Source organism: Triturus cristatus, chromosome 3_2 (assembly GCF_964204655.1).
Source record: "Triturus cristatus chromosome 3_2, aTriCri1.1, whole genome shotgun sequence".
NCBI lineage: Eukaryota > Metazoa > Chordata > Amphibia > Caudata > Salamandridae > Triturus > Triturus cristatus.
In genome coordinates, this window is record NC_140584.1 from 423,036,200 (window position 1) to 423,108,288 (window position 72,089).

A 72,089-nucleotide genomic window follows, 5' to 3' on the forward strand; every position below is an offset into this window, starting at 1 on the left:
CCCTGCACAAATATATTGATGTGGGAAGAGTCCCACGTGGACTGAGAATTTTCATAACACCAACCTTTGACAACCCTGACCCCGAGTTGGTTGAGGAGTGGGCAGGTAACAGCCACAATTGTTCTACGATAATGTTAGCTTTACTTGTCAAATATGCTTGCAGAGACTGTGATAGACAGCCTATTGAAATTGATGAAATCACAAGCAAATTAAAAACCGATTGTACACCGGAAGAGTTTCAATCAGATATGGCCAAAATGTAAGCCAAGCTTGATAGAATTGAAGATGATATTAAAGCTAAAAAAACAACGCAAATATCATCGAGATCAAGTCAATTATGAAAAAAGACAAATACTGACTTTTGCAAAGAAATATGATCATCTACGCGCTCAAACACAAGTTCCCACGTTAAAACTAAAGAAAAAAGTACGTATAGCTACAATTATTATTATTATTATTATTTATTTTTATAGAGCGCGTAGTCACCCGTAAGTATCCCAGCGCTAAGATCAGTACAACTGGGGAGTCAGCGGGGGCAGGGAGGGAGGTCGGTTAGGGGAAAAGGTGGGTTTTCAATTACTTCCTGAACCGTAGGTAATTAGGTTCAGGTCTCAGAAGGTGAGGTAGGGCGTTCCAGAGGCGTGCGGTGTGAACCGAGAAGCGTCTTCCTCCTGTTCGTGCCTTCTTCACTCTGGGAGTGACGATAAGATGTTCCTGGTCGGAGCGGAGGGATCTAGGGGCTTTGTAGGGTTTGATAAATTTTTTCAGGCTTGGGGGGCCTTTGGTTTGAAGCAGTCTATGTGCCAGGCAGAGGGCCTTGAACATCACACGTTCTCTCACCCGGAGCCAGTGGAGACGCTTCAGAGCTGGCTTGACCGAAGCTCTGGCAGGGGTGTTAGTGAGGATCCGGGCAGCTGCATTTTGGACCCTTTGTAGTTTGTTCATGGTTGCCTCTGGGGCCCCTAAGTAGATGGAATTACTAAAATCGAGCCTGGAGAGTATCAAGCCTTGAATCAACAGTTTCTGGGATTTGTGGGGGAGCAGGGGCAAGATCTTTCTAATTGACCTGAGCAGCCCAAAGCACGTCCCGGCTACCTTTTTTGCTTGTGTTACAAATGAGAGGTCCTTATCAAGCCAAACACCCAGGCTTTTTACCTCTGGTTTGGGGTCTGGGAGCGGGCCTAAACTGGGTGGCCAGATGTTTTGTAGTGGAGAGGGTCCCTTCTGACCAAGGAGGAGAATGTCAGTCTTTGAACCGTTAAGTTTCAGAGACGATCTGTTCATCCATCCTTGTATCTGTGACAGGCAGTTGTACAGGTCCGCAGGTTGTTGTCTGGGGTGTGAAAGGGACACCACTAACTGTGTGTCGTCAGCATAACTAACGATGCTCACCCCGAACGGAGTAACAACCTCCTCCAATGGGGACATGTAGATGTTAAATAATGTGGGGCTAAGGGAGGAGCCCTGAGGCACGCCACATTGGAGGGGAGTGTCGGAGGAGCGGGTGTTATTTTCCCAGATTTGAAAGGAGCGTTGACTCAGAAAGGACGATAGCCAGGACAGGGCAGTTCCTTCAACACCGACACTCCTGAGTCGTTGGATAAGAAGCTGGTGATTGACGGTGTCGAAGGCCGCACTCAGGTCGAGGAGGATCACTGCTACTGATCCTCCTTCGTCTAAGAGTGCTCTGGCCTCTTCCACCGCCATGAGGAGGGGGATGTCGGTGCCCTGCCCGGGGCGGAATCCCGTCTGCGAACTTTTTAGACGGTTGTTGTTCTCCAGAAATTGTGAACGTTTTCTGTTCACGAGCTTTTCCGCGATCTTGCTAGTTCCCGGGAGGAGGGAGATTGGTCTATAATTTGCTAGGTCGGCAGGGTCAAGGGAAGGTTTTTTTAAAAGTGCCTTGACGACTGCCGCCTTCCAGCTGGGGGGGGACGACTCCTTGTTGAAGGGAGGCGTTAATAAGGTGGGTAAGGGGGGGAGCGATCGTGGGAGCTACCTTTTTAAGAATACGTAAGGGGGCCGGATCCCTGGGAGACCCGCTTTTAATGATGTTCAGCGTATCTTTGACCTCTTCTGCCGTCACTTGTCCCCAGGAAGTGAGACATGGGGGGATAAGAGAATTGTAGGCTTCTTTTTCCTCGCTCGAACTTGTGGATGGAATGGAGTCGCGGATTTTTGGGATTTTCTCCGTGAAGAAATTCGCTAACTTGTAGCACTTTTCCTCATCAACTTTGGGGTCTGGGGGGTCTCTCGGTCTCGGGTCCGGGATTTTAAGGAGTTCGTTTAAGATGGTGAAAGATTCCTTACTGGAGCTAGCGGATTGTTCTATTCTTTCTTCGAAGAATAGAGTTTTGGTATTGCGGAGGGTGGTTTTATAGTTTTGTAAGGCGGTATGATAGGCAGCCTTCTTTTCGTTAGATTTATCCTTTCTCCAGGTGCGTTCTGTTCTCTTACATTCCTGTCGTAGGGATTTGAGTGCCGGAGTGTACCAAGGGGCAGGAGTCACTCTTTTGGTATGTTTAAGGGTGATAGTATTGGGGAGGAGTTTATCCAGTGAGGATGTGAGCCAAAAATTGAACTGTTCGTCGGCCGTGACCGGGTCCGTGGAGAGGATAGGTGTAGAATCTGAGAGCAAACTGGCCCATTCCACCGGTTCGAGCTTGTGCCAACGTCGGTCTGTCACTCGGATTTTGGGGGGTTGGGGAAGTGCAATGGTAAGGTGCCAGAAGAAGGGAACAAGGAAGTGATCTGACCAGGGGAGCGGGATGGGGGGACCCGAGGTGATATCCCTGATGTTGGTCAGGACGGGGTCCAAAAGGTGACCCTTGTCATGGGTAGGTTCGTTGTTGATCAGTCGGATATTGAAAGACCTAAGGTCCTGAAGAAGATCCGAAGCTGAGGAATCTGTGGGGTCATTAAGGTGGAGGTTGAGATCGCTCATGACGAGAAAGTTCGAGGCGGAGGAGACTGATTGTGACGCCGTGTCAGTGAGGGCGTTGAGGAAATTCCCTGGTGTCCCGGGAGGGCGGTAGAGCAACAGTCCTGAGAGGGAGTGTGCCGGGGACATTTGAAGGGCAAAGTAGCAGCTTTCGCAGTCTTCAATGTTGGCATTGCTAATCCTACAGGCAAGATGTTCTCTGTAGATGATTGCCAGCCCTCCTCCTCTCCCTTTAGGTCTATGTAAGGTTTGAATGAGATAGCCTGGGGGTAGGGCATTGACAATGTCCGAGTCCGTGCTGGTGGAGAGCCAGGTTTCTGTGAGAAACAGAGCGACCAGGCCATAATCCTGTATAAGCAAATTGATTTCGTGCGCATGCTTAGGGAGGGAGCGACAGTTAAGGAGGCCCATCTGTAGTCCCGGCTTTCCCGGGCCGTATTCGGCTGAGTTACATCGTGCGCAATTGACAAAGGGTTTACCTTCGGCAACGAAAATACTTTTAATCTTCAATTCAGCAGTCGAATTGAAAAATAAATGATTGAATCTCTTGATCTTAAAGTAGTGGTTGTGGGACAGCGACTAGAAAGTTACCTATTCCGTAAGGAAACTGCTGGGAATAGCCTGCTACATGCAGAAAGCTGCCATCCAATTAACCTCATACTTAGTATCCCTTTGGGAGAACTACTACGGGCTAAGAGAAACTGCAGCAGTGCCCAGGGATTTGAGGCTGAAAAGGAGACAATGATTAAATGTTTTCTCAAAAGGGGTTACTCCCAAAAAGACATTTCCAAAGCCTGTGAAGAAGTAAATAAGAGAGCCAGAAATGAACTTCTTAAAATCATCTGAGCCAAATAAAAATATGTCTGAAAGTAAGATCAGGTTTATTACCACCTATTCTAATCAGGCACATGAGGTCAGAGAATGTCTTCTAAAATTTTGGAAAGTTCTGAAAACAGACATTGATATTGCGTCAGCAATTGAACATTACCCCCAGGTGACATATCGTAAGTGTGGTGATGTCTATGCACAAGTCTATTAACCCGGTATATGGGTTTTATACATGTCAAAGATGCAAAGCCTGTAACTATAGCAAAAATTGCAAACAGGTCACTCTGTCAGCTAATGCAAAACCCTTTTCAATAACTAAACATGTTTCATGTAACACAGACCATGCTGTATATGCCCTTAAATGTCCATGCAACAAATACTACATATAATCACAATAGGGCAACCCACTATTCCCCAAGGAATTGGGTAGATCAGTTAAATACAATAGGTACCTTGAGGATTTATTTAGTAACAATTTAATTATTTATTCAGGAAGTCACAAACGCTGCGACATTTTCTTACATAACTAAGAGGCATTGGTAGCCTAGAAAATTCTTTAAGTTTGTATGAATTTAGTTCATCGCCTGGCCAAACAATTGGTTGGCTCTGTTGTATATGTAAGAAATGTCAGTAACTACTGCTAATTAGATTGCAAATAAGACAGTAGTTTTATGTTGCCATACATGAAATGTAAAGTGGATTGTTTCACGACTTCAGAAACTGAAAATATAAATTTATTTTTGGTAAAAAAACTTTGAATGAACTGGGGTCATTTTTTGTATTAATGCACTATATGAGTTCTCCCCGTCTTTGCTTGAGTCCTAGGAAATTAAGATCACTTTGTGACTTCCTGAATAAATAATTAATTTGTTACTAAATAAATCCTCAAGGTACCTATTGTATTTAACAAATACTACATAGGCAGTACAATACATCCTGCTAAAAAAAAGGGTCCTTGAAAATCTGAGGGCTATCGCCAGAGAAGATAAACAATATCCATTAGCCAGACACTTTAAAGCAGAACATCAACAGAACACGAGTCTACTCTCATTCTGTGTCCTTGACACTATCCCTTTGAGAGGGAGAGGTGGTAACAGAGTCCTTGAACTGAGACAGTTAGAGTCAAGGATGATAATAGAATATCAGACAGTACAGCCTCTGGGGCATAACTTTGACGAAGAACTCTCTGTTCACTTGGGTTAACTACGGTAACCGTCTGATCTCCTTCGACGTACGGTTGATTACTAATGTTATCTTTGGTGGCTATCTTTTCCTCATCTGTTGTTTGTATCTTTGTGATTCTTAACATCATAGTATATGAGTCAATGTGTGACATTGTTTTTATTATGTGTATTCTTTCAGATCTATCACCTTGTGAGCATTGACTAATGAGTTGGAACAACCTAGACAAGAACAAGGACCATTAGCGGCTCTTTTCTTAATTAGATGCGGACACCATTCTAGTTTGCCATCATTTATTTATGTTAAAATGATTCTTTTCTCGATTATAAAGATTTGTGCAAAAGGAACACTTGCTACCATTTGCCCACTGTGGTTAGATTTAGAATGTGATAGTGGTATTTTCCTTGTACCCTAATGGGTCCCTGCACACTAGTACAAAACACTATTTAGCCAGTTAAATATTTTTCTGGACTAATATGCGTTAACGTTCCTGGCGCTGCTGAAATGTTTAGTCACTGTCAGTATGGTGCAACAAACATACGATTGAGATATGGAGCCCTGAATGATTAGCAAGGTAACCCAAAACACTTACACACACTTGTGTCTAAGATTGTCATTTGACACAAGAGATTGAGAACAATAAAGTTCTCTCAAAATAACATCGAGGACAGATTACAAAAAATACGTAGACCCGCTATTTTTTGGTCCGAATGTATTGAATGTGTTTAAATGTCTCCAACAATGCAATTTGTGTATACAATTGACACGCAGTATGAGATAATATTATGTTGTCAAAATGTATTCTTTTCACAATTGGTGAAGTCCGTTTTCACGTTTTTTGCACTGAAGTCACAGGTCACGTGACAGGTATTTAACTGTTTGCTTCACAATACCTCGGCACTCGTGAACAAGGAAACTGGTTTTCCGAAACGCGTAGTCGTGTTTGTTGCCTGAAAACATAAATCTGCCTATAAACATTTGGGTGCCATGAAGCGTTGTTTTCCTAATGAGAATTACAATGGATTGTTGGATATATATATATATATATATAAATAATCGGCAGTGCAAGCCGATACACGGCATCATGCAGTGCAACGCCGATACACGGCATTATCATGTACAAGGGAGGTGAAGCTGCCATCTTTAAATGATACACTAATTGTGTGTTAATTTATGTTAAATTGGTGCGGTACACACTGAAAGTGAATATTGTAGCTACAGGATCAATTTTGTTAATCTGGTACCGCTCTTGCATTTGCATTTGTATATTTTGTATATATTATATACTTTGTATATTTTGTATTGTATATATGCACATAGGTACACTATAAGATGGCGCTAGCAACTCCACTGACACTTCACGCTGTCCTCTGTCTATGTCTATTATGTTTTGACACACGGAGATGTAGGTGTATAAAAAATGGCGTTTCACGGTGTGCCGTTAACACCGAGGAAGGCAGTTTGCCGAAACGTGAGTGCTTGCATTCTTTATATTTGAAAGGATTTGGAGCGTTAATATATATATATATATATATATATATCTCCACAGCTTCCGTTTCCCCGTCGAGGCTGCCTACTCCCGGCACCTGCCCCAATCAGTACAGACACGGACCTCAATTCCAGTGCAATAGTTTGTTTAGCTTTCTTGCGTGCTAGTCGCCATAACGTTTCGGCTCAGCCTGAGCCTTGTTCACATATCTCCTTGGTGAGTTTGCTTTGCTGAACAAATTCCACATTACATTCTGATTCTTTCAAACAGTACGCAGCACAATCCGATATCTTTTCAATCTAATTAATTGTATTTTTTTTGCTAAAATAAGTGCATCTTGCCACTCCACATAGCCTACGCGATTCAGCCACAGCCTTCGATAGAGTCATGTGTACAGAGGATCTTTTTAAAGAAGAAAGGAGAAACCTCCTCCTACCATCACCACGTTAAAATTCAATTTACAATTGTCAGAAACTCGATGTTTAAAATCAAATATTGACTAATTCTTGACCAATATCGTTTGCGGGGTTTCTTTAAAAACAGCAAGTTTGAAAATAGGCAAAAAATTTTAAAAGGAGATCATCACTACAAATCCATCGAATAAAGTACTAAAACAAGTCAGATCACTCTAATTCATATCTATTTAATACATAATTTTATCTTGTATGTTTTCATTGTTAGTAATTCATTATATTAAATTAAGTTTGTTGCAACAATTATTGTGAGGACATGTGCCCTCTGGTTCAAAAAGGATATTTTACCATGGTAGCTTGGTGAGGCAACTTGCAAGTGGTTTTCTAATGTTAGTGTGTGCCACTCACCTAAATAAATGCAGTTTTAGCATCAGAGAGTGCTTGCAGCTGTGTGTGTTCACTATCTTTCTTCAGAAAGAAGTGGTCATGAGATGTAGTAATATGCCAGGCTTTAACATCAAACTTTATTTCATGCAGTGCAGAGCACCAAGACAACTTGATGCGCTACAGAAAAGGGAGAGGGAAGGAATGCAACATATTTATTACTTTATCAAGATATGTCGCATTCCTGCTCTTGCGCTATGCTGGTGCAACCAAGTGCTGCCTACCGCACCAATGCAGACACCCTTGCACCATGGTGAAAGAGTGCCACATACATTACGCAGCACCTTGGATTGTTTGTGCAGGAAGTGGTTACTTCCTTGCACAAAGATAATTCTTATAGGCAAGATCAACACAAACAACAAACCCTTGCTAAATCTTGGTCCGGAGCTGGGAGTAGTGGTGCATGGTAGCAGCCTGACACGAAAGGGTGTTGCACCATAGGAGTGGAGTGGATGTCAAATGAATGATACTGTCTGGATTCTCTTCCAGCATGTGCTAGTCAGATGCTCGCTTGGGCTGATTTAAGAAGTGATGTCGACTTCTGTCTTGTCACTATTAAGATATTAGTATATCAGGGTGTTAGCATTCTTCTCTGTGCCGTTATGTAGCTCACACAGTCCCAATATCCCTGATGTGTAGTATTCATTGCAAAGGGAGACTGACTTGGCCCATCAAAGGGGGCGGAGGAGCAAAGATCATTAGTTGCAATGCAGGAGTAGCTCAACATGTAATTTTAGGTTTATGAAACTAGCAATATATGATTTAGAAAGTACAATGCTGTGTCACAAATATATATTTTTTAAATTTTCTTTATTTCTTACATCAGCACTCAAGGGAATGAGGGCATCAGAGGTCGAACGGGATGCCACCACCAATGCTGCAGTGGATGGAACTAACGCCAGCGCCGCAGCCACAGCAGATGGTTCTGCTGGTCCCAGTAAGGCCAGTTAATTATTATTTCAGACTTTTACTTCTCCCCACTAGTAAAATAATTTGCCCTTGTGAATTTTTTATATTATTTAATTTTATCAACTCCCCTACCTACTGTTTATTATCCTGTTTTTCTATATTTCCTGTTTCTTAAGCTGGCTTTCTCTTGTCTGCAGCTTTCTTCTGCTCTCTTCTTTAGTGAGCTTTCTCTCGCCCCTGTGTTATATGTTTTGTGATACTGTAAGACTAAGAGCAGGCCTGGCTCTAGGATATTTGAACTAGGAGGGCCATGAAAAAGCATGGGTGGGCCTTGATGATGAATAGGCAGCAGCCAAAATATACAACAAATCATTTGGATAATCTGATATTTTAGATACTGACATTTAGGTGTTGTTCAAGTTTATATAAAATAAACGCAAAACAACAATAGATGGACAGAATGCAGACCAATGTCATACATTCACCCCAGTACAGAGATCTGGGCCTAAATCCATAGTTTTTTTGCTCACCATGCCATTCCAGTTTGAACACAGCCATATGCAAATCAGTCTTGACCATGTGCCCAATGGGAACAGTCCAGCCCAAACTGCCAGGCCAGGTCCTCCCTGGACTGGAAACAAGCATCCTAGGACCGGTTTTGGGGTTTCACCTCTCTTCAGCCAGGATAGCTCGAGGCCAGTGGCATGGAGAGCACGGGACCCACGTCTGGGCATACCCACCCCACTTGGGGTGACAAATGCAACAACAACAATAGATGGACAGAATGCAGAACAATGTCATACATTCAACCCAGTACAGAGATCTGGGCCTAAATCCATCGTTTTTTTGCTCACCATGCCATTCCAGTGTGAACCCAGCCATATGCAAATCAGTCTTGACCCGCTGCCCAATGGGAACAGTCCAGCCCGAAGTGCCAGGCCAGGTCCTCCCTGGACTGGAAACAAGCATACTAGGACCGGTTTTGGGGTTTCACCTCTCTTCAGCCAGGATAGCTTGACTCCAGTGGCTTGGAGAACATGGGACCCACATCTGGGCATACCCATCCCACTCGGGGTGACAAATGCAAAAACAACAATAGATGGACAGAATGCAGAACTATGTCATACATTCACCCCAGTACAGAGATCTGGGCCTAAATCCATCATTTTTTGGCTCATGTTCATTGTCATATACAGCAGCAGAAACATTCCTGATGACACACAGGTCTCCTTTCCTGCTTTTCATGTGTTTTTCAACCTTGGTAGTTAAACACTTTGTAAAGCATTTAAATAAAAAAATGTGATGCACTAAGCCCTGTAACTATTTTGCACACTCTTATCACATACCATAATACACAGTTCGCTGTTATTTGTTCTTTATTCTATGGACATATACACTGACCAAACCACAGGTCTGGTTCTGGGTCAACAGCAAAACACCACTGTAATTTGCCAGTTACAGTTTTCAATGCTCTCAACACACACACCTTAACTTGTGTCACCCACCAAGCTCAAAACACCAATTTGCCAAACAGAACAAAAAGGTATGTGGGTGTTCTCATTGTTCATTATAACTGGCAAGATGTTCTCCCTGAATATTGAAGCTACAATATTGATAGGACACAATATTGTGGACAGGACATAAAAAAGAAAATATTGACAGCTAAGTCTGGATTTTCAATACATAACTCCACATACATGTATCTTCAAGGTACGTAGATGTGGAGTTATGAATTGTAAATCTACACTTTCCTATATGCACTTACCTTCTGATATTTTGTCCGTCAATATTCTGTCCTCAATATTCTTGTATCATGATATTGGTGGTGTTGATAATCAGTAGTACAATCAACTGGCGCAATAAGGTGAATTTCCCCATCTGAACCATAACCATGACTCAATTTTTAACTCTGTCTTTTTCAGTGAATATAAGGGGATTTCAAACTTCAATTTCGGCTAATCTTTTGAAATATTTGTTTAAAGTTTGAAGTTTACCAAATTCTGAATGCCATATTGGGATGTACATTTGGTTACAAAAACAAAGTTAAAAGCTTCCCATACAATAACTACTGAGGCCTGCTGCCTTGTGTGCCTGGTTGTGCCCCTTGTGTGTATCTGAGTATTTCCCCTTCTCTCCGTGTATCCTCGTATGAGTGCCCCACAGTTGATGGTCTGAGTGATTAATTTCCCTCTTTTTTCTTGTCTTCCTGAACGAGTGCCCCAGAGTGCGTGCTGACCCCTTCTCTCTCCTTGTACCCCGAGTGCGTGCCCCCCCCCCGGAGTGCCCGGTCCCTTTAGTGCTCGTTTCCTGTTTTTTCTGCCTTTTTTTGGCCGTTTCCCCGGCCCCTCGCCGTTTTCTCGCCTTTTTAGGCGCCTTTTCTGGCCCATCGCCGTTTTCGCGGACTTCGCCGTCTTCCCGCCTTTTTTCTCCACCCCGCCTACCCTCCCGCCGCCTTCCTCCCAGCTGACCCCTCCTCCCCGGCTACCCCATATATGGCGTCCGCTGCGCCACCGCGCAGCGAACGCGCGCAGCGGGCGCGCCAAAGGCGCGCCTAAGGCAAGCCCGTCTGCGCCCGTCCGAGCCTGGACCGCGCCCAGCGCCACGACCCCTGGTCCCCGCGACCCCCACCCCCCCGCCGCCTCCGCCTGACCTACGACACCATCTCCCTCACCGCTCTCAACCCCGGCCGCACGCCGGGCTGCTGCCGCGCCGCCCCGAAGCGAACCCACGGAGCCTTCACCTGCCGCAACTGCCGCTTCACCTGCCTACGAACACACAACACACCCAAGAAGAAAAACTCCTCCGGAAATAACCTCGAATGCATCCTGATCAACACCCGATCCGTCCACAGGCACGCCATCGAACTATGGAACCTCATCGACTCAACAAACCCGGACATCGCCTTCCTCACCAAGACCTGGATGAACCCCTCCTCGGCACCCAACATCACCATAGCCATCCCCGACGGCTACAAAATCATCAGGAAAGACCGCACCAACCGCACCGGAGGAGGCATCGCCATCGTCCACAAGAGCTCCAGCCGCGTCTCGACCTACACCGACGACTCACTCCCCGACGCAGAACACCTCCACTTCTCTATCCACAGCGACCCCAAGACCACCCTTAGAGGCACCCTCATGTACAGACCACCAGGACAACGCACAAAGTTCAGCAAAGACGTCGCAGACTTCATCAGCCCACACGCACTCCCGTCCACCGTCTACATCCTCCTAGGGGACCTCAACTTCCACCTGGAGAACCGCGTTGACAACAACACCACCACCCTACTGGACAACCTCGGCAACCTCGGACTGAAACAACTGGTCAACACCCCCACCCACTACGCTGGACACACTCTCGACCCCATCTTCTCCTCCAGCAAATACATCTCTTTCAGCCACACCTCCGAACTTTCCTGGACGGACCACAGCTGTGTCTACTTCAGCTTCAAGAAGACCACCGTACACCACCACGTCCAACAACCACCGAGAAGGCAGTGGAACCGTATCACCACCGAACAACTCACAGCAGCCCTCTCCCAGAACCCCCCCGCCAGCACTACAGACCCCGACGAAGCCGCCAACAACCTCACAAACTGGATCTCCGAATGCACCAACACCCTGGCCCCCCTGAAGACCCAAGCAAACAAAAACAACCACAAGAAAAACTCCTGGTTCACCCCCACCCTCAAGGACTCCAAAAAAGAATGCCGCACCCTCGAGAAGTCTTGGCGCCTCAACCAGACCGACGAGAACATGTCTGCTCTCAAGAACCCCACCCGCAAACACCACCAACTCCTCCGCGCCGCACGAAAATCAGCCTTCCAGAACAGACTCAACGACAACGCCCACAACAGCAAGGAACTATTCGGCATTGTCAAAGAACTCTCCAACCCCGACGCCAAAAACAACGCCATCCCCCCTCACAGGATCTCTGCGACTCCCTCGCAGCTTTCTTCCACCACAAGATCACCGACATCTACAACAGCTTCGCCACAACCAACAAGAACCCACCACCGGAACTCGCCACCAACAACACCGCCATCCACACCTGGAACCCAACCACCACCGAGGAAACCACCCACATCATGAACTCCATCCACTCAGGATCACCATCCGACCCCTGCCCGCACCACATCTTCAACAAAGCCGACAACATCATTGCACCCCACCTCCGAGACGTCATCAACGCATCTTTCACCACCCCCACCTTCCCGGAGAACTGGAAACACGCCGAACTCAACGCCCTCCTAAAGAAACCAACAGCAGACCCCACCATACTCAAAAACTTCCGGCCCATCTCGCTCCTCCCGTTCCCCGCCAAAGTGATTGAGAAAATCATCAACACTCAACTCACCACCGCCCTGGAAACCAACGACTCACTCGACCCCTCACAATTCGGCTTCAGAGCTAACCACAGAACCGAGACCGCCCTCATCGCAGCCACGGACGACATCAGATCTCTGACTGACAAAGGAGAGACCGTGGCCCTCATACTCCTGGACCTCTCTGCAGCCTTCGACACGGTTTGCCACCGTACCCTAATACGTCGCCTCAGCAATGCCGGCATCAGAGGCAAGGCCCAGGAATGGATCATCTCCTTCCTCTCCGGAAGAACCCAGAGAGTCCGCCTTCCCCCCTTCAGATCCACTACTACGGAGATCATCTGCGGCGTCCCCCAAGGATCCTCCCTCAGCCCAACCCTCTTCAACATCTACATGACCCCCTGGCGAACATCGCACGAAAACACGGACTCAACCTCATATCCTATGCCGACGACACCCAGCTCATCCTCTCCCTCACCAACAACCCCACCTCAGCAAGAACCAGACTACACGAAGGCATGAAGGAAGTAGCGCACTGGATGACAGACAGCTGGCTGAAACTTAACACAGAGAAGACGGAGGTCCTCATCCTCGGCCCTACTCCCACCGCCTGGGACGACTCCTGGTGGCCCTCCGCCCTAGGCAGCACTCCCCAACCCACCGACCACGCACACAACCTCGGCTTCATCCTGGACTCATCCCTCTGCATGACCAGACAGGTCAACTCGGTGACCTCGGCATGCTTCAACACCCTCCGCATGCTCCGCAAGATCTTCCGCTGGATCCCCACCGACACCAGGAAGACCGTCACCTACGCCCTCGTCACCAGTCGCTTGGACTATGGAAACGCTCTGTACGCCGGCATCACTACCAAGCTACAGAAGAAACTACAACGAATCCAGAACGCGGCCGCACGACTCATCCTGAACAAACCTCGCCACCACCACATCTCAGGACACCTGAAGAAACTTCACTGGCTTCCAGTCAGCAAGAAGATCACCTTCAGACTCCTCACCCACGCACACAAAGCCCTGCACAATATCGGACCAAAACTCATCAACCACCGCGTCTCCTTCTACACCGCTCCTCGCACCCTACGCTCGACCGGACAAGCCCTGGCAGCCGTGCCTCGCATCCGCAAAGCCACCGCCGGAGGCAGGTCCTTCTCCTACCTGGCAGCAAAGACCTGGAACTCTCTTCCCAGCCACCTGCGCGCCACACAGGACCACCTCTCCTTCAGAAGGCAGCTCAAGACCTGGCTCTTCGAGCACTGACCCCCCCCCCCCGGCGCCTTGAGACCCCTACGGGTGAGTAGCGCGCTTTATAAATGCAAATGATTGATTGATTGTCTAAGTTCCTCACCATAACATTTTCGGTCTCTCTCCGAAGGGTGAGTGAAACATCATCTAATGTCAAAAGTGAGCGGTCCATTGACCATGTCCTCAGCCTAGGTACAGCCTCTACTTCTATAATCAAACTCACCGCCGTGTGGTCAGAAAGATGGGAAGGAAGGTAGGAAATATCTTTAACCAACTTCTTCAATGCATGGCTAACAAGAATAAAATCGATTCTAGATTGATGTTTGTATTTATAGTTACGAAATGGGTATTCACGTCTAAGCCCCGACCTTTCCCTCCATACATCTAAGTACCCCATTTGTTTCATGGCACCCTTGAGACAAGCCCTTGTTTTTTGAGATGTTAATGCACGACTGTTTAAGGATTTATCCATTGAAGGATCTAATACTATATTGAAGTCCCCAGCTAATATAACTGGTTCAGGGAAGTCCAACAGAGCTGATAACAAACTATTGAGAGAGGAGGGGTCGTCTTGATTAGGACCGTAATAGCCTGCAATCGTAACTCTCAGACCGTACAGCTGAATTTCTGCGACGGCCCATCTGCCACTTGGGTCAACCGCTGATGTTCTGAGAGTCGCTTGTGCAGCTCTTTTAACCAGGATTGCCACCCCTCTTATATTAGCTGATTGTGTAGTAGAGATAACAAAATCGATCCATTTTGCCTTCTTGGCAATAGCTAAAATCTCATGCTCAATTAAATGTGTCTCCTGCAAGATGATGATCTGCGCACTACTATCTCGTATATATTGAAGGATCCTGTGTTTTCTTGGATTAGTGCGCAGACCATTAACATTCCAGGAGAGTACATGAACTGAATTCATAGAATAACTGCCAGGACTATATACAAACCGACCCATCCCATTAACCTAAAGTCAAAAAAGAAACAGTGATACATATGAGAACTTTCTTTTTCGCCCTTTCTCCCTTCTTCATCCCTCTTTAAGACTGCCGCACAGAAAGGAGAGCAAATTGCAGCTGAGAAGGAGGAGACTTTTTTTCTCCTGATTTTTTTCCCCTGCAACACCCCACCCTGGAACTCTCGAGTAGCCCCATTCCCATCCCAACCCCCTGTGACCCAACTACCTCCCTTACGCCCCCTGAAACCCCCCCCTAGTATCTGGACTTAGTCCAGTGTTCGGCACCTTACCCTATGTGGCCCTTAACTAGATTACATTTTCTTTTTTTCTAATTATGTGTGCAATTCCTATATTTATTGCCGTTCGAATATCTAAAGAGGATTAAAGTGTATAAAACATCAATCTTTACTTAAGTCTTTCAGCAGTGCATCCACTGCCATAACTGTCCTCACACTATGCATCTTGTTGTTATACATTATTTTTAGCACTTTAGCACTGGTTAGCAGTGGTAAAGTGCACAGAGTCGTAAGGCCAGCAAAAACAAGATTGATAAAAATGGAGGTGGAAGGCAAAACATTTGGGGGAAGGCCACCCTAAAGCAGACAAGTCTAATAGAAGGGTTACACCACTCAAAAAGTTTACTGTTTGAATTTGCAGTCTAAAACTGCACAGCCAGGCTACAATGGTAGGTCTGGAGACCAGTTTAACAGTGCTACTGCAGTGGGTGGCACAACAATAGCTGTAGCCCATTGGTAGCATTTGCTTTACAGGCTTGAGGGTACACTTGGTACCATACACCGAGGACTTCTGAGAAAATCAGGAGTATACCAATTCTACCATGTTGAAAGGAGGAGCAAGAGCACTTTCCCACTTGGTTAGCAGGAGGTAAATAATACAGAGTTACAGACAGCAAAAATTGCGTTCAGGAAAAAGGCAAAACAATCTGGGATGGTCCTGCAGATAGGGCAAGTATTCAGCATAAATGATCTGCTTACATAATATAATGTTCACCTAGTGGGTCTCTAGATTCAATATCACTGCATGCTCTGACCCACTAACTTCTACTAGCCTAATTTCATTTATTTTTATTTAAAGGGCAAATTATATATTGCATCTACAGTGCTGTTGTCACAGTCAAAAAATGGGCTTACATACTTTAGTAATGGTCCATGTTGTAGCTTCTGATAAACCAAATACCACTATATCAATTAGTTGCCGGCACACATTACTCCATTAGGTGTGAATTATTTGTAATATTGAGAAATGTTCTAAAGTAACTGAGAAATAGAGAAAATTGTAATAAATAAAATGACAACAAATTGAATTAAATCCTATCAGGTTATGTAATAAAGTGACTCATTTTTAGTCAATGAGAGCGACAGACTGTACTATAGTGAAAACTACTTTAGTATTTTTTCACTGCCAGGACATGTAAAACTTAAATACACATGCCTACCTTTTAATTACCATGCACACTTCCTAGGAGCTGTTAGAGCCCATCTTAGTGGTGACTTATAATTATTAAAAAAGCAAGCATTAGCAAAATGTGTTTTTGCCAGGGTGAATTGGCAGTTTCATAACTTATTTATTTATTTAATTTATTTAATGGTTTTATAAAGCGCGTAGTAACTCAAAGAGCATCCCAGCGCTGACCTGTTTCTCCAAGGGTTACAGCCGTCTGATGAAATTATGTCTGCGGGAAAAGGAGGGTCTTTAGAGTTTTTCTGAACTGGAGGTAGTTCGGTTCTGTCCTGAGTCTTCGTGGTAGATGGTTCCAATGTTTGGCCGTGTGAACCGAGAAGCGACGGCCACCGGTCTTGGCTTTTCTGACTCTAGGGACTACGATAAGATTTTCTACGCTAGACCGGAGGTCTCTCTCCGCTTTGTATGGGATTAGGAGTTCTTTGAGAAGAGGGGGGCCGTTATTGTTGAGGGTTTTATGGGCCAGACAGAGGGTCTTGAAGACGACCCTTTCTCTGACTGGGAGCCAGTGGAGGGATTTAAGAGCCGGCCTGGCGGAGGATCTTCCAGGTGTGCCCGTGAGTAGGCGGGCGGCGGCGTTTTGGACTTTTTGCAGCGAGTTCAGGGTGGCTTCAGGGGCTCCCAAGTAGATGGCGTTACAGTAGTCTAATCTTGCCAGGATTAGACCCTGAATGAGGAGCCTCCTTGCGGTATCGGGGAGCAGGGGGAAGATCTTCCTGCAGGCTCTGAGTAGCCCAAAACATGTCCCTGCCATTCTTTTAGCCTGAGTTTTAAAGCTCATGTCCTTCTCAATCCACACACCAAGGCTCTTGACCTCTTCCTTGGGTGCGGGAGGGTCACCTAGGCAACTGGGCCAAAGGTGAGATGGTAGAGAGGGCCCCTTGTGGCCCATCAAGAGGATCTCAGTCTTGGACCCATTCAGTATCAGTGAGGAGAAATTCATCCATCGGTGGACTTCGGAGAGGCAGCTGTGGAGATCGGATGGGGCGTGGTGGGGGTGTGAAAGGGTTACGACCAGCTGAGTGTCGTCGGCGTAGTTGATAACTGACACGCCGAACGAGCTGACCCTCTTCTCCAGTGGGGCCATGTACACGTTGAATAACGTAGGGCTAAGGGATGAGCCCTGTGGTACTCCGCACCGGAGGGGGATGGTGGATGAGCAGCTGTCGTTTTCCCGCACCTGGAAGGAGCGTCCTGATAAGAAGGATTCTAGCCATTTCAAGGCCGTACCCTTTAGTCCGATCTCTCCCAGTCGGTGGATTAGGGTGGGATGGTCTACAGTGTCGAAGGCCGCACTGAGATCCAGGAGGATCACTGCCACTGATCCTCCTGTGTCCAGAATGCTTCTGGCCTTCTCCACCGCTGCCAGGAGGGCGATGTCCGTGCCCTGACCTGGACGGAACCCTGTCTGGGAGACCGCTAAGAGGTTGTTGCTTTCTAGGTAAAGCGATAATTGCTTGTTTACCAGCTTCTCTGCGATCTTGCTGTTTCCAGGGAGAAGGGAAATGGGCCTATAGTTGGTGAAGTCCTGCGGGTCTAAGGAGGGTTTTTTTAATAGCCCTTTGACTGCGGCCGCTTTCCAGCTGGGGGGGACTATGCCCTCCGAGAGAGAGGAGTTGATCAGGGCCGTGAGGGGAGGGATGATGGTGCTCGACACTTTTTTTAGGAAGCGGAGGGGTGCAGGGTCAAGGGGGGAGCCACTTTTGATTGAGGCCAGCGTTGCTCCTACTTCTTCCGTTGTTACGGGGCCGAAAGTGTCCAGGGAGGGTTGGGGGTGGGCTAACAGCAGAGGAGGATAGGTGGTGGTGGTAGTGAGAGCCTGCTCTGTGTGGGCCTGATCGGGGGGGGGTATGGTAAGAAGAATTTTTTGAATCTTCTCGTCAAAGAAGGTGGCTAAGTTGTTACATTTAGTTTCAGCTTCTTTGGGATCGAGGGGTTTAAGTGGGGGGTCAGGGGCGTGGAGGAGTTCTTTAAGAACTGAATAGGTTTCATGGGCCGAGCAGGCAGCGTTTTTAATTCTGTTCTCGTAGAAGCTAGTTTTGGTGTTGCGGAGCTCTTTTTTGTAGGTTTTTACAGAGGTACGGAATGATTCTTTTTGTTCCTTGTTTTTTTCCTTCCTCCAGATACGTTCATTCCTTTTGCAAGCCTTACGCAGAAGGTTGAGTTCCGGGGTATACCAGGGTGAGGGATTAACTCTCTTGGTGTGTTTCAGAGAGTGGGTTTCAGGCAAAATGGCGTAGAGCGATTGGGTAATCCAGGTACTGAATTCTTTGTCCCCTGCTACGGTGTCGTGGGGGGGGTAGGGAGCGTTTTCCCTAAGTTTGGCTGCCCAAACGCCTGGTTCCAATTTCTGCCATCGTCTGGTATACGTTCTGGTTTTGGGAGGTGGAGGGGGCGGAGTGATGATGTTCCATACTAGGGAGACCAAAAAGTGGTCCGTCCAGGGAAGGGGGATATGGTCAAGAGTTCTCAGATTGGGGATATTGGAGAGAATAGGATCAAGCAGTTGCCCTCTTTCATGAGTGGCCTGTGGGTTTTTGAGGTCAAGGCCCATTGAGGTGAAATCCTGGAGTAGTTCACTGGCCTGCTTGTCATCCGGGTCCAAGAAATGTACATTCAGGTCTCCTAGTAGTAGGTAGTTGGTGGTGGACGTACATTTGATGGACGTCTGGTCAATAATTTTGTTCGGAAAGTCTCCTAGATTGCCTGGCGGGCGATATACCAGCGTTCCTGACAGCGAGGTAACTGGGGAGATTTGTATTGTATAGTGGCAGCTTTCGTATCACTTGATGTTGCCATCAGATGTTCTACAGGTGAGGGTGTCTTTAAGAATTATCACTAGTCCACCTCCCCTCCCCTCTGGTCTGTTCAGTGAGCACATGACGTACCCGGGGGGGAGTGCTAGAACGATGTCTGGGCCGCTACTGGGGGTGAGCCAGGTTTCTGTTAGAAACAGAATGTCTAAGGCATTGTTTGTGATTAAGAGGTTCACTTCGTGTGAGTGTTTCACGAGCGACCTGCAGTTAAGTAGGCCTAGGTGCAAGCCCTTGGGTGCCGTGTTCTGATTGGCGGGGTCGCAGAGGTCACAACCGGAGAATTGGGTATCTCCATTCAGGATGCGCGAGCAGAGGGATTGTTTGTTGGGGTTTAAGGCTAATAAGTCCGCGCGAGTGTAGGTCCTGTCGTTACGGGCTGAGAAGGGCAGAGTGGCTGGGCCTAGGGCCGGCTGGGCCCGGACGGGCTTGCCTTTGGCGCGCCTTCGGCGCGCTGACGGCGCGCCCGCTGCGCCCGTCCGCTGCGCTCCCTATGCTGGCACATGTTTTATGGGGAGGTTATGGGCGTTAGAGGGATGGGCGTGGCCAACAGGAGTGGGCGTGTCCCGTGGCTCCTCGAGGTGAGTGATGGCGGCGAGCCAGCGTTTCCTGCCCCTGACAGCGCTTGGATCGGCTGATTGGGGTTAGCAGGTGAGCGCTAAGGAGTGGGTGCTAAGTGCTTTAAAAATACAGAAATACAATTTTAAAAGCAGTGAATTTTCAATTTTAAGCAAACAGAACTCCCGGCTTCCGCCTCAGGAGGATTAGGTACAATGCGGCACTAGGAATCAGGGCGCGCTTTTGTACTGGCGAGAGGTGGGCGTGGCCAACAGGAGTGGGCGTGTCCCGTGGCTCCTCGAGGTGAGTGATGGCGGCGAGCCAGCGTTTCCTGCCCCTGACAGCGCTTGGATCGGCTGATTGGGGTTAGCAGGTGAGCGCTAAGGAGTGGGTGCTAAGTACTTTAAAAATACAGAAATACAATTTTGAAAGTAGTGAATTTTCAATTTTAAGCAAACAGAACTCCCGGCTTCCGCCTCAGGAGGATTAGGTACAATGCGGCACTAGGAATCAGGGCGCGCTTTTGTACTGGCGAGAGGTGGGCGTGGCCAACAGGAGAGGGCGTGTCCCGTGGCTCCTCGAGGTGAGTGATGGCGGCGAGCCAGCGTTTCCTGCCCCTGACAGCGCTTGGATCGGCTGATTGGGGTTAGCAGGTGAGCGCTAAGGAGTGGGTGCTAAGTGCTTTAAAAATACAGAAATACAATTTTAAAAGCAGTGAATTTTCAATTTTAAGCAAACAGAACTCCCGGCTTCCGCCTCAGGAGGATTAGGTACAATGCGGCACTAGGAATCAGGGCGCGCTTTTGTACTGGCGAGAGGTGGGCGTGGCCAACAGGAGTGGGCGTGTCCCGTGGCTCCTCGAGGTGAATGATGGCGGCGAGCCAGCGTTTCCTGCCCCTGACAGCGCTTGGATCGGCTGATTGGGGTTAGCAGGTGAGCGCTAAGGAGTGGGTGCTAAGTGCTTTAAAAATACAGAAATACAATTTAAAAGCAGTGAATTTTCAATTTTAAGCAAACAGAACTCCCGGCTTCCGCCTCAGGAGGATTAGGTACAATGCGGCACTAGGAATCAGGGCGCACTTTTGTACTGGCGAGAGGTGGGCGTGGCCAACAGGAGTGGGCGTGACACGTGGCTCCTCGAGATGAGTGATGGCGGCGAGCCAGCGTTTCCTGCCCCTGACAGCGCTTGGATCGGCTGATTGGGGTTAGCAGGTGAGCGCTAAGGAGTGGGTGCTAAGTGCTTTAAAAATACAGAAATACAATTTTAAAAGCAGTGAACTGCGCTGTAGACCACAGTTGCAGGCCCTAGACATGTTTTACTTTTCTACTTTAGTGGGTGGCACAATTAGTGCTGCAGGCCCACAGGTAGCATTTAATTTACAGGTCCTGTGTACATGTCAAACCATATACGAGGGACTTATAAGTAAATAAAATTTACCAACCAGGTAAAACTGCACAGAGTCCTAAAAGCTGCTAACATGAATTTAATTGCTCGCAAAAGTCTTTATTTAATAATACAAATACAGAATTTACATTTAAAAATGAAGTGTGTTAAATGCAAAAATTGTAGTAGGCAACCATACTTAAAATCAATAGGCCTTTAATGTAAAAATAAGCACTGGCAAAATCAATGTGTCTCCGTAACTCCAAAGCTATTGGAATTGTCAATGTGAATGTCTTTTCAATAATTTTCTGTAGGGTTTGCGAGGCAAGCTTTGATGGGGCAGGCAGGTGACAAATGAAGCGCACAGCTATTACTGAACATAGTGGCCATCATTAAGACCCTAAGTAAGATACAACTTGCCTCTTTTATATCCTGCCCGAACATCTCTGTCGAATGAACTTAAATTACTTCTTCAGACCCTTTAGTGTCGGCTTGTTGATTGAACATATAAGCGTTTTAGAAAAGTAATTGCACAAGGGCTGTATGTTCTTGTCAAGAGGGCCTAGTTACTGCAAAAAATCAAACCAAAGCTGGTATAGATGCCACCATGTAATGTACAAAATTACACATTATGCCCCCTTTTCAATAAACAATTTAACTTACTTTAAAACCACTCAGGAAAGTCAAGTTCTGACCCTAGCAACGAATAGAAGAAAATGTGAATCACCTTTCTCTGCAAACACGTGTTGATTGGGCAATTAAGCTTTGGTTAGTATGAGTCAACAAATACAAAATCATAGGATTTATGTATTTTGCTGTCTTACAGAACACTCGTGGAGAGCAAATCAGCACATGATGCTTTCAGCCAATGTAAGACAGAGGTGCAGCAGCCCCCACCCTCCCTTCCTCCACAGCACACTCTGGTCCCAAACAGGATTGAACTGCTTCTAACAAAGGGTGGAACCTTTAGAAATACAAGATGAGATTCTCACTTCCCCATATCTCCTTGGCATGATAAGCTTTCTACAAGACTGCTCACTATTGTAATTGGCAAGAATCTGCAAGAAGTAGTTCATCGCCCTTATATATCTCTACAACAGCATCTTTAATCACAGCAAGCTGCAATATACATAGGTGTACCACACTTTACAAAGTCGAGTGAGCCTTATTTAAAACTCCCAACCGTCTCAGAATAAAGGGTGAGTAATTTTACAGTTTATCTGCATTGAACGGTTTTAAACTATAGGCAACGTAAATACAAAATATGTGGAATATGTTGCGGATGGCAGATGTCTTTCCTTTCAAGTTACACATTTTGACCGTTGAACAATCAATAAAATACGTGGAATGCGTTTCACATGCCAGATGTCCTCCCTTTAATGTTACTTATTTTAACTATCAAAAAATGAAGCAAATGTTTACTTCGAAATGCACACATGCTGTTCTTGCACATAATGCAACCAGGACAATACAAAAAAAATCCCCTCGCTTTGAAGTCTGACATTTGACCTTGGTCTTTGAAGGCACAGCAAATGTGATGAGATAAGAAGAAGATTTACAGACCTGTTTACAGAAACCGAGCTTGGAGCAAGTGAAAACAAGAGTGCTCATGTAAAGTGCTCTTAAACAAATAAAAAAGAAGTTCCTAAAACAGTTCTTAAAGTGGGAGCAGTGGATGGATAGTAGTAATTGGTCCATGCTCTCTGAGAGGGCTAAACACAGGAAGAGGTATAATGTATGCATGTCATGGACCGATGGGAAGAAAGAATAGGAGAGGGATGATGGATCCAGCAAATGGGAAGCCTCTGGGTAGGCGGAAGCCCACATATTGAATGCAACAGTCTCTTTAAAACTGATCATGCGGTGTCCAGCCAAGACCAAAAAAGGAAAGCAACAGATGTCTACATGGTGGTCAAAGACACCACATTCTTCCAGTCCAAGACTTAATAAAGAAAGATCTAATTATAACTACCAAATTACTGATAAATACCACATGGCAAAAACTATACTTATAGATTACTTCTGGTTTCAACACCTTACGAGAACTTCATTCCACTAATTAAATTGTTATTATCATAAAAACATAGACTCATTAAAAATAAAAGAACACTAATCAATTCTACAGAGTAGTTATCTTGCACTAAAATATATTACTCTTCAAATTCAGGGGAAGACTACCTTTAAAGGCCCATCTATGATTCCAGCAGACGACGTTGCAATTTTGGTAAAGAATTTAGCTAACGAATTTGATGAATTGACATCAGTCATCATTGAACACTGTGGTCAAACTTGAACTGAAGTCATATTTGCATTGGCTGCTAAAAGACGTGTGTCTTTTTGTGTAATACATAATGCATATATAAACAAATGTGTTCACATCAGTTCACTGCTTCCAGCGCCCTATTCAAAAGAGGGAAACCTTGCAGATGATTACATCAAGGATAATAGGAAATCCACTAGTGTAAACATTACTGCTTCTGAAAGTCTAGGCTTTGGATGTTACCCTGTTTGTAAAATAAATTGCCTGAAGATACTACTGAGGAACATAGCTACAACAAATGTACATGTATTCTTATGCAACATATTTCTGGCAAAACAACTTGTTTAGCTTGCATTTATTTTTCCCTGGAATTAAAGACACATAAATGAACAGAAAGTGCATTTGTCATTATAGTCACACCACATGAATGAATGCACCCAAAGTAACTTCTGTATCTTGCATGACACATGAATGCCACTGTTAAAATGTTATTCTATGGCCATATTCACAAGTACATGAACAACTTGAAAATGTGGCTCAGAGGATGACCAGTCAACGCCAACATACATTTAGAAAACGTCAGTTGCACATTCATGACATGCATTCTAGGCATCTTAGTAGCAAATTGCTCCTATAGCAACCTAGGTGAGTCAAAGCACTCAAGTTTCCTGCATACAACATAATAGTTTATCCAACTCAGGTGTTTCCTATGCATTCTGATACTTATAGTTGAGAAATTATAATAGGATAAACAAGACAACTGCAAGAAAGCAAAAAGAAAACGTGACTCGGGTGAACAACTCAAGCATGGACTCAGAAAACATATTTCAGCTTGCAAATTTGTCGAAGTTTGGAAACTTATTTTATCATCATTTTGGTAGTCCACAATATGTGGATGTGCTTCTTGCATATACTGGCACAACAACCTTGGTCGCCTGGGAGAAGTGCTTCAGTTAAAAGTATATTAAATATTTTGTGGTAGAGTTGGAGGAAAGGCACCAACAACATACCTGAAAAATGTCTTTACCCCAGCATAATTCGGATATTTAATTTCACTTTGGCAAGCTAAGACCATCAACCTTGTGACTCCATTTGTTCACTCAAGACCTTATCAACCTGCAATACTCTCACCATGCAATTTCACGTTATTGGCATTTGAATCACTGAGGACGCTTTAGTCTATTACGAGTTTCAGAGATGAATGCAATACTCATAAAATGTGTTTACCTTATTAATGACATGATTAAATCACAATGACCTCTGCAAAAAACCTACACACAGCACAAATACCATATTTCTAAAGAGAAGATCAGTTGACACTTAAACAAAGCAATGACTAGCTTTCCCTCACTAAGGGCCATATGTAGGTAGCATACAATGTACCACTTCTTAAATACCAAACTTTACCGATTCGGTATTTAAGAAGTGGTAACTTGTATGTAGGTAATCATTCGTTAAATATTACCGAATCGGAGAAATTCGGTAATTACCGAATCGGTATTTACCGCTTCGGTAATGAGGCATACCTTCCCATTGATTCCTATGGGCCTGGAGGCCCATAGGAATCAATGGAAAGGTATGCCTCATTACCGAAGCGGTAAATACCGATTCGGTAATGGGGGGAGCACATTCAAGGGTGGCAGGGTGTCACATTGACACCCTGTTGCACCCCTGATACCTGCATGTGTGCACATGTGGCGGACACCCATGCCCTGAGGGCATGTATGTCTGCCACATGGCACTCTTTTTTCAGCAAAATATTGCTGTTTGCAATGTATTCGGTATTTAACACCAACCTATATTTGGTGTTAAATACCGAATTTCAATTCCCTCACAACACTCATTAGAGTGTTACCTACATCTCCTTTCAGGATTCGGTATTTACCGAATCGGTAAAATTACCGATTCGGTAATTTTACCGATTCGGTAAATTACCGAATCCTGAAATGCCCCCTACATAGCACATGCCAAAATACCGGTCGGTAACGGGATAATTACCGAAAATCGGCCGTTACCGACCAGTATTTGGCTTCCTACATATGGCCCTAAGTCATTGGCAAACAAAGAGTTTACTTATTACAGTAAGTTTTATTTGGTGTGATCCTGATGTTCAACACAAGATCAGCAATCAAGCCTCATAATTCCACAGGGGGCATGGCCGAGCCATGGACCGTGATGACCGCACGGCTGTGAAGCTCTGGATCGAAAGGTCCACATCCTGCGGGTCGAGTCTTACATCCTTGCTTCACCTTGTTGTGCCAGGGGGTCCAGAGCCCCTGGGGCCCTAGGGATCTAGCTGCCCCTTCATTGATGTCCAATGAGCCCCTCAGATGTGTAAATCTGCTGTGTAGGGGGGCAAGAATCAGCCAGCCTCGGAGGCTCCGCTGCGACAGGGGCAGCGGGTGAGCTTGAGGCCTGGGTACCTCGGGGGACACTGTGATGATGATCGGGCCTGAGACTGCATTACACCATCCATTTCCGGCAGGCCTGGGCACGGCTTGGGCCTCATCGGTGCCTTCTGTACCTGCCTACTCTTCATGTGGTGACCCGCTTGCGGGCATGTAATGCCCAATCGCTGCTGGCGCTAGTGGGAGCAATTACGGTCTTGACTGCTGAATGTTGCAGTAGCCTGTGATTATGCGCTAGGACCAGTGAACTCTTGGCCTGCTACCACCTGGAGCTGGGGCAGGCCTGCAGTCCTGCCTGCTGCCGGACGACCTGTGTGGACATGAGGACTGCCGAAATGAGCACCATTCCTTCCAACTGCAGTGAGTGCATGGGCCCGGTGGCCCCTCTGCCTGCATTTAGTCTCTTGACCCTGCATATTCACTAGGTGGGAGGCAGTGCCCACACCTGTGTTTGCATTTACTACATGGCCTCTTGACGCCCAGCAGCAACCACCACATTGCCCAGCGCACCCCTTTGTGGCCATCACTGTTTGGATCCCCCGAGTTGGGAGCTGAGGATCTTGGGAACTCCCACCTATTTGCAACTCTTTACATAGGGTTCAGAATTGCCTACCTTAACCTGCTCCTCCATTGGTTAGCCAGCTCTGCCTACTTGCAGCTCTCTAGCTTTGCCTCTGCTACTCCTCCACCATGGTCCATGGTGACCCCAAACAGCACAAGCTGACGTTCGGGTGGCCAAAATCATCGGGTCGACAGGACCCCTGTCGGATGTGGATGAGGACCAAGACTCCGCAGTCCACACCGATCCTCTGGAGGGAGTGGCATTGATCATGGCTGCACTTCAAGCTGGATTTTGCGCCATAGATGCAAGTTTTGACTCCCATAGCTCCCAGCTTGCCATATGGGGTAACGCCTGGAAAGACAGGGCACCCGCCTTGAATCTGCTGAGGAACGCCTTTCCACTAAGCCTGGGTGGTGAACTGCGCTTGCAGAGTTTGCGGAATTTCCCGCACTCCGCATTACACGAAGCTCGCGGACTTACCAAAAACTCCGCTTCGCAGAGCAGAGTTTTTTTCCTTGCTCGCGTTCACCAACGTCAAGTTGGCGAGCGCCAGCGTGGAAAATCAAACTCCTTGCAAGATTTTTCCTCGTTCGTGATCGTCAACATCAAGTTGGCGAGCACGAGTGTGGAAAATAAACATCCCGGTGAGATTTCTCAAAGCGTGGTGGTCAGGTTCCTCATTGCATATGCTCGCAACCGCTCACGATGATAAACTGCTTGTTCGCATTGAGAAAGCTGCCGCTCCAGTAAAAATCTACTCGAGTGGCAGAAAAGAGAAAGAAGGGACCGCTTGCACTGTGCAAGGTGCCGTTCGCAATGACTGCACAGTGCGGACAAGCATCCGCACTGTGCAATCACCGCGAACAGCATTTTTCTATGGAACTCCGCCGCTTGCGGAGCTCCGCGTAGTGCGACAGAGTTTTTTCGCACTTAGCATAGCTTCGCATAGTGCAACTCCGCGAACTCCACCCAGGGTTAGTTTCCACCCTTGAGATAACACTTGGGCTGGATGGAGTTTGAGGAGTCATGCTGCGTGATGCTTCGTGATGTAACCCAAAATCTCCGCTGTACTACAAGGAGTTCCGCGAGAAGACGGAATGATGTTACTCTTCTGAGTTTCAGCAACACAGTCACTTACCAATGACGGTGTGCACTCTACTCAAAGTAACCAAAAGGAATCCACCCTTAATGAAGTAAAAATGAAGGTATCCTTCCAGAGTGTATTATGTTCTTCTTGTGAGTTCCTCCTATTGTCTGGGGATGACCACAGCTTTGTTAAAATAACCCTCACCCACCAAAAGGACACTTGGTGGCATGCTCTTCCTGCCCCGCAGCTGGACAGGGCGTGCTACGACCTATGTAGACGCGGGAGCACTTGGTAGTAAACACTATGTGTGATGTAGAAGTGAGAGTGGAAGGGTCATACATGTGAATGGTGAAGTAGCTAAAAAATACATGGCTATGTGGAAAAATAAAATGTAATGTTCCTTCTAGCTGGTATTGTTAAAAAAGGGGAAACAGATTCTCTGCTATAATGAGCTAGCACCTCCTTTGTCGACATGTTTCGAAGCCATTCCCCTGGCTTCTCATCAGAACCTTAGGACACCACTCTTATTACTAAACAACAATGTACTCTGCAAATCAATTGAGTGGAATATGATGGATATAGAATAACATGCACTAGATACTATACCCTATTAGTTATTGTTCTTACACATGTCTGGAAGAATAAAAAACATAGTTAGATTTCCATGCATGGGAACAATTTCTGGAATACAACACCCCTATTGTGGCAATCTGTAAGAGAAGTGATACTTTTACTAGAAAAGTGATATTTTTCTCTAAATGTGCCGCGAATAATACGGCATGTGGGTGTTATGCTGCCCTTGAGGAACAAACAATGACAATACTTGACATCACAACACATAACATAACATAAAACACACACACTCTTTGAGATCAAAACCTTATTCATATCAGATCTCACAAAATTACACCATAGCCATATGACTGTTGTGTGGTATATCAGGTTGTCTCTATAGGTAACAAGTAAAAAAATGTATGTACATAATTTATACCCAACTAGAGCCCCATGAGATTGTTCACAGGAGGGGAGGAGCACCTGTAGTCATACACTGTTGAGGAATAGTTAGAGAATGAAAAAAGGAGTGAAAAACCATGCCCAACTTGATAGCGAAATGCAAGAGAACGCTCGTTGTCTAGGGGGAGATCTAACGGATATACCGTACTTATGTTGATAAGGCCGCTCTCTCACTAGAGGTACTGCCTCACCGTGGCTCCGATGAACGGGGAGTCGTCGTATGAAGGCTGCTTCAATGCGATATGACTTCAGTGTTTGCGAGCGGAATGGTTATGTCGGTGGAAAACGCTAGAGCGTTGACATACCCAAAATGGCTGCCGCATGTGGGGAAATGAAGGTAGTGAAAATGACTCACTTCCTGTTGCCTGTATTGCCGGTGTAATCCGGGCTGCTTGCTGTCAGTACTGGTGCTCATGAGTGTCCTAGAATATTAGCAGGTGCATACCCTCAGTGCACCTTTCTGAATGAGATGATTTCCCACTGAGATAGCACAAATGCGAAACCGCGAACAACGAGGTCCATAATACACTCATTGTCCTAAATCACTGTATGATAAAGCCCATTGGGGTCCATGGCACATTGGTCTTCGTCCGATCTAGGGCGGCTGGTGTGCCTGTTCTATTAGCTTATTGGTGTCTTAAAAACCAGAACCATTGCTGTCACTATTATGTGAATTCACGTCTGAAAGTTAAAAAGGGGTCCCTGATGTACTCATGTTTATTAAACATCGCATCCCAGAGATGCGCAACACAGAAAACAGACCCTTCATGGACGGCCGGATCGATGGATGGAAATGTGCTTTGGTGCTCTTCTTTAGTGGTAATTACCGCCATGAGGATAGAAACAATATCTCTGAGTTCCAAAAAAGGTGGGATAAGACAGATGACAGGGGGGTCATCCACCCCTTAGGTGCCTTAGTTAAATTACATAGGGGGTTGTCTATGGGTCATTCCTCATAAGGCAGAGCACTGGGTGTGTGTAATCTTTTTTAGTGGTAATTACTGCCCTGAGGAGAGAAAGACAATATCCCTAAGTTAAAAAAAAGTTGTGATGAGACAGATGACGGGGGGGGGGGGGTCATGCTAAAACCCCTCTTCCACCCCTTATGAGCCTTAGTTAAATTACGTAGGGGGGTGCCTATGGGTCATTCCCCATCAGGAAAATCACTGGTTGTGTGTATTCGGGTTTCCTAAAACCTTATGGGGAAAAAAGGTCTCATTTCAGTTGTCACCACAAAACGTTATCATTCAAACCTGTTTTGTGCGTACCCAGGCGGAACACCCAGCGCTGTTCCTTTTCGAAAAGAAAAGCGTCATTGTTCACTTGTTCAATGACTGTCCATTTTAAGTCCTCCGTAGTGTGGTTCATTTCTAAGTAGTGGGAGGCCATTTTTGTTGCGGCATTCTTGCATCGCACATTACACCAGTGTTCCATTATGCAGGTCCTAACTAGTCGTGTTGTCATCCCAACGTACTCCATTGCGCACGGACACGTGATCATGTATACACATTTTTTGCTGTTGCAATTTGTGAAACGGCGTTGTTCCCACTCTGAACCATTCCTAAATGTAATGTCCTTGCTTTTCTTTGTTAGATGACATATGCTGCAATTCCCGCAAGGGTAATGACCCTTGATGGGTGGTAACAAGGTATTGCTCACCTCGGTTGGTGGAGTTTCACATGGTCTTGTGTACCACCATGTCACGTAGGCTCTTGCCTCTCTTGTGGAAAAACATAGGTCTTGGGAGGTCCAAATTCCAACAGTTTAATAGCCGCCAATGTTTATTTATACTCTTTGTGACTTATTTGGAACCTGTGTTGAAAGTGGTGATGCATATGTCACCATAGGTCTTTCCTCTGGGTGTTTTTGTGCTGTTCGTTCGAGCAGAGCATCTCTGTTGTTGTTGTCTCTTGCCTGTTTCAGGGCCTTTGCCACTATCTTGGGTGGATACTTCCGTGTCTCCAGCATCTTCTGAAGGTCCACCGCTTGTGATTTGAAATCACTAAGCTCTGTACAGTTCCTCCTCAAGCAGAGAAATTGCCCATATGGAAGGTTTTCACGCAGGTGTCGCGGATGGAAGCTGTCATACAGTAAGAGGCAGTTTTTGGGAGTTGCTTTAAAATGTGTCGTAGTTTTCAGTGTGCCGTCTTCTGGGTAGATGTTCAAATCCAGAAATACCAGTTCCCTCCTTCAGATGGTGCTCGTGAATTTCAGGTTGTTGTTTTGGCAATTCAGTCAGGTCATAAACTTTGCAGCAGTTGTTTCATCTCCCTCCCATATGACCAGCACATTGTCTATGTACCGTTTCCATTTCTTGATGTGGGACAGAAAGAGATTGCTGCTGTATAGGATTTTCCATGTTTCAAGGTGGTGGACATACAGGCCCGCTACTTTCGGGGCAAAAGTGCTCCCCATGCTGGTCCCGTGTTTCTGGAGGTAGAGTTTCCCTGTGTGCCAAGAAATTCTACCTGAGAGCCAGGTGGCAGCACTGCATGATGATGATGCGGGGTGTTTGGTACTCCCAGTCTATACCAAACATGGCGACCTCTATGATGGTGAGGGTCTCATCATGGGGAAGACTAGTGTAGAGGCTTTCCACGTCTAAACCCATCGATAGTTCCTTTTTTGGGCCGAATTCTATTTCATGTAAAAGCCGTAGGACGTCTTTGGTGTCCTTGAGATATGTATCTGTCTTCTGTACTAGTGGGTGAAGGAAAGCGTCCGCAAATTTAGACAGGGGTTCTAGAATGGATCCCATGCCTGATACGATTAGGCGGCCTGGTGGTCTCTCCAGATTCTTGTGAATCTTGGGGATGGTGTAGAAATAGAGAGTCCTTGGTGATTTACTGGCGAGGAATTCTCTTTCCTTTTTAGAGATCCAATCATGAGTGAGGGCGTCTTTTACAATGTTGGCAATCTGGATTCTAAGTGATTCTATAGGGTCTTGTTGTAACGCCTCGCAGTTCCTTCGGTCCAGTAGGAGGCATCGACATTCATGGTTGTATGCCTCTGTAGTCTGGATCACGATCGTTCCTCCTTTATCTGCCGGTTTGATTGTAATTTCCTTATTGGCTGCAAGTTCTTTGATGGCCTCCTTCTCTTCCCTTGTTGTATTGTGAAAGATTCGGCTGGCAGTGGGGTTGATATTCTCTATTTCCTTCATGGCTGCTCTTTCAAATGTGAGTAATACGATGGGAAGCAGGGTATCTGGTGGGGTAGAGGTTGATTTAATCCTCAAGTCTGTGTCTCCCTCGCGTCTGTCAGGTTGTTCTTTGTCACTGAAGAACACTCTTAGTTTAAGTTTCCTCATGAACTCCTTCATTTACTTACAGAGTTTGAATTTATCTAGGTTCTCGGTGGGTACAAAACCTAAACCCTTCTCCAAGATGCTCGTCTGTGCTGGTGTTAATATTTGTTCAGTTAGGTTCCCCACTAGGTGGTCCTTTTGTTGGTTGACGGTGGATTGTTCAGGGCGCCTGTTATGCTCCTGGTTGAAACTCCTGCTGTGTTGTCTTCTTTTGTTGACCAGTGTACCTGGTTCCCTCTCCGGATCCTGCCCCTCCGTGGGCCAGGGCATGACCCTAAAAAAGGAGGGTGTTCGTAGTACGTGTAGTCTTGCTGTGGGGTGTTCCAATCTTGGTAGGGTCCGGGCATAGGTGGAATTGGTGGGCCATATGGGTATGGTGGGTATACTGGTAGTCTTTGCTAGTTGCCCCATCCTCTTTGAACCCTGTAATTTGCTCCTCTGCCCTGGCCTCTCCTCCCTTGGTATCTTGGACCACTGCCTCGGCTCGAGTCTGAGCTGTTGGACCCTGTGTCTGATGACTCACCATCTGTGTTCAGGTCCTGGTGAGTTGTTGTGGACACGTAATTGTCACGTATGTAAGGATATATGTTTTCATGGCTGAATCGCTCTACGTCTTTCTTTAATTTGTTGTATTTATGCTCCTTCAAAGTTGTCTCGAACTCATTCATTGTCTGTTTTAGTTCTTCAAGGTGTTTTTTAAAAACACTGAGTGGTTGATAGCTCTTGAGGCACACCTCAATGGATTGGATCTCTGTTCTTAGTCCTTATGCAATCCGTGTGGCAGTCTTTATTATCAGTGTTAGCCAATCCCGGGTACAATGCCACAAAATGAGCGACCAATCTTTTTTGAAGGCCTTGTTCTGCTGAAAAATGAATGGAAAATGAAGGTCCTGTTGAGAAGCCAGGGGGATGGCTTCGAAACATGTCGACTTAGGAGGTGCTAGCTCATTATAGCAGAGAATCTCAGTTTCCCTTTTTTAACAATACCAGCTAGAAGGAACATTACATTTTTTTTTTCCACATAGCCAGGTATTTTTTAGCTACATCACCATTCACATGTTTGACCCTTTCACTCTCACTTCTACATCACACATAGTGTTTACTACCAAGTGCTTCCGCATCTTTTTAGGTTGCAGCACGCCCTGTCCCGCAGCGGGGCGGGAAGAACCCGATGGTGAAGCATGCCCATTAAGGGTCCTTTTGGTGGGTGAGGTCCTCCGTGTATTAGAGACGGTAGTTGGCAACGAAATCCCATGCACCCTGGGGCACTGCACACTGGGCTGGTTCCCACAAACAGCCAAGACTAAAACTACTGCAAAATTCCAGGACCTAGCCCTAGTACTAGCCAAACGGGAGATCACCAGGAACTGGAAACCAGCGAGGGGACCGAGAGTAGGGGCATGGAGACGTGAACTAGAACAATGGGCAAGTGTGGAAGGAAGATTAATCCTGGCAGAGGCGGAGTGAGGCATAGGCACCATTGACAAAGCCATAGCATGGGGACGGTTGGTAGATGACTTGACGGCACCTGAGCAAGAGCAGCAACAACCAACACTGGACGGAACCCCTCCGCAAAACCAAGCGGCAGATGAAGTACAGGGCAGCTAGGGAAGAGAAAGGCCCACTGGGAAAATGCCCCCTTATCCCCCCACATTGGGCAATAAGCAGGTGGAAAACATGCTCAATAGATCCAACTTCAGGGAGGTATCAGTCGCCAACCATCATCAGAGGACAGAGAGTAACTAGTGGGAGGGAGGAGGGAGCGAGGGAAGGAAGGGGCACCAGTTGGGGAGTTTGAATTTAATACAGCAGCAATACACCGAGTATACAGCAAACAATGCTTGGATTGAACAGTATGGAAAGTGTCGATATACTAAATGCCAATAAAATCTGTTTAAAAAAAAAAAAGTGGGTGAACTCTGCTTCGCCACCAGTTTTCTGACAAACATAGCATTTCTAAGCAGAGCGCAGAGTTGCAAAACTCCACAAACTCTGCCGGCGGAGCGGAGTTTGCCACCCACCCCTAGATAACATTACTTCCCTGAATAGGAAATTAGAAAAGACAGAGCACCTCCTGAAGGCTGTTCCCATCAAAAATGAAGCTTTAGAGGCATGCTCTCGGTGCAACAATATCAGAATCATTGGCCTGGCTGAATCCACCAACACGGGATGCTCTGAACAATTTGTGTAAACCTTGCTTGCCGAACTATTTGGTGGTCAGCACTTTTTCTAGACATTCACCGTGGAGAGGGCGCACAGGTCCTTGGGCTCTCGCCCCCTCCTTGAACACCACCACGGCCTATCATTGTGAACCTTCTGAATTATTGGGACCGCAATACCATACTCTGTCTGGACAGGAAGAAATCTTCTCTACTTTATCAGGGTGCGACTATTACCATTTACCCGGACTTCACCCTGTCGGTGCAGGAGGGGAGACGGAAGTTCACAGAGCTGAAGGCACAGCTCAGAAAGCATCAAGTACAGCATGCTCTACTCTGCCAAACTCCAGGTTGTGTAGGGCGGCAGGCCACGTTTTTTTGACAACCCAGCTGAGGTCATTACATTCTGTAAACGACTGGGGCCAGTGGCCCTTCATCAGTTCGCACCACCCCGGAGCTCTCCTCTCTGGACGTTAATGGCTCTGCAACCGCTGATCTCTTTAATTCTGGCTGACTGGCCTCGATGTGATCATATCGCAGGTATTGCTGAGCCATATACCAATTGGTCATCCCATACTGTTATTTGAATGCTATTGCACACCCCCCACGCTATGCAAAGTGACTGCCTCAACAAAATACTCATAAGTACTCTTACTTAGAATGGGCACCAGGCTCTGACACATTGCCCAACCCCAAAGATGATTCCGGGCTTAGATTTATTCCTCTTTTTGGTTCCTGTTGTGGTTTCACTGGGATTCACTAGGATCTCTTCTTCTAGTCTGGGTGGGGGGGGGGGGGGTGTTTTGAGGGATTTAGTTCTGATTGTTATTGCTAGAATCTGATTATATCGCTGTCTTTCTTCTCCCCTTTTCTTCCTGACGAGATGGGACGATGCAGTGACTACTCTCCTAGAACTGACTAGGCTCACCCTTTTTTGTTTTCTCTTTCTTCCAATGGTGGACACTAGGTGGACTGTGGATTTGACTCTCCTCACCTGGAATGTCTGAGGACTAAATAACCCTCGTAAAAGCAAACTGGTATTATCATATCTCACACAGCATGGTGTCAAAGTTGCATTCCTACACAAAATACACCTACACCCCCAGATGTTTCCAATTTATTTTTGCTGCGTCATGGGGTCCACACCGTTATTTCGCTGGTTACAGCTCTTATTCCAGGGGAGTCTGCATACTTACATGAATCCCTTCCCTTCATACACCACACTGCATTAGCTGATACCCAAGGTCGCTACCTTATGGTGACCGGAACTATGCTGGGGAGGCAAATTGTTTTCCTGAACTTGTTTGCTCCAAACACAGACGACCCCCTCTTTTACCAGACCGCAGCCGCTCTCCTGGATAGGTCAGACGCGGACATTATCTTGGTTGGGGGTGACTTGAACATCATTTTGTACCCTGTCATAGTTTCCTTCGGTTAGATTACTGGTTCCTGTTGGCAGCTGGTTGCCCCTGTCTCCAAGACATGCTTGTATTGCCCCACACCCTATCTGATCATGCTCTGAGAAGGCTGTTGCTTACACTTCCTTACAGTTGGGGCTAGGGGCGTTGCTGGTCCTTCCCCTGGACAGCTTTGCTAGACGCGATTTTCCGCTCTGAACTCCATGAAGCTATCATTGAATATTTTCAGCCCAATGAAGGCTCCGTTAATCAATATGCCACCCTCTGGGCGGCCTTTAAGGTGTACATCAGTGGAATCTGCATTTCTAAACAGGTGCAGGCGCTGCATTGTATCCATACTAACTTGGCGCACGTGGAGGCAGTGCTCATAAACATAGATGAGGTGAACACTCCTCTACTCTCCCCATCATCTCTACATAAACGCTCTGTTTTGTTAGAAGAATTTCGCCACTTGGCCGAAAGGGCTGTTACCCTTATAGGTAAATATGCAGCAGCGTGAAAATATGGCGAGGGCGAACATCCTGGACTAACACTAGCCCTGCTCCTACAAACCCCTCGGGGCAGGCCTCGTTGCTGCACTGGAACTTGACGATGGCCCCCCAGTTATAACCAACGAGGGCAAACTCAATTAAATAGTTTCATATTACAAATTGCTGTACAAATCTCGCCTCCCCCCTGAGTCAAGAGCGCGAAATTCCTTTCTAGAGGAGGTTGCAAAGGTCTGGCTCGCCAGCGGCCAATCACAGTTCCTGAATGAACCATTTACAGCAGAGGAAATCGCCCCGGTAATTGACTCCTTAGACGTGATGAAAGCCCTTAGCCTAGACGGCCTTACGGGTGCTTTTTATAAAGCTGACAAAAACACTCTGATTCCCCATTTACTGGAGGTCTACGCTGAGTCCCTCACCGACTTGATTCTCCCCCCCACCATGCGAGAAGCAGTGATCTCCCTATTACCAAAACCTGGGAAGGACACCTAACATTGCCCCTCTTAAAGACCACTTTCCCTACTCAACTTCAAAAATAAAATTTTAGCTAAGGCAATGGCCAATAGGCTGCTGTTATTCATAGATACAATATTGTCACCTGTGCTGATGGGTTTTATACCCCATTTGTCCACTTCCCTTAATCTGCGTGCTGTCTGCTTGGTCCTAAATAGGATATCTCCAGACACCCTTCTTGATGTAGAGAAGGCATTTGACTCTTTGGAGTGGCCCTATCTTCATGATACCCTACGGAAGCTTAGCATTCCAGGACGATTTACGGCTCTCGTCTCCCTATTGTACTTGAGGCCGACATCCAGTATTAGAATTCACGATTCCATCCCTGACTCTAACTTCACCTGTGGCACCAGGCAGGGATGCTCAATCTCGCCTTTATTTATTGAAGCAATGGACCCATTTGTGGGTCAACTTCAAGAGTGTAATATGCACCGAGGCTTAAAGATTCCTTCGGGGACGCTTCTTATATCAGTGAATTCCGACGAAATACTTTTTTTCATTAGACACCCCTCAATCAATCTAATCCCCATAGTACAAGAGGTGGTCCGGTTTGGAAACCTCCCCGACCTGTGTACCAGCTGGTTGAAATCGGAACTGCTCCCCCTAACCGATATTACTAAGCCCCCTGCTTGTGATTATCCTTCTAAATGGTTCGCAGACACCACTAAATCTCTAGGAGTGGTCTTACAAAGAAACAAAAATCAGGTCATCCGTCTGAATTACGGCACCGCTAAAGGCAAACTCTCCACTCAAGTAGATCGCTGTATACAACTTCCCATTTTTATGGCTGGCCGTATAGCCTTCATAAAAATGAGGATCCTTCCCTGATTTTTGTATTTCTTTATCAATATACCCATATCCATAACAACCCTCCATAGCCTACTCCTGAAGATGGTTTGGGCAGGCCGCAGACATCGAGTTGCTTGGGACACCCTCACTCTCCCATATGACCGTGGTGGCTTTCCCGTCCCTGATTTAATTCTCTATTTCCTGGTATCCCAGTCCCATTTTGTGTATCATAGGTTTCATCCTGATGCTCGGCTGGCCTATGTTAGGCTGGAGAGGGACCTGGCAGAACCCACACCTTTAAATGTATTCTTACCACAGGGCTGTAAGCTGGACCCCACAGATCTCCAAACTGTATCCACAACTTGCTGGGCATGGCGGAAACTTAGTGGCAAATTAGGCTTCAATTTTTTATATTCCCTCAAACTCCCCCTCGTCCCGAATCCATACCTCTCGCTCACTGCAGATAAGCCAGTATAGAGTACCCTACATAAACATGACCTTCACTCAATTGGGGATGTATTCCTCAATGGCCATGCCCTATCCCTCAATTTAGATGCAACACATACTGACACCCCTTCTTGGAGAGATTTATTCTAAGCTGATTTCATGGCGCGTTACGATTCCGCATCCCGTCATACCCTCTCGCCTCAATGAATTTACTCCACTCAATCAAGCAATCAATCAATCAGAGAATTTTTAAGCAAGCTACTCACCCGTGAGGGTCTCAAGGTGCTGGGGGGAGCACGCCACGGTCAGTCGAAGAACCAGGTCTTGAAGGTCCTTCTGAAGATGTGCAGGGTTGGCGCACGTCTGATGACAATCAGAAGCTCGTTCCAGGTCTTGGCTGCAATGTAGGAGAATTTTCTTCCACCCGTTCCTGCTCTGCATATGCATGGGGTACTGAAATTGGATGCGGACAGGTCACACTTAATTGCCGCTTGTACAGCTCTTAAACATGCCTACGTTTACGGGGTTCGATAACACTGGGAGAGAAACCTAGGACACACTATTATTGACAAGTACTGGCCTTATGCTGCACACAAATTAAACTAGTCTCCCTCAACCATCGACACAAGCTACTACATTTTTGTTTCTTACATAGATCCCATGTGACTCTGAGCGGGCTTGCCCAGATTGACCCCTCTAGATCCACCCTATGCCATAAATGTTGAGGTCCTGATGCGGATTTCCTGCATTTAACCTCAACCTGCTCAATAATTGCCATATATTGGATGGAAGTATTCCACATCCTCTCTCGGATGATCTTATTGCCAGTAGATCCATCCCCTGTTTTGGCCCCTGCTGGGCAATGTCTCCCCAATCCTTGAAGCATATCACAGATTCATTGCTATTGTGTTGCTGTTGGCCAAACGGAAGATTGCACTTTATTGGGGCAACAGTGTGTGCTCCGCCATTATGGACAGGCTCCACAGTATGACCTACTGTGACCTAATGAGCAAGGTGTATTCCTAACTACAACCTTCCTCAGCTCGCCCAAAAGATATTTGGCAACCTCTCAGACTTTACCTCCTTTCTTTGGACCCAGACTCCCCATCATCCACCCTTCAGGCATCTGCAACCGTGCCGTCCTTGGACTTTTCCAGCCAGGACACTAATACATCAGCGGTGGCTCCTGGTCTATGGCGGAGGAGCGTTGCCCCGCCCATAACGGCAAGAAAGGAAAAATAAAACACTTGTTTTATTTTTCCACTCCTGCTGAGTCTTGGGGGCAGGGTCTAGTAATGACAGGCACTGAGGGAAGTGATAGTGCACTCCCATCACTGCGCATGATGGTTTGGCTGGCCGTCTCACGTTGGACAAACCGTCATGCGCAGTGAAAACTCTCTCCGACCCAGAAATACAGCTGGTTTGGACGGAGTAGGTACAGACTCCCTACCTGTCCTGGAGCGCAAACCGAGGGCACTCAGGCCAAACCTGAAGCTGCTCTCGTGCAGGAGAGCAGCTTCAGGATTGGCCAAAGGGCATTCTGGGAGCCTGTGCCTTCATTAAGAGGTGAAGAGGAGCAGAAGAGCACGACAGAGGCGGCTGCAGGTAAGTTTATTTAATTTTATTTTTTTTATTCCCCCCGTGACCCCAGGTGCCCCTCACCTCTCACCCACCCAACCCATCCACTCCTTCAGCATACCTACTGCTCCTGTAATGCAAGATCCTTCACACATTTTTCCAGAAACTCCTTACGCTTTAGATCCCCCTTTGCCTTCGCTGGACACTATCAGCTATTTACATTGCTTCTAGCTCCTCATAATGAAACGTGTATGCTTGTATAGCTTGTACGCTTGTATAGCCTGTCATGCAATATTTCTATGTATATTATGATGTCCGACCCTCGTCAATGGTAACCTTTCTTCTGTACTGTAACTCTGAAAGCCTTTAAATAACGTTTTTTAAAAAGGCCTCATAATGCCACACACTTAAACCACTAAAGCTGATTTTGAAGTTTACAGTATTATGTTTGCAACAAATTCCATACTACATTGCAATAAAAAAAAATTCCCAAAGTTCGGTTTCCACCCTTTTATTCTAAACATATAGAAGGAAATCTCTTGCACCAGAAGGAGCAAAAGATCTAGTATAGCTGGTGCGTAAATGTTATGGAAAAAGCACTGGTGTAGAAGTGAAAAAGGGGACGAAGTAATTTGCTCGGGCAATGAGACACCAAGACTATCCTTCCACGTCCTATAACGATGCTCAATAGTACAATAATCCAACTGATTGTAGTTGGAAACACTCATCCAGTATTATCAATAATACACATTCAGTGGATCACACTCTGCCAAAGATATCAATGCCCATGAGGTAATCACCTCTCATTCAACCTTTATGTCACTTTACTCCAAAACCTACTGCCTGTGTAAATGGCCTAAAAATTAAATGCCACACAAGTTAAATAGCTCCCACCCTGCCCTTTCTGACTTTGCTATAAATACCTCCACCTTTTAGTATTGATATTCAGAGCCTTCAGGCTGCCTGTTCAACCATATGAACTACAATGCTCTCTTTGAAAGCTTCTACCTTTTAACGCAGCAGCTCTGTAAAACAGGAAGTGCATGGCTGTGGCTAAAACATGGAAAGAGATGCAGGACTAGGGAAACAGATGCCTGACTTGACCACTATCATCAGATAGCAAAAGTGACTGCCATTTTCAACTTCAAAGTTAAAAAGAGTCTAACAGATGAGGCTACAAAACATCACAGTAGTTCAAACATTTCAATAATACATGAAATGATAAAGCAGTTTCTTTCAATGAACTTCAACAGAACAATTACTTTGCACTTCTTATAAGCAGTTTTTTCATTTGAAAATCTTAACATTGTCAAAGCTTAAGCCTAATGCTTATGAGTTTTTTAACTCATATTTTCATTGTTGTGGAATTTCAAACAACTTTTAGGAAGACAGGACTGTCCAAAATGTACAATCGCTTTTTCTCCTCCATTGGACTTGTATTGGTGAGGGAATTTGTTGTATAGGAGAGATAGCGCCTTTTCTGATTGGCTCCCAGCATTTCTGCAACCATTGGGCACTCCTAAAAATGAGAGGGGCCTAAATAAGAGCCCTGTCATTACCCTAATTGTGCTCCTCTCCTCCCCCGTATTGCAAATAAACAAGAAGAAATAATAAGACAATAAAGTGTGTTGTATGTCACAATCACTTAATCAAGACATTGCCACAGAATTCCAAAAAACCACATGCAGAGCGTGTCTGTCACTGAGGTTTTTGAGGGGTTGAGGGCAGGTGAGAGGAGACGGAGCTGGTAAAAGCATGAGCACTGTTTAGAGTGCTGAAAAATAAAGGAACAAAAGTAGTTTCTACAACAGGTCCTAAAATCGGAGCAGTGGCTGGATCACAGTAATTGGACCATGCTCCAGGGGAGTGTTAAACACAGGAAGAGGCATGATGCATGCATGCCATGGACAAATAAGGAGAAGAAATATAAGAGCGATGATGGAGCCAGCAAATGGGAAGCCTATGGATGGGCTGAAGCCCCCAGATTGAATGTAACAGTGTCTTTGAGACAGCACATGCGCTGTCTAGCCAAGACCTATTGAAGAATGGATTTTCAAATTTTCATAAATGAAGACGACATGGTTTATTATGGCATATTAATACAAAAATGATTGTATTTTACTTTAAAGGACTGTTGTGCAAGATGTTTTTCTTCTCTGTGCTGCAGACGTTGCAATTTCAAAAGCTACTGTTTATTAGCTAATGAATAGAATTTGTTGTATTAGACGAACGATAGAGATGTTTTCACCGTAAAAGATGTAGGTGACAAGGAGGATGGTTCATGGGAAGATGTGTTTGAAAACAAGAAAGTATGGGGCATATGCATCAACATTAGCATTTGCGATTCCTTATTAGCGAAAAATAAGGATTCGCTAATAAGGAATAGCAAAAGGCTATGCATGTAGGAATCGCTATTCAAATAGCGATTCCTTAACTTTCCTTAATTGCTACTAGCAAATAGCGAGTAGCAATTAAGGAATGCCGTCCCAATCATTCCTATGGGCCTCCAGGCCCATAGGAATGAATCGGAGATTGCATGAGCAAATAGCGAGTACCAGTAGGTTCTCGCTAATTGCTCATGCAATTTCAAGGGTGCAAGGGTGTCAAAATGACACCCTATAGCACCCCTGAAAATGATATGTGCACATATGTTGCACACACACATGCTCTAAGGGCATGTGTGTGCGCAACATGAAACTTTGAAAAATGCACAAAAGTGCATTTTTCAAAGTTTTTGCAAATTACCATGCAGTTCATCTTCATGGTAATTTGCTCCCCCTATTAGCGAAATCGCTAATTTTTTAACTTTGATGCATTGCATTTAAGGAATCTCACTTTGGGATTCCTTAAATGCAATCGCTATTAAGGAACCGGTATTTAAGGAATCCCTATTTAAGGAATCGGTATTTAAGGAATCCCTATTTAAAGAATCGCTATTTAAGGATTCCTTAAATAGCGATTTCTGCTTTTGGGTTGATGCATTGGGATTGGGTATTTTTAACTTAATACCGGGAGCTATTAGCGAATCGGTATTTTACCGACTGGATTTTGGGTTGATGCATGAGGCTGTATGTGCCACAACATCCAAGGACACATGGTTAAAAGGGGCTTGTGCTCTGGTGAGAAGATGCGGAGTAAACTTGGTCCCAGGAGGGTGCTGAAATCTTACTGGCCAGCATGAGAAGAAAGAATATTAATTTTGCAACATAGAAAATGTGTGCCTATATTAGCATGTGTTCTTAGAATAGAAAGCAGAGCAGTAGGTGTGTGTCCCCTGTAGCAAACTCTCCGAGAGGAGACTCTCTACAGAGTTTTCTTGGACATCTCTTTATAGGAAGTCTTAGTTTATTTCTTGATCTTATGTTATTTGAGCTAAGAATACTACCTAGACTATTTGACTAATGTTTTATGCTTAGGCTTAAATTCTCTCATCAGGATCATTTATGGGTATCTGAACTGACATCTTTAATCCATCTCACATTGATCTTGACTAAGTTTAGAATAGGGACGTTTCTTCATGGAACACACTATTTACATTTCATTTTACTGATGCTTCATTTGATTTACTGAATTGATTTACCCCATTACTAAGTATTGATTGATTGATATGTTTACCTTTAATGATGAAACTTGGAAGAACAATACTTAAATAAAAGAATGAACAACTAAATGCTTTGAAAATAAAACCTTTTAACTTACACTTGACTATCTTTATTGACTGAACTCAAGTAATGATAAATGATAATGATTAAGATGTACTTCAGCTCCTTACATCTCTGTTGACATCAAAGATCCATCAACTTGTACGCAGGGTTCATGGTGATGAGTTTGTGACAAGGGAACCCTATGCTTGATCAGTGATAGCAGAGTATGGTTCATTTCATGGAAGAGGAGCTAAAATAATTAAGCCTTACTTTAGAAATACCCATGTCATTAAGCCCAAATCCTGAACTAGAGGATTGATGGAGTTGCGGTTTCCAAGGAGGTTGCTGTGTTGGAGGTGTGAGTACCAATATGATCAAAATCAATCGGCCCGATTCACAGAACTAACTTAAGACAAAATCCTAAACTTACTACCATTTTCGTATTCACAGAAGGCACTTACTCATTTTGGTATTCACAGAAGACACTTACTCACTTCGGTATTCACAGAAGTTAGGAGTCCTAACTTTAGGACTCCTAAATGACTTCTGTGAATATCGAAAGTCTTAAAATTAGGATTTTTCTCAGTTTAGGAGTCCTAAAGTTAGGACTCCTAACTTTACTACTAGTAAACTGAGAAAAATCCTAATTTTAAGGCTTTCGGTATTCACAGAAGGCATTTAGGAGTCCTAAAGTTAGTAGTCCTAACTTTACTACTACTAAATTGAGATAAATCCTAATTTTAAGACTTTCGGTATTCACAGAAGGCATTTAGGAGTCCTAAAGTTAGGAGTCCTAACTGTACTACTACTAAACTGAGAAAAATCCTAATTTTAAGGCTTTCGGTATTCACAGAAGGCATTTAGGAGTCTTAAAGTTAGGAGTCCTAACTTTACTACTACGAAATTGAGAAAAATCCTAATTTTAAGACTTTCGGTATTCACAGAAGGCATTTAGGAGTCCTAAAGTTAGGACTCCTAACTTCTGTGAATACTGAAATGAGTAAGTGCCTTCTGTGAATACCAAAATGAGTAAGTGCCTTCTGTGAATACCAAAATGGTAGTAAGTTTAGGATTTTGTCTTAAATTAGTTCTGTGAATCGGGCCCAATGTATCTAGAAATGGGGCCCCCTGCTTTGAATATCTGAATTCCAAGTGCAGGGAAGAGCTATTCATAAAGAAACAATCCTTTGAGTATATGCATATTTGATACCAACAATCTGTTTCTTTTATCTTACTTTGTACAGAATTTACAAGACACACATGATGCTATAAGGATACAGCGCTCCAGCTTATAATACATTTAGTTCCAGTGTCACTATATCGCTTCAATAGCAATTCTTAACATCCTCCAATGTGGATTATTTTCTTTTTTGAAAGATACACAATCATAATTGCGATATGTGGGTAGTGAACAAAGTAAGATAAAAGAAACAGATTGTTGGTATCAAAAAAACATATACTCAGTGCTGCAATTTGTATTAAGAGGTATTAGATAGGATGTCTTTAAAAATTGGTGAACACATATGATTGTATGACGAATGAATGAAGTATGTTTGTTGAAACTGTATGGAGTGTGTTCTTGGAAGTTTTGTTTTAGTTTTAAATCTATTTTATTGAAAGAACACCATCAGCGATACAAAAGCTTAGCGCCTACAACCCAGCGGACCGGCTTGCTACTACACAATGATATCAACAAGGCAAAGCTTAATGAAAGTCAGAGCTTACATTCCCAACTTTAAACACAGCATGCCGCCTACAACCCATTCCGGCCGGAAGTTTTGTTTTAAGGAAATATATAAAGTGTCTCTTCTCATTACAGTCATATGAGGAAGGGTGTTTGATATACAATATGTATCTATGCACTATAATACAAATATTGCTAATTTTAAAACCAGACTGTTTGTGATTTTTTTGATTTTCTATGCAATTAAAGGCAAATCATGCTATCCAATATCAGAAAGAATAAAATTGCATTTGTATAGAAAAATAAAAATGCAAAAAATATTTATTCTCTTGGTTGGTGTTGGCCCACATATGTATTGATGTGAGAGTAAGAATGGATGGATTAACCCACAAGTAAGTGATATGGTTGACAACAAGGGATTGCTTCTCTATAAGTATCAATAGGGTCATGCATCGCTATTGTCTTTGTTGAGATTTTGCTATATTGTTGTGCTTGAGAATAGTGGTATGTAATCACTAAATGTTGAGAAGTTGAACTGGTTTTCAGACTCAAAGCAGTCTATGATCCCACGATCACCCGTTTAAGTTATTTGTCTCCTAAGATTTTTGCACAATTGAGATATATAAATTGTAAAGGTGAGTGAACCACTGCGATGATTGAAGAGTGCGTCATAGCGTGCCACGCTAAGATTGGTCAGTTGGCATTAGTGTTGCACTGTTATTAGTTGATGACGACACAGAGTGCTGCATTTGGATAGGACCGCTGTTGTGAAGTTCATCTCTGATGTTCGTTGACGAGCCATCAATTATAAGCTGCAACAGGACTGGAGAAAGAAATTGACGCATACAGAACTGAAAACAGAATTAAAACATTGAAAGGTGAATTTGATCACCCCACATTTATTATAGAATTATTGCATAAATGAAATGTTTTAAAACCGTTTGCGATTTGATGAGAGGTGATGTAAGAGTTCCAGTTAGGGAAGGTGAAGCTGTGCCACCGGAGAGTATGCCAGCTCTGTACATGATGACAAGTGTAGGGCTCCATACTTGTTTGTGGCTTTCATAATGGTGCAAGATTCCTGAAAAGGAGGATCCATTTAAAAATGTCCACAACATGGTACATTTGATTAAGAGGTTTTTGAACATTTAAGGCGTAAATTCTATGAGATGAAACCACCTTCTAGAACCACACACTATGAAGCATTAAATGTTTGCGAGAGAGCAGCACATGCTAAAGAGAAACAGAAATACCGGAGTAGGGCAAAGAGAGCTGTGCGAATTTATAAAGATGATCAATGGGACGAAGGACTGCAATGGAGGAGAAAATGTATAATCGAGAGAGCTAGATTGTACCCAGTTATAATCACAGAAAAGATTAAAAAAAAGAATCAAGAACATGGAAATGATGAAAAAGCTTCAAAGAAAACAGACACTGTTAGTGATTCACGGATGATATGCTGGATGCTTTATTCCCTTTGTGTCCACCACCACATGTGGCCCCTACAACAAATATTAAAAGGATTACAACTTCTAGTGCTTCAGTGGCTACAGCAGTCCCTGTCAACCCAAATCCAGTTCATATTGAAAGATCATTTCCAGTACTTCAAATTGTGCCTGCACCTGTTGAAATGACTCACAGTAATATAACTCCCTGTGTTACTGCCTCAAATGTGACTGTTCCTGCACCAGTGTCACAAGTTGCATCAACACGGACATTGGTCAGGCGAACTGTAATTGCCCCAATAAATATTGTGCTGAATGCTGAAGTTCAAGGTGCTGTAGGGCGAGTAGCAGCGACAGACCTTTGCCTGGACCGCACTGCAAAATGTTTAATTATTGAGGGAAAGAAGGAAGGAGGATTGTCTTCATGACACCAGTTGCACAAAATGAGACACGGCCATTTGAGGACTGAATTTTTACCCCATGGTTTGAAGAAACCACAGACAATAAAAAGACAGGAACTGCAGTGAGATACGCTACTAGTCAAGAAAAAGCAAGACCTTTAGATGTGCCAACATTTAAGGTAGTAGTAGAAGAAATTATTCGGAGTTGTCTAGATATTTCACATTTGGATCATTATCAGGGAAATGAACTGATATATTTTAAAAGAGATTTCACGAGGCGTGCAGCTGGTACATATGACACTTTGACTGAATTGGCAGGAAAATATGAAGTGAATCTTTCAAAGAGTGTTCCACTACATAGAAGCTTTAGGGCACAATTAGATGATGAAGCTATTGGGACAATTCGATCTTCGGGGAGGAGATTACATATTGCGAAATCAGTAAAATGCATTCGCAAGTGCAATGATTTTGACAGATAAGAAAGCAAGTGGCCAAAAAAACAGAAAAAGAACAAGAACCCATTAGAAACAGCAGAAGCAAATAGTAAGCCAGCACCCCAGATGACATTGAGGCATTTACCTTTTCTATGAGGGAAAAACCAGGAGGAGAGTATGTGCCTGTACCATAGAGTAGAGGCTAGCTTGCAAACTTTTCGAATAATTTTCCAAAATTGAGAGAAAATCTTGCAGAGTGATATATGCAAGTTGACAGATTTGTTAACATTTCAAATGTTCTGTGGACAGATTTTAATGTTTTCTTTGACACTGTAGTATTGGGGTATTTGTGCGCTGAGTGTAAAATAGCTGTACAATGGCCACGTTCTGAACCTTCAAGGGATGCCTCTACCTGTGAAACCTCACCTGTGCTAATGACTAAATACAATGAGGTGATTACCTTTTTGGAAAGAAAAGTTCCAGTGAGAGAAATTGATTGGCTGAAAATCAATCAAACTACTCAAGAGGCAAAGGAATCAGTACATGCTTATTACAAACAATTCTTATAGGACAGCACAGTGGACAAGATATTCAGGAGTCCTCTGGTCCTGACCTGGTTGAAGCAGTCCTACCGAATTATAATCTTTCGAGACTTGATAGATTAGGGAAAATTGGAAGGGGGTCTAGCAATCATTTTTAAGGATTCTTTTTCCTTCCATATAAAATCCCTGTCAAGAGCCCCTGACATGTCCGAAACATTAACCTTAACTATTAAAGTTTCTTTGACAGAATCTTTTGCAGGAATTTTAACTTCCAGGACCTAGATCCGCCTTTATCAAGGAGTTTGCTGACCTCATTGAGCCCTATTTTGGCAAACATAATTTTACCCCACTAGGAGACTTTAATTATCACATTGATGATGACTCCTGCAAGGTCTCTCAAACATTCAAAGAGGCTATGTCGAGTTGTAATTACTCGCAATTAGTAGATTCTGCCACCCACTGTGCTGGTCATATTTTGGATTGCATCTTCACCAACGATCTGCGTATTAGGGTAGGGAAATGCCTTCCTTTGTAGTGGTCAGATCATCATGCCATACCGTTCTTTTTAACACTTCCAATAACTAAAAAAAGCTGCCTTAAATGGAAACAATAATGTATTCAAAGGAACATCAAGACGGAAACCTTCTCTCAGGCCCTTAAACTAAAACAGTGGAGAGAACGTAGTGATCCCAATCAGGCGGCAATAGAGTATTCCAACTGGTTAGATGCTGTAGTTGACTCTCTAGCCCCCCTTAAAGAAACTTATGTGGGAAGAAAAAAAAACAAAGACTCGATGTCGTTGCCAAGACCGTTTCCGACGTAAACAGTATGACAGTGCAGAAAAAAGCTCATTATAAAGCTAAGCTTGCAGAATATAAATTAGCCATCAGGGCAGAAAAAATAGCCTTCTATACCCAGATAACATCAATTCTCAAGTCCACTAGTGACCTCTTTAGGCTGGTCGACAAATTATCAATCCCCTCCTCCTCGGGCCATCAGGAGACCATTACTTTCACATTAAGATTGCTAAAATCTACTCCTCTTTAGAGAAGAGTAATGCCATGGCCCCCATAGAGGACCAAAATACTAACCCTTCATCTGCTAGCCTTCCCTGGTATCTGGGAAGTGACCACTCCTTTATGGCCTTTCTTCCCCTTTCTAATGACCACACCAACCATCTTCTGGAAGGGATTACATCTGGCTCCCCACTAGAGTCATGCTCCCCAAGGTTGATGAGGATAGGTAGGGAGATTATTGTTCCTCATCTAACAGACTCTGAACCCAGCCATTAATTCTGGATGCTATCCACTTGTCTGGAAAACTGCGGTCATTAAGCCTTTATTAAAAAAAGACAATCTTGACCGCACAGACTTTAAAAACTAGCGACCACTTTCCCTACTCCCTGTACCAGCTAAGATTTTGGATAAACATCTTAACTCCCAATTAAATACATACTTGGAGCAACATCATCTTCTCGATTGTCCCCTGTATGGCTTTAGATCCTGCCATGGAGCGGTAACAGCCTTAATAAATGCTTTCAATAATATGCGCATGCTTGTCGATGCTGGGCAATCTGCTATGCTGATTGCATTGGATTTGTCCTCAGCCTGTGATACCATCGCTCCTTATAAGTTGATCAATAGGCTGCAACAAATAGGTATCTCTGGATGTGCAATGAAGATGCTGTCCTCCTTCTTGACTGACAGATCACAAAAGGTTAAGATGGATCAATTCATTTCTCACCCTGTTTTAATCTATTGTGGAGTTCCTCAGGGGTCCTCCCTGGGCCCCACACTGTTTAATATATATGTCTCCCCTCTGGCACATTTGGTCAGATCATTCGGGCTTGAAGTATTATCCTATGCAGATGACACACAGCTAATAGTGTCAATCACTCAAGATGTAGAAGCCTCAGCCGCCAATTTTAATAACTCTATTAAGTCGATGGCTATCTGGAAGAGGGACAACTATCTTCAATTAAACTGCGACAAGACAGAGGTTCTGGCGTTTGATAATCATCACGTGGAATGAACCCACTCTTGGTGGCCAGAAACATTGGGGTCCTGCCCCTCGTCGGTTGAATCTTCAAGAAACCTTGGTGACATAGTTGACCCGTAGAAAGATACTTCCATTTCTTTCCCTTGACTCACGGAAACAAGTTGCTGTCTCACTAATTCCATCTAAATTGGATTATTGTAATGCCCTCCTTCTGGAATCCAACAGGGCTACTATCAATAAACTCCAGCTGGTGCAGAATGCTACAGCTAGACTAATACTGGACATTCCTAAATACCACTCAGTTTCGGCTGCTATCAAGAATTTGCATTGGCTTTCAGCACGAAAAATAATTATATTCAAAGCTTTGTGTATAGTTCATAAGGCACTACACAATATAGGACCAGCAGGAATCAGAAACATCTTCCACTGGTATGTCCCTAACAAACAATTACGATCAACCAATAAAAATCTGCTGGTAGTTCAAAGATACAGAAGAGCACGATGGGGAGGAAGAGCCTTCTTGGTCACCGCAGCTAAGCTCTGGAATCCTCTTCCTTTATCCATATCCAGTTTAGAGTTACACCTTCCTTTCCATAAAGCTTTGAAGACCTGGCTTTTTGCCTTGGAAATTTAACCCCCATAATCTGCCCTCCGGTTAGCTACAACTGCATTAGCCCCAAGACGCCTTAGGGTATATATGCGCTTTAGAAATACTTCATTCATTCATTTAACGGGGTGATCATGGTGCCATTTAGGCTGGTGGTAGATTAATCTGGCTGCCTGGTTTTGCACCAGTTGCAGTCGTTTTGATTGATATGCTGGAATGCTAAAGTAGAGTGTGTTGGCATAGTCAATGTGAGAGATGACTAAGGCCAATACTACTCAGGTCAGGGCTTCAGTGGTAAGGAATCTGCTGATCTTCCTGATCCTTCGAAGCTGAAAGAAACAGGAAGAAACCACTATCCCAACTTGGGTTTTCATAAATAGGCCACTGTGGATAGTGATGCCCAGGCTTTTGGTTGAACTTGAGGGGAGGGGTGATTCACAGTTTGGTTGGCCCGAAGTTAGAATTCCAGGGGTTAGATGGCCCACCGACTAGGATCAGCTCAGTTTTATCTAGGTTTAATTTCAGGTGGTTGCTTTTCATCCAGTCGCTAATGTATTGCAGGGTGGATTGGAAGTTAGAAACAGAGTATGCAGACTGCTCGATATCAAAGATCAATTGGAGGTCGTCGACATAGTTGAAGGTGAAACCTTCCTTTTGCCGAGGGAGCAAATAAGGGGAAGTAAATACAGGTTAGAAAGGAGCGATGAGAGGAAAGAACCCTGCGGCACCCCACAGGTCAGTTTAACCTTGGGGGAGGAGAGATTGGTGAGTACAGCTTGAGAGAGGTCTTCCAGAAAGGATAAGAGCAACTTAAGAGCCAGGCCCTGAATCCCAGCGTTACTCAGGTCAGCCAGGAGTTCATGGTCGACCATGTTAAAAGCTGCAGAGAGATCAAGCAGTACCAGGGCTTGAGTAATGCACTTGGCAGTCCCTTTCCTAAGTTCATCTAGGACCATCAAAATGACAGCCTCTGTGGAATGAGTAGGACAGAAGCCCGCCTGGTAGGAGTCGAGATAGTGTGAATGTTCGATAAAGGTGCTGAGGCAGTTTGCAGCATGGGCTTACAGAACATTGGCTAAAAAGGGGGGCAGGGAAATGGGGTGGTAGTTCGTAAGAGCTAATGGGTCTGCCCCAGTTTTCTTCAAGACTGGGACAATTTCCGCTACTTTAAATACCTTGGGAACAATGCCCTGGTTAAGGGAGTTATTCAGAAGCACAAGAGAGGGCTCTGGACATTTGAGGAAGGCTTCCCTTAATATTTGCAGAAGGCAGTAGTCTGTAGGAGAGCCAGATAAAACTTTCCTAATCGAGCCCCTGCCCTCCCCCTCAATTCAAATAAACGAGGAGGGAAGAGAATAAAAAAGCGTGTTGTATGTCACAATCATGTTATCAAGACGTTGCCACAGAATTCCCAAAAACTACATGCAGAGCATGTCTGTCACTAAGGTTTTTGAGGGGTTGAGGGTAGGTGGGGAGATGGAGCAGGTAAAAGCATGAGCACTGTGTAGAGTGCTGAAAAATAAAGAAAAAAAGTAGTTCACAACAACAGGTTCTAAAATGGGAGCAGTGGCTGGATCATAGTAATTGGACCATGTTCCTGGGGAGGGCTAAACACAGGAAGAGGCATGATGCATGCATGCCATGGACAAATGAGGAGAAAGAATATGAGAACGACGATGGAGCCAGCAAATGGGAAGCCTATGGATGGGCTGAAGCCCCCAGATTGAATACAACAGTGTCTTTGAGACACAACATGCGCTGTCTAGCCGAGACCTATTAAAGAATGGATTTTCAAATTTTCATAAATGAAGACAACATGATTTATTATGGCATATTAATACAAAAATTACTATAAAGGACTGTTGTGCAAGATGTTTTTCTTCTCTTTGCTGCAGAAGTTGCAATTTCAAAAGCTACTGTTTATTAGCAAATGAATAGAAATGTTTGTATTAGACGACTGATAGTGAGGTTTTCACTGCAAAAGATGTAGGCGACTGGAAGAATGATTCATGGGAAGATGTGTTTGAAAACAAGAAATTATATGCCACAACATTCAAGGACACAAGGCTACAAGGGGCTTGTGCTCTTGTGAGAAGTAAACCTGTTCATAGGAGGGTGCTGAAATCCCTTTGGCCAGCATGAAGGAAGAATATTAATTTTGCAACATAGAAAATGTGTACCTATATAAGTGTGTGTTTTTAGACTAGAAAGCAGAGCAGTAGGTGTGTGTCCCCTGTAGCAGACTCTGAGAGGTGACTCTTTACAGAGTTTTCTTGGACATCTCTTTATAGGAAGTCTTAGTTTATTTATTGATCTTGTGTTATTTGAGCTAAGAATACTTTCTAGACTATTTGACTAATGTTTTATGCTTATGCTTAAATTCTCTCATCAGGATCGTTCATGGATATCTGAGCTGACCCCTTTAATCCATCTCACATTGATCTTGACTAAGTTTAGAATAGGGAAGTTTCTTCAAGGAACACACTATTTACATTTCATTTTACTGATGCTTCATTTGATTTACTGAATTGATTTACCCTATTACTAAATATTGATTGATATGTTAACCTTTAATGATGAAACTTGCAAAAAAATACTTAAATAGAAGTATGAACAACTAAATGCTTTGAAAATAAAACCCTTTAACTTACACTTAACTCTCTTTATTGACCGAACTCAAGTAATGATAATTGATAATGTTTAAGATGTACTTCAGCTTCTTATATCTCTGTTGATATCAAAGATCCATCGACCTGTAAGCAGGGTTCATGGTGATGAGTAAGTGACAAGGGAACCCTGTACTCGATCAGTGATAGCAGAATATGGTTCATGAGATGGAAGAGGAGCTAAAATAATTAAGCCTTTTTAGAAATACCCATATATTTAAGCCCACAGTTTGAACTTGAAGATTGATGTAGTTGCTGTTTCCAAGGAGGTTGCAGTGTTGAAGGTGTGAGTACCAATATGATCAACATCAATGTATCTAGAAAAGGGGCCCCCTGCTTTGAATATCTGAATTCCAGAGGCAGGGAAAAACTATTCGTAAATAAACAATCCTTTGAGTATATGCATTTTTGATACCAACAATCTGTTTCTTTTATCTTACTTTGTACAATATTCACAAAATACATATGATACTATAATGATGCAGTGCTCCAGCTTATAATACATTTAGTTCCAGTGTCACTATATCACTTCAATAGCAATTCTTAACATCCTCCAATGTGGCTTACTTTCTTTTTTAAAAGATACACAATCATAATTGCAATGTGTGAATAGTGAACAAAGTAAGATAAAAGAAACAGATTGTTGGTATAAAAAAGCATATACACAGTGCTGCAATTTATGTTAAGAGGAATGAGATAGGATGTATTTTTTTTTGTCCTCATTTGCCAATACCTCCATCTACCCACGAGAGCCAACCACCAGACGTCTGCCTTAGACTGATTTTGACGGTCTATCCGCCATATCGTATTCCAGGCAGGATTTGTTGAATAAGGCGGGAGACTACCTCATTAGGCAGAAAAACGGAGAAGCACCAGTCAGTAGTAACAAGACCCAGAGCTTACATGCGAGGGGGGCCGCTTCCCAGGATCTTCTGGAGCCTAGTTGACATAATCATCGGACCCGGGGAAAAAGAAAAAAAAAAGAAAAAAAAAAAAAAACCCCGGTATCCTAGCTCCAATTTATTAGGAGATCCCAGAAAGACAAATTCTTATTGGAGCATGATCTGGCCATATCAGTCTTGGAAGTTTCATACAATGATGTCAGCCAAGCTGTGTGTGATGGGGCTTTGGCTTCTACCCAAACTTTGCATATTTGTCGTCTTGCGAGAATAATGGAGTAAAAAAGAAAAGACTTTGCCTGTCCATTTATGTTTTCCTCCAGTCCAAAAATTATTAACGGGAGAGTAACTTTCAGTGATATACTTAAAATAGATTCCAGAGTAGCTGTTACTTCTTCCCAAAATAACCTAATAACCGGGCATTCCATAAACAGGTGTATATCTGAGGCAGCCGCCAAATTACACTTATTACATTTCTTCCCTGGAAGAAACTTGGACAGCCTTAGAGGTGAAAAATAGGCCCGGTGCAGGGTAAACAGGTGGTTACGTCTTAGCCAGGCTGGTTTCACTATTTTATAAAGAAAAGAAAAGGATCTAATCCATAAATCCTCACACTGAAGGGCAAACTCATTTCCCCATAACTTATCTGGTAAGATGAAATCTCCATCCGCCTCCTCTACCATAGACCAGTACCAGACAGCCACTTCTTTGCCCCCTTCTTGCTTTTCTACAAGTTGTTTTTCAAATTGGCTATATTTCCCCACTTGAAGACCCTTCCTATTCTGTGCACGTACCCAACTGTCCAACTGTAAATATTTAAACCTAGAAAAGGCCATACCCACCTTTTCCCGCAACACCTCCCAATCTTGTACCCTGCCATCCTCCAGTAATTCTCCCAATCTTTGAATCCCAGCGTCCTTTAACGGAATTGCTAAAATGTCCTGCATACAAAGTGGGAGCCGGGGAGAATCCCAGACCGGCGCAAAGTTTGAGTAATAATGTAGCCTGACATTTTTTCTAATCTGAACCCAGTTTGATATGTGGAGGAGTGTGGCTCAATGGTTAGAGCGGCAGACCCTGAAGCAGAGTTCTGGCCAGGGACCAGGGTTCGATTCCCGCCTCGGCGGGGCTCGGTCTCAATTTCCTCGGACCTGTCTATTCTCGCCTCGGTGCCTATTCTAATCACGGGCCCCACGCTGCAACTCTGGGCAATAGCTTGCTTAGCCTCCACACCGGCCCCAACAGCGCTAAGGATGCCTGGCTTCACCCTGGGGGCGCCCAGGAGTGGACACTTCACAGGGAAAGCCAGGAGGGGTTCCACAGCGGTATGAGTATCAGCGCCAGGAAACCGCAAAGGCGACATCGCAAGGTGGCCGTCTGGTGACAGTGCGCTCTATAAGTACCTTGACTTGACTTGATATGGCTGACTGCAAAATCTTTAGTCTAACTTTCGTGAAGTATTTCATGTCTCCAAACTTAAATAGAAAGCCATCCGGTAGTATGTCTACTCCCCTTAACATGGCCCTGAACATAACCCCCAAAGATGATATTGCGGGGGTTTTCAAAAGCATTCTTGAATAGGTTAGCTGAAATGCCCACGCATAATATAACAGGTCTGGCAAAGCCAACCCCCCCTTTTCCCTCCTCCTTTCCAGGCCAGCCTAGCTGTTCTAAAATTCCAGATGAAGGAATTTATTTCTCGCTGGCATTTCTCCAATTTTTTCCGATCGAAGGACAGGGGAATTGAGTTAAAAATGAAAGTAAATTTTGGTATTATGGACATTTTAACTAGATTTATTCTCCCAAAAATCGAGAGTGGCAGAAACGTCCATGATCTCAGAAGTTTCCTACAGTCTGTAGCAACCCGATCTAAATTGATCTGTGCCAAGCTTCCTATATCCTGAGTGATACGTATTCCCAAGTATCTCATTGATGTTACAACTGTAGACTGTATATTTGAAACGTTCCAACACATAATCTCTGTTTTACTGGGATTGATGTCATATCTAGAAATTTGCCCAAATTCTCCTGCCTTTTTAATTACCATCGGGAAAGCTCTCCGCGGGTCTGACGTATACACCAGGATATCATCCGCGTAAAGTGCTGTCTGCTTCTCCCATTCACCAAATACAAAGGGAGGAATGTCCACTTCCTCTCTCAGAGCATAGGCAAACGGCTCAATATAAAGGTTAAATAATAACGGGCAGCCCTGTCTAGTGCCTCTAGTAATTTTTATCGAATCTGTTAAAGTGCCATTGACTAATATTCTGGCGGTGGGGGCACTATACAATATCTCAATTACCCGACAAAAGGGATCCCCCAACCCGAATCTTCTCATAACCTCCGCCAGATAGGGCCAGTTGCCCCTATCAAAGGCTTTTGTGGCATCTAGGGTCAGGATGGCCAATGGGAGAGAGAAGGTAGTTGCAATATCAATTGCCCCCACTAAGTCTCGAGTATGGTCAGCCAACTGACGTCCTCTTATAAAGCCCCTTTGATCTTGATGGATTATTGATCCGATTACCTACCCCAATCTTTTTGCTAAGATTGATGTAAAGATTTTGTAATCGTTATTTAGGAGGGAAATCGGCCTATAAGACCCACACTCTGAAAGCTTTTTTCCAGGCTTTGGAATGAGAACAATCGTGGCCTCTTTCCATGATTCAGGGGAATTCTCCCCTCTAAAAAGAATCCCATTAAAAAGACTTGTCAATATTGGGGTAATGACGGGGCTTATCACTCGATATAATTCTCCAGGTAGGCCATCCGGACCTGCCGCTTTCCCCTTTTTTAAATGGCCAATCGCAACTCCCACCTCCTCTTCTGAAATCTCCTTTTCTAAGCTAACCCGTTGTAATGTTTGCAGGAGTGGTAAATCGATGTTATTTAACCAACTCTCCCTGGCTTCCGGGTCGTCCCGGACCTCTTCCTTATATATTTCTTGAAAAAATTCTTGGAAAGCAGTTCCTATTTCCCGATCTGAAGTCCTGATAGTGGTCTCTCCATGTTTTTGGATTTCTTTGATATATTTTCTAGCCTGTTCTTTCTTAACCTTCCATGCCAGAACTTTTCCTGCAGCCTCCCCAAATTCAAAATTGGAAATCTTGCTTGCCTCCCATCTTTTAGTTAATCTCTCTTGTAATATGGTTTCAAGCTGACATCTCAGATTAGCCTGTTTTTCTGCCACCCCCAAGGAAGCGATGTTAGGACCCAGCTGCTCTATTCTAGCTATCTCCATCTCAATGTTTTGTATCTTCTGCCGATAAAGTTTCCTTCTGTAGGTAGCTCTATTAGTTATGCAGCCCCTAATGAAAGCCTTCATGGTACCCAAACTAAGTTAATATTTGTCGAACCCAAGTTTATATCTAAGAAGGACTTCACTTCTGTTAACAGGAAATTGGTCTCTTCTACTTCCAGTAGTATCGTACGGTCAAAAGACCAGGAAGATTCTTTCTTAAAGGTGGCCCCTTGAAGATCAAAAATGATGGCCATATGATCTGACATATGTGAGGGAAGGTATTTAAGCCCTGTTAAAGAATCTTTTAAGATGTAGCTGAAAAGGGCATAATCAATTCTTGATTTGTGTTTATATTTAAAGTTTTGAAAAGAAACCCCCAGCTTATTACCTGACCTTTCCCTCCATACATCTGCTAGACCAAGGTTTTCCATAATATCTAAGAGAACCAATCTTGATTTCGATGGGACAAGTGCTCTTGAACTAGAGGATTTATCTAACAAAGGATTAAGGACAATGTTGAAGTCACCAACCCATATAACTGGATCCTGTGAAAGTATAAGGTGTTCCTGAATTACTTTCAAGTGAGAAGGGTCATCTTGATTCGGTCCGTAATACCCTACCAATGTTAGCGGAATACCCTCCAATAGTATCCTCGAAATTAACCATCTTAATTTCGAGATAGGATGTATTTAAAAATTGGTGTACACACATATGATTGTACGACAAATCAATGAAGTATGTTTGTTGAAACTGTATGGAGTGTGTTCTTGGAAGTTTTGTTTTAAGGAAATAAATAAAGTGTCTCTTATTACAGTCATATGAGGAAGGGTTTCAGATATGCAATATGTATCTATGCACTATAATACAAAAATTGCTAATTTCAACACAAGACGTTTTGTGATTTTTTTATTTGATATGTAATGAAAGGCAAATCGTGCTATCTAATGTCAGAAAGAATAAAATTGCATTTGTATACAAAAAATAAAAATGTAAAAAAATATTTATGCTCATGGTTGGTGTTGGGCCACATATGTATTGATGTCAGAGTAAGAATGGATGGATTAACCCACAAGTAAGTGATATGGTTGCCAAAGGATTGCTTCTCTATAAGTATCAATAGGGTCATGCATCGTTATTGTCTTTGTTGAGATTTTGCTATATTGTTGTGTTTGAGAATAGTGGTATGTAATCACTAGAAGTTGAGGTTTTTAGACTCAAAGTAGTCTATGATCTCAGGATAAAAAGTTGAAGTTATGTTATTTGTCTCCTAAGATTTGTGGTGTTGATTTGTAAGGTAACATCGAATTGCACAATTGAGATAGAGAGGTATAACATTATTGTGATTGTGTTGATACTAATTGGTGTTACTGGAGTGCATTGCACAAAGCCAAAGCTGATGCGCTTTCCTAGTGAGGCGCTTGCTACGCTTGTCAGCACACTTGCTTTTAAATGCGCCTATCAGCACAATTGCTTTTAAAATTTCACCCTCATACTGTCTGAATTTTTCACTGTCATTTTAACTTCACCACGCTCTCTGAACCTACCAGTTACTTGCAGCGTTTATCCCCAGCGCTGCCACTCCGTATTTCTCCTGGTCATTGCCCCGGTCCACCATGGCTTGTGCCGATTGAGTGGAGGGCGTTTGCCTGCCCAACAGCTCGGCACCCCCTGCGATTGACGCCACCCAACTAGCGGAGGCACTGACGGGATTGAACCTTAAACAACTGTTCCACAAGCGCACAAACGTGGCTGGCCACACCCTGGATCTAATTTTTACTAATATCCCCACCCTAACACCTGAAGATCCTATCCCCCTCTTATGGTCAGACCACAGTCTTATTCCTTTCTATCTAACTATCTCCAAAAACCACAACGCCATAAAACCCGAACACGAAGTTAGAAGAAATTGGAGGAAAGTTACCCCGGAAGTACTAGGACCAGTATTAGCGAACATCCCTCGGTTACCTACCAGAGACCCGAACAGCGACACCGTAACCTTCAACCATTGGGTCACTTCGGCCCTTGACCAAAATAATGAAACAGATCAGGAACACACCTTCTGCTCCCTGGTTTACACAGGAACTTCGAGCAGAAAAAAAACGCTGTAAGAAACTTGAGCGGGTCTGGTGACTAGCCTACAACCCTGAAGTGAAAAATACGTACAGAAAGGCAATAAAACAGGTTCACAAATTAAAACGCAATATTATTAAGGACCATATCGCCAATCAAATAAATTCAGCTGACAACTCCACTAAGGACATTTTGTTAATTGTTCAGGGGTTCCGTAAACCAGAGACAATGGAAAGTAATATAGTCCCCTCTGCCACACTCTGTGAGGATCTCTTGGTCTTCTTCCAGGAGAAGATCCAAGACATCTACGCAGCTTTTCCTGAGATGGAACCATCTAACACGCCTCTGTCTCTCCCCTTCCTGACAAAAACATGGTCTGAATGCAGCCCTTTGGATTTGGCTACATCCCTCAAGCAGTTGGAAAAAACTAAATCCGGGTCCCCACTTGATCCTTGCCTGGCCAGGTTTTTTAAAATATTAGCACCACTGTTCAACCATGCCTTAAACCAGCTCTGGAACACCTCGTTGGAAACTGGCATTTATCCATCTAGTCGGAAAATCACGGTTGTTATGCTGGAGCGGGTAATGCAAAATGTTGTATACCCACCCCATTTTGCATGTCATTTTATTAATTAGATTAATTAGTTAATTATAATCGTACTAATGGTTTGGAGTGATATGAAAATAACTAACCAACCTTATTAATGATCAAAATACATGTGGGATTTGCATCTGCATGGCTTAATTAATGACGTGAATTAATTTTCGTATGCATATTAATGATAGATAAATAGTATGTTGCATGTTATATGTTGGTTTAGTGATGTAATTGTGATTCGTGCTTTATTTTGTAAGTATAAACCGCAATGAGTGTTGCTTTTGCTAGATAAATACACACACATATGGGTATTAGCGAGGGAATAACATTTAATTAGTCATTTCTATGTATTAATTACGTTTTTGTGTTTTCTTTGCTTAAGTTGTCCATTTTGGCCTGCCAAAAGATGGCTGCTTGTGGTGAATAACCCGACTGCCAACGCTGAACAAGGCTTGGGTTAAGTGCGCCTGCGCTAAAGATGAGCAACAATGTCCCCGTCCTGACCCCAGGCAAGATGTACTTATCAAGGCCACTGGGAGCGGTGCCAACGTTACAAATAAAAGACTTTATAAAAGAACCAGAAACCGCAAGTATGCTGACATCATGGACTAAACCGTTTGGGAACGGAGAGGATGATCCCCGATTGCCCAATCAGCGAACTCCGATACCCAAAATGTGTTACTTTTATCATCGATTTTACTATTAATTATGGTAGAATGGAGAGGTAAAGGACTGAGCCTTAGCCTGAGACGTAGAGATCCGATGGTCGCTCCTTCGATTACCTGATGATATGCTGACGGAGAGGACAGTGACACTGCAGGACAGTCAGCTGTTAGCCCAATTCTCTGACGGACTGAATTAATGCCCAAATTCCTGATGAACTTTACCTGCTAAATTGATGGGCATAGATTTGTGAGACTGCCAGATTTGACATAGAGGACGACTTTAGCCAGAATAGGTAAATATGAATGGCAACTTGATCAAATGAATGATTTAATCTGCAATATTAAGATACATTTGGATTTGAATAACTTCAGAAATGAGCCGGGTTGTTTATTCATTGAAATGTGTTAATGTAAAGATTGATTAGGGAATTAGGATTTCACTAATACATCAACTAACAGATCCATCCTGGTCTTTGGGAGGATAATATCAAATGTGGAAGTCTAGGGCCTAATGAGTATTAGAAGGGTTTATAGTTGTGTTGCTCATTAGGGTAAAGTGGTATCTTCCTCCCTCATTATCCAGCGCTTGGAAGGATAAATCGCCTCTCGCACGGACTAATGGTAAGTGTGCGTTGGTGTTATGGGCCCCACCAGCGAATGTATAGATAGTGTGTGTGTATGTGAGATTTTGTAGTCTGTGGCAGTAGGAAGGGATTTTGTACTCTGCGCTGGATCAGTTAAACCCATCCTCAAAAAGGAGAATGCAGACCCTATAATACTGAAACATTTTAGACCTATCTCCCTTCTGCCAGCATCTGCTAAGATTCTCGAAAAAGAAGTGCAAAAGCAATTATCCATGTTCCTTGAATCCAATAAACTACTCCACGACACTCAGTCGGGATTCAGAGCAGGATACAGCACCGAGACAGCACTACTCGAAGTAGCAGAAACTGTCCGGGAGACAATGGATAAGGGGAACTTTGCTGTTGGACCTGTCGGTGGCATTTGACACAGTGTCTCATAAGATCCTCTTAGACAGGCTTAAACAGTTGGGAGTGATTGGGACTGCTTTAGCTTGGTTCAGCTCCTTCCTAGAAGGCCGCTCCCAGAGAATCCGGCTGCATCCTTACACTTCCAACTCTCGCCCTTTGAACTGTGGAGTGCCTCAGGGTTCCGCCCTTAGCCCGACCCTTTTTAATGTCTCCCTCACCCCTCTGGTAAAGCAACACGGTGTTGATGTTATCTCATATGCTGATGACACGCAGCTCGTGTTTTCCTTCAAAGATCGCTCTGAGGCCGCGTTTTCAAACTTTAGGCAGCGTCTTATGGACATCTCAGCATGGATGACAGCTGACTAAATTTGAAAACAGATAAAACGGAGGTTCTATTCTTCAATCAGCCCTCACCCCCACTATCAGATCTCTGGTGGCCCGCAGAGCTCACCCCGCCTCCCCTCCCAGTCTCGTCTGCTAGAAATCTGGGGTCCAAACTAGATACTTCCTTGTCATGCAAGACCCGGATAGGCCATGTTTCCTCATCCTGCTTTTGGAAAATGAAGGCCCTTCGGAGATTCCTTCCCTTCCTACCAATGTACTGTAGCAAAACAATAGTCCATGCGGTGATTACATCAAAGCTTGACTACGCAAACAGTCTGTATATGGGGCTCCCAGAATACCTGTTCAAGAAACTGCAAACTGTGCAGAACGCGGCAGCCAGGCTTATTAGGAACATCCTGCTAAGACATCACATCTCTCCTCATTTGTGTAGTTTCCACTGGCTGCCTATCAAGAGAAGAACTGAATTTAAGGCACTGACTCTTGCATACAGAGCACTTAATGATATTGGCCCGCAATACCTAAAGAAGAGAGTTCACAAATATCATCAGTCTAGGACCCTAAGATCAAATAATTTTGAGCGCCTTGTTTTTCTAAGTCCAGAATAGGAGGACGGTCCTTTTCTATCAAAACTGCGACCTTGTGGAACTCCATGCCTGATCACATCAGAAAAGCCAAATCGGAACTCATCTTCCGGAAGGCTTTGAAGACTTGGCTCTTCAGCCTCCCTTAGCAATCTAGGGATCGACAACGCTAACTTGCCTTCACCTTCCACTGTATCCGCAAGCGCCAGGACACCACCGTTGGGGGTAGCTGAGCGATATACAAGCTTTAAAAAAAAAAAGGAAGCTACACCAGTTACAGTGATTTCTTGCTGGTCGAAATTTTATTTGTGTGTGTAAATATAGAGAAGTTGGAGGGTGTTAAAACCTTATTTCCAATCGTTTCTTGTATGAATGAAGTACTTTGAATTCTTTTGTGGAACAGACAAAAGTTATTTGTGTACTATGCAAGCTTAGAGGTGTAAAATTTATATACAAGGAAAAATTGTAAAGGACGGTGAACCGCTGCAAGGATTGAGGAGTGAGTCATAGCATGCAGCGCTGGGATTGGTTGGTTGGCATTAGTGTTGCACTGTTATTTGTTGATGACAACACAGAGTGGTGCATTTGGATAGGACAGCTGTTCTTAAGTGCATCTCTAACATTTATTGACAAGCCTTCAAATATTAAGCTGTAACAGGATTGGAGAAAGAAATTGTCGTATATGGAATTGAAAACAGAATTAAAACATTGACAGGTGATTTTGATCGCCCCACATGTATTATAGAATTATTGCATAAATGAAATGTTTTCAAACCCTTTGAGATTTGATGAGAGGTGATGTAAGAGTTCCAGTTAGGGAAGGTGAAGATGTGCCACCGGAGAGTATGCCAGTTCTCTACATGATGACAAGTGTAGGGCTCCATACTTGTTTGTGGCTTTGTCAATGGTGCAAGATTCCTGAAAAGGAGGATCCATTTAAATTTCCACAACATGGTACATTCGATTAAGAGGTTTTTGAACATTTAAGGGAGAAATTCTATGAGATGACACCACCTTCTAGAACCATGCAATATGAAGCAATTAATGCTTGCGAGAGAGCAGCACATGCTAAAGAGAAACAGAAATACCTGAGTAGGGCAAAGAGAGCTGTGCAAATTTATAAAGATAGTCAATGGGACGAATGACTGCAAAGTGGAGAAAATGTATGCTGAAGTTCAAGGTGCTGTGGGAGGAGTAGCAGCAACAGGGTTCATCCCGACATTGCAGAATTCAAAGACTTTTGCCTGGACCTCACCGCAAAATATTTAATCATTGAAGAAGGAAAGAGGATTGTCTTCATGACACCAGTTGCACAAAGTGAGACAGGACCATTTGAGGATTGAATTTTTCCCCCATGGTTTGAACAAATCACAGACAATAAAAAGAAAGGAAGTGCAGAGAGAGACTCTGCTAGTCAAGCAAGAAAAAGCAAGACCTTTAGCTGTGCCAACATTAAAGGTAGTAGTAGAAGGAATTATTAGGAGTTGTCTAGATATTTCACATTTGGGTAATTATCAGGGAGATGCACGGCTATATTTTAGTAGAGGAATCACGAGGCGTGCAGCTGCTACATATGACACATTGACTCGATTGGCAGGAAAATATGAAGTGAATCTTTCCAAGAGTGTTCCTCTCCAAAGAAGCTTTAAGGCACAATAAGGATGATGAAGCTATTGTGACAATGCGACCTTCAGGGAGGAGATTACATATTGCGAAATCAGTAAAATGTATTTGCAAGTGCAATAATGTTGACAGATAAGAAAGCAAAGGGCCAAAGAAACAGAGAAAGAACAAGAAGCCATTAGAAGCAGCAGAAGAAAATAGTAAGCCAGCACCCCAGATGACATTGAGGCATTTACCTTTCCTATGAGGGAAAAACCAGGTGGAGTGTATGTGCCTGTACCATGGAGTAGAGGCTAGCTTGCAAAATTTTCAAATAATTTTCTGAAATTGAGAGAGAATCCTGCAGAGGGATATATGCAAGTTCAAACGAAAGTGCATGAAGAGAAAAATCTTCTGCTGGTGCGAGCACTGTTGTCACAGCAAAAAAATTGCTATCAACCAATTTTACAAATGTTCTTGTTGAGTTAATTGTAGACAATTGTAGATCAGTATGCAATGTTTCAAAATGTATTGCATTAATTCCATGCAAAAGTAATTCATGCAGAATCCAATGATATTCAATACCATTCACAAAACATCCGTGAATAACATTAATCCATCCAAAACCCAATGCATTTCGGGTCTATTCCAGACCCTTCATCAGGGGTCATTCGACAGTACTAGAAGTAAACAAAAAAGGCAATTTATCTCACAACCCTCCATGCCTAATACACAATTATATATGTAAAAGAAAGTGTGCATGCATCAAGGTGGTAACAATGCACTATATACACTAATGCTAATGTCGAAAATGGCAGAACATGCCTTCTATGAATGTTCGCGTGTACATAACAGAGGACATGGTGACATGCAAAAAAATAAAACGCAGTGTACAAAACATAATAAATAAAGATTGCAGTGTTCAAAAGAAAAGTGAAAACCACGGTGTGAATCCACTCAAAACAACGCAAAACAAAGCCGCGGTGTCAAGAATATTACGCGGTGTCAGGAAAATTGCGCGGTGTCAAGAAAATTAAATGCTCAAGTCTCACGATATGAAAAAGTAATTAATATGAGAACCCAAGACTCCTCTCGTGCAACTGAACGCCAAAATATTAACAAGTGTGCTACAAACTCACAGAGTATAGTGATTGTGCATGGCTTCCTCCGCCAGGAACGTATACGTGACGTGAGAAACGTGGCTATTTAAAATTACCATAGAAGTAGAAAGCGGATCACCGTCTCTCGTAGTAGACATAAATAACAAATGTGAATGAAGGCGCGTTAACTGTCTCACAATATGAAAGGCATTATCTAGAATGCGCAAATACTAAAAATAATTGACATGAGTAGTTACTACAAATTGTGGATCAATAAACAATTCCTTATGAAAAACATGTTAAAGATAATCAATCTGGTGTAAGTAATATTTACAGAAAACAACTATATTCAATCCTATCATTTAATCCCATCGGTTGCAAAGATTGAAATTTTTTGGTCCAAAAAAAATCAGAACGTGCTAGTGATTTAGAGGGATCACAGTCTCTTGACGGCTTTTGTGCTTCCAGAATGGTGAAACGCAGTTGCGCTATATTATGCCTGGCCTCTTTCCAATGTAGTGCTACTGATGACTTTTCATTCATCAAACGAATATTACTTTTATGTTCTCCTATTCGTATCTTGACTTTTCTTTCTGTTCGACCCACATAAATTTTATCGCAAGGACATTTCAAAGCGTAAATCACCTTCATAGTGTCACAAGTGCGCGAGTGTCGTAGTTTGATTTTGTATCCTTTAGTTGGATGGTTGAAATGAGCACCTGTCATAACGTTATTGCAGTGTATGCAGTTCATGCATTTTTGCATGCCTTTAAATGTTTTTTTGAGATCCGTTGATCCTTTAGTCAACAATTCTTTAAGATTCTTGGACCGTTGCATGGCGAAAATAGGACGTTGCGGAAAGAGATGACTGAGATCTGGTTCAGTTTGTATAATATCCCAATGTTTCATGATGGTTGATTTGATCATTGAAGACTGTGTTGAGTGTTTTAATACACAAACTAGTCGATTAGTCTGTGCTTTCTCGGTGGATTTCAATAGGTCAGTACGATCAACAGATTCTAATCTTTTGCTAGCTCGCTCAAGAATACGATCCGGATTTCCTCTTTTACGAAATCTGTTTGAAAATTTGTGAATAATTTCTATTGTGTCTTGAGGGTCCGAAGTTATTCTTTTTAGTCGAATAAATTGAGAATATGGTAAGTGTTCTTTTAGAGCAAATTGGTGAAAACAGTTGAAATGCAAACAGTTGTTCCTGTCCGTAGCCTTGATGAATACATTGGTTTTGATATTCCCTTCGCCAATTTGAATAAATACATCCAGAAAATTGATCTGAGATTTATTGATTGAATGAGTAAATTTGATGCGATTGTGGATGTGATTTAAATCAACAATATTCTTCTCCAGAAGACTAGGGTCGCCTTTCCAGATTATCAATATATCATCAATGTACCGTTTGAATAGGATCAGATGTTGAGTCCATGCTTTAGTGTTTAGGATGTGGTCATGTTCAAGTTTGGCCATGAAGATATTGGCATATGAAGGTGCCCCGGTAAAGCCCATAGAAGTGCCATTATTCTGAGCATGAAAGATGCCTTTCCATTCGAAGTAACTATGAAATAGTGCAAAATGAAGCAATTCCAAAAGAAACACTTTTTCAGCCTTGATGTTATTATGATTCAATAATGCCCATTCAATGGCATCTAGTCCATCATTGTGAGGTATGGAAGTATAAAGAGAGGTGACATCCATGGTGCATAAGTGCCATTCATTGATATGTTCAAGATTCAAACCTTGTAGAATGTTTAAAAGGTCAGTGGTGTCTTTAAGATAAGATTCTTGTTGTTGCACTATTGGTTGTAAGAAATAATTCAAATATTTGCCAAACTTGAACATGACCACATCCTAAACACTAAAGCATGGACTCAACATCTGATCCTATTCAAACAGTACATTGATGATATATTGATAATCTGGAAAGGCGACCCTAGTCTTCTGGAGAAGAATATTGTTGATTTAAATCACATCCACAATCGCATCAAATTTACTCATTCAATCAATAAATCTCAGATCAATTTTCTGGATGTATTTATTCAAATTGGCGAAGGGAATATCAAAACCAATGTATTCATCAAGGCTACGGACAGGAACAACTGTTTGCATTTCAACTGTTTTCACCAATTTGCTCTAAAAGAACACTTACTATATTCTCAATTTATTCGACTAAAAAGAATAACTTCGGACCCTCAAGACACAATAGAAATTATTCACAAATTTTCAAACAGATTTCGTAAAAGAGGTATTCTTGAGCGAGCTAGCAAAAGATTAGAATCTGTTGATCGTACTGACCTATTGAAATCCACCGAGAAAGCACAGACTAATCGACTAGTTTGTGTATTAAAACACTCAACACAGTCTTCAATGATCAAATCAACCATCATGAAACATTGGGATATTATACAAACTGAACCAGATCTCAGTAATCTCTTTCCGCAACGTCCTATTTTCGCCATGCAACGGTCCAAGAATCTTAAAGAATTATTGACTAAAGGATCAACGGATCTCAAAAAAATATTTAAAGGCATGCAAAAATGCATGACCTGCATACACTGCAATAACGTTATGACAGGTGCTCATTTCAACCATCCAACTAAAGGATACAAAATCAAACTACAACACTCGAGCACTTGTGACACTATGAATGTGATTTACGCTTTGAAATGTCCTTGCGATAAAATTTATGTGGGTCGAACAGAAAGAAAAGTCAAGATACGAATAGGAGAACATAAAAGTAATATTCGTTTGATGAATGAAAAGTCATCAGTAGCACTACATTGGAAAGAGGCCAGGCATAATATAGCGCAACAGCGTTTCACCATTCTGGAAGCACAATAGCCGTCAAGAGACTGTGATCCCTCTAAATCACTAGCACGTTCTGAATTTTTTTGGACCAAAAAATGTCAATCTTTGCAACCGATGGTATTAAATGATAGGATTGAATATAGTTGTTTTCTGTAAATATTACTTACACCAGATTGATTATCTTTAACATGTTTTTCATAATGAATTGTTTATTGATCCACAATTTGTAGTAACTACTCATGTCAATTATTTTTAGTATTTGCGCATTCTAGATAATGCCTTTCATATTGTGAGACAGTTAACGCGCCTTCATTCACATTTGTTTTTTATGTCTACTACGAGACACGGTGATCCGCTTTCTACTTCTATGGTCATTTTAAATAGCCACGTTTCTCACATCACGTATACGTTCCTGGCGGAGGAAGCCATGCACAATCACTATACTCGGCGAGTTTGTAGCACACTTGTTAATATTTTGGCGTTCAGTTGCACAAGAGGAGTCTTGGGTTCTCATATTAATTACTTTTTCATATTGTGAGACTTGAGCATTTAATTTTCTTGACACCGCGCAATTTTCCTGACACCGCGTAATTTTCTTGACACCGCGGCTTTGTTTTACGTTGTTTTGAGTGGATTCACACCGTGGTTTTCACTCTTCTTTTGAACACTGCAATATTTATTCATTATGTTTTGTACACTGCGTTTTATTTTTTGCATGTCACCATGTCCTCTGTTATGTACACGCGAACATTCATAGAAGGCATGTTCTGCCATTTTCGACATTAGCATTAGTGTATATAGTGCTTTGTTACCACCTTGATGCATGCGCACTTTCTTTTACATATATAATTGTGTATTAGGCATGGAGGGTTGTGAGATAAATTGCCTTTTTTGTTTACTTCTAGTACTGTCGAATGACCCCTGATGAAGGGTCTGGAATAGACCCGAAATGCATTGGGTTTTGGATGGATTAATGTTATTCACGGATGTTTTGTGAATGGTATTGAATATCATTGGATTCCGCATGAATTACTTTTGCATGGAATTAATGCAATAAATTTTGAATCATTGAATACTGATCTACAATTGTCTACAATTAACTCAACAAGAACATTTGTAAAATTGGTTGATAGCAATTTTTTTGCTGTGACAACAGTGCTCGCACCAGCAGAAGAGTTTTCTCTTCATGCACTTTCGTTTGGATATTATCTATATGACGCTTTGGACAAACGTCATGGTGTTTGAAGCACACAAGTAATCAGATAAAAGTAACACGTTTAACCAAGAGTGCACGTTGGCATCCATTCAGGATATATGCAAGTTGACAGATTTGGTAAAATTTCAAAGGTTCTGTGGACAGATTTTAATGTTTTATTTGACACTGTAGCATTGGGGGATTTGTGAGCTGAGTCTAAAATAGCTGTACAATGGCCACGTTCTGAACCTTCAAGGGATGCTTCTACCTGTGAAACCTCACCTGTGGTAATGACTAAATACAATGAGGTGATTACCTTTTTGTAAAGAAAAGTTCCAGTGAGAGAAATTGATTGGCTGAAAATCACTAGAACTACTCAAGAGGCAAAGGAATCAGTACATGCTTATTACAAACAATTTTTTTAGGACAGCACAGTGAACAAGATATTCCTGAGAAATTTGATATGAGGAGTTTTGTGTCACAGCTTGTTCTTGGGTTGTGAACATAGATCAGTATGCACATTCTGCCAGCAAGGGATTTTCTGGCAGCCAACAGCATTAGACAAGAACCTGAGGTATGCAAATTACTGTAGTGATGAACAAGAAATGATGCAGAAGGCTAAAGGAGAAATTTATGCTCGGGTAATCCCAGAAATCTGTACATTCTTGAAGAATTGAAAAAATTATGAATTCAGCAAGTGGTCATTTATGTAGACCCCCTCGAGGTTTTCCCAAAGAAACTTACTGTTAAAATAAAAAATATTGAAGATGAGTACGAATAAATAGCCATTTATGACCACAATTTCATCTCTAACTTCTTGCCTCGATGGACGGTTTATAAAAGTTATTCACCGTTACTACAGCTAGATCCTTCTGATCATGGAGATATATAAAGTGTGTAGGTTCTCCAAGAATACCAGGTACCCAGAGCCAACAACTGAGCTGCATTCTTAAATGTACACCAGATACTGAGTGTAGGAGCTATGGTTATTTGTACATCTCTGAAGTTATAGGTACCCATACGAGCTTTTGATTTAGATGTTATTTTGCAAAATGGCTTCTTTCTTCCACACTGGCTTAGGTTTAGAAGGCACAAATGCAGAGAAATTCAATTGAGAATAACAAATGTTCTCCTATTCTGTTTCCACATGTCTCCTAATAAAAATGGTACCTGACCTGTGTGGCTTGGCCTAGCGCCTGTGGCACAATACACACTGAAAACCAAACTGGAATCATCATATTTTTCCCAGCAGAATGCGTGGTTTTTCTTGAAATGTGGGTTGCTGTGGATTTTGGGTCCTAACTGAGCCACAACTCAGGAAACTTACCATACCAAGGTTGTTCTGAAAACCAGACAACTGGGGATGTCCAGATTGGCATCAGTTGTGTGGTTCTAACAAGTTTTGTTTTTACCAAGATGCCCTTGCAAATCCCAAACTGTGCCTAAAAATGCACATTTTCATCCTCAAATTTCTGTGAGGGCAAGTTCTGCAATCTGGAGGGAGACACGATTTTCCCACCATCCAGCATTCCCCTGAGTCTCCCAATAAAAATAGTACCTCACATGTATGGGTGGGCTAATGCCAGCAACAGGAAAAAGCCGAAATCGCAACATGGACAAATCACAATTTTCCACCAAAATACACAACCTTTTTTCTGCAATATTGGTGGCTGCAGAATTTGGGCCCTAGCTCAGCTGGCACCCAAGGAAACCTGCCTAACCTGCATATTTCTGTAAACTGCACCACAGCTGGGGAATTCCAGGGTGGCATGCCTTGTGTTGCTCTCTTCAGGATTTTGTTTTAACACAGAAACGGTTGCAAACCTCAAACTTCACCTAAATACACATATATCCTCACATTTTGGTGACAGAAAATCCAGGAATCAGTGGGAGACCACAGCTTTTCAACCACTCCCATATCTCCCAATAAAATGGTACCTAACTTGTGTAGATGGACATAGTACCTGAACCAGAAAAGGGTCCCAAAAGTGTGGAGACAAAAACATTTCCAGTCAAAAAATGAATTGTTTTAACAATGGTGGTAGCTGCAGTATTTGGAGACCTGACAAACCCTAGAAACCAGGGGGAGTCCAGGGTGAGATGCCTTTACTGGATCACATGGTGTTTTCTTACCCACAATGCCATGCAAACCTCTACATTTGCCCAAATTGTGCATTTTCTGTGACTGTAACTTCCAGAATCGACAGGGATCCACAAAATTCCTGCAATCCAGTGTTCCCCCTCTTGCCTCAATAAAAACACAACCCCACTTATGTGGCTGTGCCTAGTGCCCATGACAGGAACGGCTCAAACCGGGGTCAATGGGAGGTCCCTCACGATTAATTCCTTTATCATCATTATTTGAGTGTAGCGTAAATCCCATCATATCGAAGAACATTCTTCTAAATTATTTCAACATCTCACTAAAAAAAAAAAGAATAAGAGAAATAAATTGTCATAAACCCCTTCACTAATTGATATTAGTGCTCATTAGGCAAATGTACACTTAAAAAAATCTTCATTTCATATCAAATCAAGAGTATTTCTTGTAAAAGCGACTATTGTTTTTAAGGAATATTTGACCCATTAAATCAAAGTTTTCTTCTCCCATTGAGGGCAGTTTCATCCGTCCTATGTTTATATTTAAAAAGTTGTGTATAATATCAGGACCTTGACACACAATTCATGTTTGTATGCTCTCCTTAGGTTATTATCTAACATTTTTGAGTCCATTATATTGGCTACTAGTATATAGTGACTTCAAGTAGTTGTGTATGATTTTTTTCAAATGCTAGTCTGAAAATTACAATTGAGGAATAAAACAATTACAGGATTTTAATAGTGAGGTTGTTTGGGACTAGTGCATTAGCACCTGATGTGAGCTCTTACCAGGATAAGCCTATGGAACTTGTTTATTTCTGCAGGTGAGGAAAAATTAAGTTTTAATGACATCAATACCATGAGACCCTATTTTGGGAATTCCATACATTCAGTACAGTTTTTCGTTATGTGCTCACACTGATCTCAGTAAACAACCCCCCTCTTGAGCTTCTTTATCTACACGACAAGACCTGCATTGCATAAGCCACAGGATGACTTGACAGCCGTGCAATACTTGTTCATTCATACTCATTCATGTCACAGCCATTTGGCATCCAGTTTTCTGTTTATGTCAGAGACCTCTGGGTCCGTTTCTCGCAACTTTGTAGTAGACAAAAATGTAATTAATTTTGCCTTCAATAGTCCCTTCATGGAATTTTTCATGCATGCAATCAGCATTGCAACTATTTGCTAGATCCATTTTGTTTCTTTCTAAGATTGACCAGTGCCTACTTTAGTCTACGTCTATTGTTCTGCTGTGTACATTAATACAACATTGATAAAACACGTCAGTGAGTATCACCCGTCATAATTTATACCACACTTTCCCCATTCCCTGGCAGTCTTGCATATACTTGCTCTTAACATAGGACCCATCTAGAGGTGGGGCAGTAAATGGATCCAGTCTCAGGTATAGGCAGCCCGCTCCTTTCATAACCTGCACGGTTA